This window comes from Impatiens glandulifera, chromosome 9 (genome assembly GCF_907164915.1).
Source record: "Impatiens glandulifera chromosome 9, dImpGla2.1, whole genome shotgun sequence".
Classification (NCBI taxonomy): domain Eukaryota; kingdom Viridiplantae; phylum Streptophyta; class Magnoliopsida; order Ericales; family Balsaminaceae; genus Impatiens; species Impatiens glandulifera.
Genome location: NC_061870.1, coordinates 10,873,859 through 10,945,947, shown reverse-complemented (window position 1 = coordinate 10,945,947; position 72,089 = coordinate 10,873,859). Strand labels below are relative to the sequence as shown.

Genomic DNA, 72,089 nt, shown 5'->3' with positions numbered 1-72,089 from the left:
CTAATACCGTATTCATTAGACTGCACGTCTATCTCCACTGAGTTAGACTGCACGTCTAATTCCGTATACATTAGACTACATGTCTAACTCCAATAAGTTAGACTGCACGTCTAATTCCGTATACATTAGACTGCACGTCTAACTCCACTGAGTTAGACTGCTCGTCTAATTCCGAGATCTATTAAACTGCACGTCTAACTCCACGAGTTAGACTGCACGTCTAATTACGGGATCTATTAGACAACACGTCTAATTACGGGATCTATTAGACAACACGTCTAATTACGGGATCTATTAGACAACACGTCTAACTCCACGAGTTAGACTGTACGTCTAATTACGGAATCTATTAGACTGCACGTCTAACTCCACGAGTTAAACTGCACGTCTAATTATGTGCATCTAATGCCAAATCGGTCTAATGAGCCTCATTAGAGCCAAGTCTCATGAAATGTGACTTCGATACACCTGCATCAAAGCGCATAAATCATTTCATCATCAAAATCCAATAGTCAAACTATTTCAACACTTAGTCAAAATAATTTGACCCAATAATTTCCTCCTTTTTGATGATGAAATTTAAAACATGCATACATATACTAAAACACACATTCATCATATAAATAAGCAGAACCCTGTTCACTTACATCACACTTCACAAACTTCCAAAACCAATATTCAAAAACATCATCAAAGAAACGTTGTTTGGGAAACTTAAACAGAGTAGGAGAAAAGAAATTACAGTTCTTCCCTTTTTACTCGAGGATCGGTTGGGCTCATGTCTTGACCGGTTAACATATTTAGAAAAGGAGGAAGACTGCGACCACCACGACCGCTTCCACTTGATCTACCACCACGATCACCGCCACTGGCACGACCTCTTTGATCAAAGCCAGATTTCCTACCGCGACCACCACCACTACTTCGGCCTCCACGATCACCACTGCTTCGTCCTCCGCCTCTTTTAGTTGTCCTAGGATTTTCATCGTTGCTTGGCACTCGTCTAGATCTAGTGTCGGTTGACACACTGTCACTTCTTCTACTTGACTCACCTTGGGTGATTCGAGGTTGATCTCTTTCAGCATCGGCTTTCGCATTCTCCTTTGCTTGAAACTTTCTTGCAATGGAGTCAGCAAATTCCAATCGTTCACCATCTATTCTTCTTAAACATCCTTGGATTTCCACCATCTGGTTCTTCATCAAGCTGAGTTCATCCATAGTCTCCCTATGACGATCATCATTGAGGTGCCTTTCAAGGTCCATCATTTCAGATTGACGACTATATAGCTTGTTTTAAAATTTGGAGAAGTTTGAATTTGAGACGTGAGTCTCATACGTGTTCTTCTTCAGAGAGTTGTCCAATTCAGTAAGAACTTTAATAACCTTAGTAAATTCCTTTCTCTCTTCTTTCTGGGTGTTCAAAGCCTTTATCATGTTTGACCCCATTGAAACCACGTTCTTCTGAAGAGATTAGAGCACAGAAGTCATAAACTTTAGAAGCTTAATACCTTCAGCAGAGGATTCTTCGTTAGATGAGTTCTCTTGAGACTCTGCTGCTATACTCTGAATGGGTTCGAAATGAGTATGAATCTGCATAGATTTCTCCGGTTGATCCTTCTCAGCTTCATTCTCAACTTCATTCTGCTCTTCTTCTAACCGTTCCTTTTCAGCCCTCTGAAATCTTTCATACAGATCTCTAGAGTAGTGAAGAGGATTGTTGACATTTTCATGAACACTTCTCACAATGATATTGGGGAATGGAAGAGGCCTGGCATAACTTGCATATTGGTTTTGTTCCTCCTCAGATGATGAACTTTCTTTTTCAACATCTTTGTCTTTGGAGGGTTCCCCCTCAGATCTGATAATCTCCGGCTGAGTTACTTCAGCCACCTTCTCCTGGGCTTCCTCCGTTCTCACAACAGGGGATAAAACAACATTTTCATCAATAGGAGCTTGAGCAGACTCCTCAACCACATCTTCTTCAACAACTTCTTCTTCATTCTTTAGAAGAGCTTGTTCAGGCTCTTGAACAATCACTTCTTCTTCTAGATGAGGATTCTCTTGAATAGGTTGATCCAGAATACATCTTTCTTCAGCAGAAAGATTCCCAAATTCAATCAAGAGAGCAACATCTAACTCATCTGCATCATTATTAACATCAAAGATATCCATCGGTTCATCATCATCAAAAGGTTTTGCTCTAGAGCAATTAGCGCCATGAACGTATCGGGTAGCAACCGAGACGTAATTATCCATGATGTCATCTAGCCTTTTCAACACTTTCACTTCCACCTCAGAGCCTTTCTCAGTAGGGTTAAAATTAGCCTTTCTGGCTTCAAGAATTGGGAATATTACTCTTCCACTTAAGCATGCTTCAACAAGATCCTTTCTCTTCAGAGCTTCAGCCACATTTGAAGTTTTAGCCCACTTGAGAGATTTCTTCTCATTGGCTACACGTTTCTTCCATTCACGGACTATTTCAGAATTTGATAGGGCTTCATTGTACTTGGTAGACAATCTTCTAGGGACCATGATTAAAAAATTTTCATCTTTTCAGCCGCAATGGCTTTAACTTGATCTAACACGAGGTCAACAATGCTTGTTGCCTCCGATACCTCTTCATTAATTGGGGTTATAATATTCTTACCTTTTCCAACAACCTCGACGGGTCTTGGAGCAGGTCTGGGTTCACTAAAAACAATTCCACATGGCAGCCTTGCGGAACGCATCAACTCGTACGCCGATTGGGGTTTCTTGCACAGCTCAGTAGGGAGCTCTACACGAGTGACCTTCCCGGCTACTAAAGAATCCTTAGAAACGAGATTTGGCGAGGGAGATTCTCTGATAGGAACAGAGGACTCTTTTTCAGAAGATTTACCAGCAACAAGGGTAAGGACTACACCTTGTTCTGGTTGAGCAATTTCTATAGCACCTGTGGCTACTTGATTGGGTTGAATAACAGGAGACTAATTCCTGTTAGCATTTTCATCATTTGGACCAGCTGACTCAATAGCGGGCCCTTCAACAGACTCTTTTACCGGAGTAAAAACAGATTCATCTTGTTCCATTACAGGAACATTAAACTTAGGCACATCGGCCAATGGTTTAGAAGATTTTACCTTCAATGATTTAGACGCGCGGGGAGCCTTTGTCTTCTTTTCCTTCGAGACACTAGATCTCGAGGGCTTTCTCAGGATGGTCGCGGAGAAGACATGGAGGGCATGGGAGTAGCGGCAAGTACACCTGGACCTTGCCTGATTCTTGAATCGACTAATTCAAAATCCTTTTGTGTGGAGCTTTTCAGACTGGAGGAACTAGCCTCCGATTCATTCACAGTTTTTGATCTCTTTTCCCTCGTTGACATAATGGAAGCAGACGGCTGTCTGGATCGAGTGGAGGGCTTACCACCTATCTGATAACTAGATGCACCAGAGGCAGATTCCATATTGTTCTTTATTCTCATCAGAGTGCTAGCAACTGTAAGGGCAGAGAATACCCTGGGAGTGTTGATCTGCTCAGTTCACCCATAGGAACCCCCAAATGCTCCATCAATCGACTCAGTTGAGCCGCAAACGTTATGCTTTCCTTGTTTGTCTAGAAGATAGAAAAGCAAAGGTTCTGGAAAAGGGTAGATGCCCAGTTTACCTGGATTCCTTTTGAGATTGCGCACATATAGTCAAAACGGTCTTGACTATAGAGATGAAAAGAACTAGACTTCCCTTGGAGTGCTTTTGCTATCACATCGTTCAGTAAAATAAAGTGAGGTTTGAGGACCTTCTTGTTTTCATTTACATGGATCATCGAGCCATCGGCAGAAAAAGTCTTCTTCATCTCTTGCATAATATCAGATGAAAGAATCATGTCGAACGTGTGTCCCTCCGTCGGAAGTTCAAAGAACTCCGCATATATAGTTTCATCGAAAGATATCTCCACGCCGTTGACGGTTGATACGATAGATTCACCCACCATTGTTGCAGATTTGAAGAACTCACGAACTTCTTTTTCATATAATATGAATGGACCTCCAAGATACATTCTCAACCCAGAATACTCTAGGGTTCTGAACATATCCACTACTTCCGGCTGATCGAAAGTGTAGACCGACGAAAAATCCACCTGCAATGTACAATGACCCAAAATGATTCTCTTGTTCACCATTTTTAGAAGAATATGAACAAACACAAGATTTCAGAGAGATTTAAAGAGAGAAATGCAAAGAAAACTAGGGTTCTTAAGGATTTCGAGAGATGAAAATCTTTCAAACTCATGCAAGGATGTCCTTATATAGACAGAGAAAAGATATACAGAATAACTGTCACTTTTCTTAAGGGTATGGCCCATCAATAAATGTTAGACGTCCTTTTCAAGGAGTCATCATTAAAAATGAGGGTATATCAGTCATTTTCTCTAAACTTGAAAGAAACATGTCTTCACGTTGTTAAGAGATGACTGTTTAATATTTGAGCGGGAAAAACGGATAGCTCCTCACGTGGGACAACTGTCCTTGATCAGTCTAATCGGCACGTAGTTAGACGTTTTTCTTACTGCACAAATCCATATAACTAAATGTCTATTAGACGGATGGGTCCATTAGACGCATACGTCTAATTCCGTGTTGTATAAAAATACGTCTAATGTCTATTAGACGTGTACGTCTAATTCCGCATGAACACCACGTGTTAGACGTGTGTTTGATTAGACGTGAGCATCCTCTTGCTCATGACGTAAAAACGTCTAACGTCTATTAGACGTGTACGTCTAATCGCGTAGGTTTTAAACCTCAACATATAGACTTAAATGTATAGATTTTGAGCAAAAATACGTCTAAGTACAGACCGTTTTTATTAGACACACTTGTCTAATAGACCGATTAAGAGTATTCGTCTAGAGGGTATCTTTTCTTCCAAAGTAATTTTCCCTCTCATTTTGTATAGGGACAGAAAATCATAAGAAACTGTTTTTGTGGTCCAAAGACCAAAAATATTTTTAATAAATAAAAACATTTAATCTACTAGAATGGCAAAATCCATTGTTGATCTTCCAGGCTATGTACTCAAAAGAGTATTCTTCTTACTTCCTTCCTGCAATCCTCCTGCATCACCTCAGTCTCCTGAGTCTTTTCTTCATCTTCTCTTGCCATGAAGCAGGCCACCTCTTCTTCATCACTTTCACTAGATGAGAAGTAGGAATCACGGTTGTTTCGTTTGTTCTTCCCGTCACCTGCCATAAGAGCCTTCAGCTCTTTTCCATCATCCTTGGTATCTTCACGTTTTGGCTTCCGGCATTCCGATGCATAATGACCTTTAATACCACAATTAAAACAAGTAACATTAGCTTTAGATTTTTTACTGTCATTAGAATTTGAAGAGTTTGAGTTAGAGTTGCTCTTCTTCATGAAGTCGCCAATCTTCTTCACAAAGAGAGACATGGCATCGCTGCTCAACTGCTGAGTTGCCATCTTCACATCCGGAGCGGTTGGTGGCTCTTCAGAAGTTACCAGCGCCTTAGTAATAATAACGGATGTTGGTTGATCTTCTTCCATCCTACAGTTCAGCTCGAACTCATAGGCATTGAGATCAGCAAAGAGATCAAAGAGAGAGATCTTATTAAGATCTTTGGATTCTCTCATCGTCATCGTCTTTATGTCCCATTCCCTTGGAAGAGCACGCATGACGTTGATAGCAAGCTCCCTGTTACTATAGGTCTTGCCTAGAATGGATAGGGAGGAGACAATCTTGCTGAATCTAGTGTCGAAGTCGTTCATTGTTTCACCAGGACGCATCTTGAAGCTATCAAACTGCTGAGTGGCAACCATAATCTTGTTTTCCTTGGTTTGCTTGTTGCCCTCACACAGTTGGGTGAGTCTGTCCCAGACCTCTTTGGCATTATCGCATTCGATAATGTAGTTGAACATGCTATCATCGAGAGATCTGTACAGAACATCAAGAGCCATGTTGTTAGCTTTCTCCTTATCGATCTTGATAGGGCCTTCTGTGACGACACTCCACATGTCATCATGAAGAGAACAAAGATGAGCACGAACTCTTTTCTTCCATACAATGTAGTTTTCTCGAGAGAAAGTTGGAATGGATGTAGCACTGGCATCTTTGGTTATGGTCGACATTTTTAAGAAAAGCTTGAGAATAGAAACAGGGCTCTGATACCAATTGATAGGATCGGCTTTATCGATAGAGACGAGGGTCTGGCTATTGATGAAGGCTTATGAAAAACGGTTTGAAAGAAATCCTGTTAGGGATTTAATTCTCTTTCTATTCTACGCAAAATTTTGTAAACACTTGAAACAGAATCAAGGTGGAATTGTTTACTTGGGTTTGAAGCTCAAGATGAAGAATGAAAAGATGACGGAAATGAAAGAACACAGCAGTTTGTTTATGGATGTTCGGAGAAACTCTCCTATGTCACCCCTTCTTCCAACCACCGGAAGGATTCACTATAAAATGATTCGAGTCAAATACAGTTTGCACACACTTAGCTCACTATTGAATAGAACACACTCTGTTCAATTTACAAGATGAAGAATATCACTCAACTAATGGTGTTTTTGATTCTAGCTCTCTCTTGATTCACACACAGTACAATCAGGAAAGCAGCTTCACAGTATGAATATTCAAAGGCTTGATTTCTCTTTGTAATTCCAGCAAGCAAGCAAGATGATCGAGAGATTGTGAATTAACAAGACAGATTGTCCGTTGTCCTTGATATTTGATAAATACTAGGCAGAGACTAACAGTCGAATCTTTAGAATGATACGTGGCACTCTTCCATTAGAAAGCCTCCATTGTACGCAGCAGGTTCTGAGCACAAGGATCGTGGCCGTACAATAACTGGTAGTGCGCCAAATATTCCATCAGGGATGTACCTGCAAAACAAGTAATATGAGGGAAATTCTCTTACGTGGCATTCGTTGGTTGGTTGCATATAGCTATCGTACTAATCTTCACTAGAAAGTGGAACATGAGTAGAGTACAGCTATAGCACGTGGGTAGACGGGTGCTAGCTTCAAGCATACTGCTTAAACATAACATTAGACGTATTTCAATTAGACGACCTTGTCTAATGAAATCAAACATCCTCGTCTAATAGCGAATCCATTAGACCGCCTGGTCTAATGGGATTATACTTACGTCTAATTACAATCATTTCAGACTAATCTGAAGGAGTTAGACTACACGTCTAACTTTCACTAATTAGACTTCACGTATAATTATTCACTAACCATTAGACTGTACGTCTAACTCCACTGAGTTAGACTGCACGTCTAATTCCGGTTCTACTTCAGACTTATCTAAAAGAGTTAAACTACACGTCTAACTTTCATAATCCATTAGACTGCACGTCTAACTCCACTGAGTTAGAGTGCACGTCTAATTCCACATTCATTAGGCTGCACGTCTAACTCCACTGAGTTAGACTGCACGTCTAATTCCGTATTCATTAGACTGCACGTCTAACTCCACTGAGTTAGACTGCACGTCTAACTCCACTGAGTTAGACTGCACGTCTAATTCCATATACATTAGATTGCACATCTAACTCCACTAAGTTAGACTGCACGTCTAATTCCGTATTCATTAGACTGCACGTCTAACTTCACTGAGTTAGACTGCATGTCTAATTCCGTATACATTAGACTACACGTCTAACTCGACTGAGTTAGACTCCACGTCTAATTCCGTATACATTAGACTGCACGTCTAACTCCACTGAGTTAGACTGCACGTCTAATTCCGAGATCTATTAGACTGCATGTCTAACGCCACGAGTTAGACTTCACGTCTAATTACGGGATCTATTAGACTGCACGTCTAACTCCATGAGTTAGACTAAACGTCTAATTACGGAATCTATTAGACTGCACGTCTAACTCCACGAGTTAGACTGCACGTCTAATTCTGTGAATCTAATGCCAAATCGGTCTAATGAGCCTCATTAGAGACAAGTCTCATGAAATGTGACTTCGATACACCTGCATCAAAGCGCATAAATCATTTCATCATCAAAATCCCAATAGTCAAACTATTTCAACACTTAGTCAAAATAATTTGACCCAACATAAACAGATAAATAAAACACAATTAACAAATATAAAAGTGTTGAAACTAAAAATTCAAGTTTTATTTGACATGTTATGGACCAATTGGTTCCTATTATGGTCATGTCCTTGACCAAAATGTTTTTAGCATGAAAATGTTCGGGACCAATTGGTCCCTAACATGAAAATTCAAGTTTTGTCATGTTTTTTTACAACGGTTATTAATATCTTTCTGAATTCATTTATAACAGTTTCTATAAACTTATAAACACCTCAATTACCTAAAGATTCATTTGAAATGGCAAAATAAACGAATCTATCTTCCTTAAAAATAAATACATAAAGTATTTACTTTACCATGTTCTAAAATCTCTTAACTCAGATATAGAAACCATAAATAGAAATAAAAATAATTTCCAAATATTAAATCAAGTTCCTGAACATGTTCGGGAAAACCCTAACTACATGATGATCGTGTTCAGGAACTTACCTTTAGTTAGTGTTGGAATTTGATATAGTGGAAGGAAACTGATTCTCCTGAAAAGTAAAAGTTAAACGATTTTAGGGTTTTAGTTGTTCGTTAACATTGTTATTCGTCATTGATTTTAGGGCTTACCATTTTCAAAACTCGAAAGAAAGAAGGAATCGCAGAAGTTTGAAGTCGCGAAAGAAGGAAGAAGAAATTATCGAAGTTCAAAGTCGCGTAAGGAAGGAGAAAGAAGAAGTCCGAAGTTTCGTAAGGAAGAATGAATAAGAAGAACATACGAAAATGGAGAAAGTGAGAAAGAGAGAGATTAAAAAAAATAAATACAAATTCTTATTATTTCTTTATTTTTTATTCCACCATAGTTTTTTTCCACGGTGGCTGTCGGGTGGGGCGTCGCTGCCCCAACGTCGCTCTCCCTATCATTTTCCATTATTATTATTATTATTATATATTCCCTTTATATTTTATTAGACTATTATTATTATCATTTATTTATTTATCTATATTATATTATTATTATTATTATTTATTATTTTTATTTTATTTATTAATTTAGAATTAGTCCAGAATATAATTAATTTAGAATTCGGTGTTACGAGACCGTTTTCATAACTAATTATTTATTTTAATATCGTGCAATGAGTCTGCTTATGAATTTCATATAATATATTTTATAAAATAGGCTCATAATTTTTTTTTAAATTATAAATTTAGAGGTTGTAAAAAATGAGTGTTTACAAATATTTAAATTATAAAAAAATATATTGTATGAGTTTGAAATTTAATTTTTATTTATTTAAAAAACAATTAAAGGACATCCTTTCATTGGCTGTGTATCAAATTTCAAATCCACCGCTTTAAATTATCAAATATATAAATTAAGCGATGCACACAACCTAACATATAAATTGACAACATTCTCTAGGTGAAAAAAAATAGTTTTGATAAAATTATTAAATTTAAAATAAAATTATCAATCAAATTATATAATATTCTACATGAGTCTAATATTATTTATTGTGATATACTTATTTGAACAATAATAATATTAACAAATATGTCGATAGATAGTGATCGAGAGGGTCCATGTGCTTCCTAGAAGACTAAACAAACAACACAAATAGATGCGTGAACCACCTAATAAATTCATTTATATTTTGTTTTTTTATAATCAAAATTAATAATAATGGACATTGTCAAAAATAAATAATAAATAAATTGAATATAATTAATTATTTTAAAATAAATAAATTAGTATAATAGATAGTTGGACAAATATTAAAATATATTTAAATATATATATATATATAATTAAATAAAAATGTGGTAATTAATTTTTTGTTTTATTATTTGAATATATATATATATACTCATTTGTATAATTTGATAGTCCATTTTTTATTAGTTCAAATCATATGATTTTATATGGTCGATAGTATTTGGTTAATGTTTGTTGAAATGATCATACAAATGGTCAAAGTTAAATATCATTAGACAAGACATAACGGGATATGAAAGTTTTGTTAGACTTATTAATGTAAATTACTAACGAGTGACATTTAAAGTGATCGTAAATAAATGATCATAGTACGATCAATAAATAAATTTACATTGATAGTTGACAAACTTGTTCAAGTGAATTACTAACAAGTAATGTTCAGAGTGATCGTATGTAAATGAATGTAGTACTATCAATAGATACATTTATGCGAAAGTTAACAAACTTGCTCACGTGAGTTATCGACAAGTAATGTTTAGAGTGATCGTATGTAAATGATCGTGAGTACCTATTGGCCAATAGGACTTATTGTGAAAGGTATTTAAATTTTTTATGAAAGTTACTGACAAATAACATGTATTGCGATCATATACAAATGATCGTGGTACGGTTAACAAATAAGTTTATCGTGAAAGTTGATAAACTTGTCACGGAAGTTACTAACAAGTAATATGTAGTGCGATCATATATAAATGATTGTGGTACTATCAATATACAGGTTTATCGTGAAAGTTGATAAACTTGTAACGAAAATTACTAACAAATAACATGAAGTGCGATCATATAAAAATGATCATGGTACTATCAATAAATAGATTTATCGTGAAAATTGATAAACTTGTCACGGAAGTCACTAACAAGCAACATGTAGTGTGATCATATACAAATAATCGTGGTACAATCAATATATAAGTTTATCGTGAAAGTTGATAAACTTGTCACGGAAGTTATTAACATGTAACATGTAGTGCGATCATATATATTTGATCGTGGTACTACCAACACATAGGTTTATCATGAAAGTTGATAAACTTGACACGGAAGTTACTAACAAGTAACATGTAGTGAGATTATATATATAAAAATAATCGTGGTATTATCAACATATAGGTTTATCGTGAAAGTTGATAAACTTGTCACGGAAGTTACTAAAAAGTAACATGTAGTGCGGTCATTTATAAATGGTCGTGATACTATCAACATATATGTTTATCGTGAAAGTTGATAAACTTACCACGGAAGTTACTAACTATTAACATGTAGTGCGATCATATATATAAATCATCGTAGTACTATCAACAAATAGGTTTATCGTGAAAATTGATAAACTTGTCACGGAAGTTACTAACAAGTAACATATAGTGCGATCATATATAAATGATCATGGTACTATAAACAAATAGGTTTATCGCGAAAATTTATAAACTTGTTATGAAATGACCCGCGAGAACCTCTATTCTACTCGTTTACTGTGGTGATTGCGTGAATGAAACCTCCAAATTATCAACTTAAGCATTATCATAAGACCCATGAGAATTTTTTTTACGTCCGAAGACCCGCGAGAACGTTAATTATATTTTATTATTATTATTATTATTTTATAAATAAATAGTTAGAGGTTAATTATATATTATATTATTATATAAATAAACATAATTTAGAGGATAAATAAATATTGAACCGACTAGTGAAAGGAAGGGTTCCATCATCCTCTACCACTGATGAGTAGAAATTCTTCTTTCAATGAATGAATGCAGCTACATTTATACTTTCTTCTCCTTCAAGCTCCGACTCACAACCTTAGCCACTCCATTCTCCTTTAAGTCTCATGACTGCTCATCCTGCAGCAAGGTAAGATGGTAATGTCACATATTTTTCATGCAACTTCAATCAAACACTTCTATGTTGATTTTAAATACTTGTATGAATGATTCTTAGTTGCATTATTATTGACTATTGCTGCAATATGTAATTTAATGTTAAAACTCTCAAATCTTGAGCATTCATGTTTATTACAAGATGAAATTTCAATTAGTTATTGGTTGATTTAGTAATATGATTTGTGACTCTTCATGCAGTTTGATATATATATATATAGTTAGTCATTTGCTTAAGTAAATTTATTGAGGTAAGTTATATATTTATTTATTTAATTATTAGTTTATACTAATAATCTTTATTTTCTTATAATTATAGATTTAATATTTTCAGTTTCAAACAAGACTTTATAAAGTTTATTCTCTTTCTTTAAGTTGTAATATTAGTTTAAGGGCTCATTTATAGCTTTTACCATATGAGGATCGGATATGTCTCGATCCCCAATTCTTAGATTCATAATGTAACAAACACTTTGGGTTTTTATCCATCAATACATACCACTGTTCTTCATCTTTCTTTCTTGAATTCTTGTTTAATTTCTTGATTAAAGGTAAACATGGTATCAGAGTAGGAGACGATCATGCACCCTCAAGAACCTTCAGGAAGTGATGATCTATTTGATTTTGACAACAAAGATCTTCTTGATGAGCTAGTGTGTTCTCTGAACCCTAATTTCAAAGCTCGTCAAGAACGCACAATTGATCCATTTCAAGTTCCATTTCAAGTTCCATTTCAAGTTCCTGTTCAAGTTTTTCACCAATGGAACCATTGATGCGAGATTGTACAGATCTTCTTTATGTTCATCCTGGAAACATTCCATGAGCAATATTGACTCACACAGTTTTGACCCGCCAAAACTACTTCGAATGGTGTACCAGCATGCAATTGGCACTTATTGCGAAAATAAAGATGTGTTATATTGATAGATCATTCATAGTTCCGACTGTACCTCAAGATGCTATTCGCTGAAAAATGATTGATGCAATGGTCTGATCATGGATAATGAACACAATCGATAAGAAGAAGAGAATTCACTTTTAGAGCACAACTACCTCTTTAGAGCTATGGAATGAAGTGAAAGCGGGGTATGAAGGTAACAATGGTCCAACCCTGTATCGAGTTACAAAGGATATATGTACAACAAAGCAGGACAATCTTGATTTAGAAGAATATTATTCTAAGGTACATCTAAACTGGGATGAATTGTTACATCTTGAACCGCATCATGTATGTTCTTGTGATAAATCTCAAATCTCAAATTGTGTGGGATGCAAGTTGGAAAAACAAGTTTTGACTAGGTATGAAAAACATAATTTGTTGTTGTTCTTGATGGGTCTGGATGATTTTTATGAGAATCTAAAGGATAGTATTCTAGTTATGGATCCTTTACCGAGTGTATACAAGGTTTTCACGATGTTCTTGAATGTTGAATCAAAGAATCTAATAAATCGACAATATCAACAATCCAACTTACAATCTGCCATGACAGTAAGAGATTTCAAAGAAGGTAGTTCAAAAAGATTCAAAAGAAATGATGATAGGGCCTACAGCAATGACAAAAGAATAAATCTCTCATGTCACTACAATATGAAGGGTCATTCTAAAGAAGGATGATATAGACTAATTGGTTTTCCAGATTGGTGGGATAACAACAAAATGAAGAATGTTGTGAATTTAGTATCATTTGACAATAATGACAAAACAGTCTCTTTACAAGATCAAATGAAGATGATATAGGACATGATGAAAAGCTTAATTGAAGGGAATACTAGACCTGAAGCTAACCTGTATACTAAAAATAAAGAAAAAAACTTCGAAGAAGGTAAGTTTTCTAGACTCAATCTTTATTTTATAACTGATATAGAATTTACAATGAGCATGAATAGTTTAAACAGTTCAAAGCAGTTATGGTTAATAGATTCACGGGCTAGTACACATGTTTGCAATATTAGAAAATTGCTTTTTAATATTAAGAAAACAGAACATGAAATTGATTTATTTTTAGCTGATGGATCTAAGAAGACAATAAATGAATCTGGTAGTCTCAAATTAAATGATAGATTGATTCTTAAGGATGTGTTATTTGCTCCAGATTTCAAGTATAATCTAATATCAGTTACAAGATTAATTGCAGATAAAAAAGTTAAATGCATATTTTCTGAAAATGAATGTTTAATGTAGGACCCTAAATTAGATGATATCTTTGAGCTTGACAAATGTGTAGGAAACTTGTATTTCTATTCCATAGTTACTGATTTCCTTTAAAATTCTAATAGTGATGCTGAAACTATATTTTCTACCTTAAATTCTAAAACTGTGCATTATAGATGTGGACACCCTTCTAATGAAGTTCTTAGAATATTGTTTCCTTCTCTTATCAATAATATGGATCATTATAAAACTTGTCAAATTTATAAATCACATCGTTTACCTTTTCATAATAGCACTTCATCTTTTAAAGACAAATTCGATCTTATTCATATTGATATTTGGGGACCTTATAAAGAAGAATCATACACTAAAACATCGTTTATTCTTATAATTGTAGATGACTATTCTAGATGCACTTGGACTTTTCTAATTTCTGATAAACTATTGTTTTTGAAAAAATTCAAACTTTTTATTTATTGATCAAAACTCAATATTCAAAGAACATTAAAATCATTAGAAGTGATAATGGAACTGAATTTGTGAATTCAAAATGCAATATGTTCTTTGAAGAAATGGGCACAATACATCAAAAGACTTGTGTATATTCTCCACAACAAAATGGAATTGTAGAAAGAAAGCACAAACATCTAATTGAAGTAGCAAGATCTCTTTTAAAACCTTCTAACCTACCGATCAAATTTTTGGCCTTTTTCTATCCTTACTGCAACCTATCTAATAAATAGAATGCCAACAAAAGTTTTGAATTGGAAGTCACCATTCTTCATGCTTAATAAGTGTGAAGCTAAATATGATGATTTGAAAGTTTTTGGTTTCTTATGTTACATGACAAATATTTTTCCACAAAAATCAAAATTTGAAGATAAAGGCATAAAATGTGTCTTTATTGGATATCCTTCAAATCAGAAAGGGTATACTCTTTATCAGATTGAATCAGGTGATATTGTAGTTTCAAGAGATGTTGTTTTCTTTGAGAATATTCTACCTTTCAAAGAAGATATCAATGATCAATCAAAACTCAATAATATTACAGAAATTACAATAACAGATATTAACCTTGACAAAATGATCAAAATAATGATTCATCTGAAATAATTCAAAAGAAAAGTACAAGAACTAAATATTCTCCAAATTGGATGCAAGACTTTATTGCAAATCATGTTAAATCAAAAGAAAATTTTGATCTAGATTACACTCAAACTTATCATTTTCATTCTTTGTACAAAGATCAAGAGTATATAAACTCTTTATCTAACTTTGATCTAACCACAACTCCACTGGATTTTAAACAGGCATCTCAAGATCCAAAGTGGAGAAAAACAATGAATGATGAACTAAATGCGCTTGAATTGAATCAAACATGAGAAATAACTAAATTACCCAAAGACATGAAAGCCATTAGTTGTAAATTGGGTCTATAAAAGCAAACTTAATTCTGATGGTACTTTAAACAAATGCAAAGCGTGTTTAGTTGAAAAAGGTTTTAATCAAAAGTGTGGTATTGATTTCCATCATTGTTTTGCACCAGTGGCTAAGAGTATATCTATAAGATTGTTAATTGCTTTAGCAGCCTCAAATAGATGAATCTTGAATCACATTGACATATATACTGTATTTCTTCATGGAAACTTAGAAGAATATATTTTTATGAAAATTCCGCAAGGTCTAAACAATGTTGATAACACAAACATGGTCTGTAAATTAAGAAAAAGTCTTTGTGGTTTGAAACAAGCATCAAGGCCTATAATGAAATATCTAACTTTTTGATTGATATCAATTTCATAAAATCACAACATGATAATTGTTTATATTTTAAACAAAATGGTGTGAATATGATTGGTCTAGTAATATATGTTGATGACTAGTTAATAACAGGGAATTACTATGAAGATATAAAAAAGATCAAACATATGATTGATACTAAATTTCCTATCAAAGATCTTGGAAATGCAAATTTTTTTTTGGGTCTTGAAATTGTACAAAATGATCTTGGTATTTATGTAAACCAAAGAAAATATATTCTAGATTTATTACATGATACGGGTCTAATGGGTTGTAAACCCACAAACACGTCAATGATTAAAGACATAAAATTTGAAGATGAAACTCAAGATATATTATTTGATCCTTCTAAGTATAGAAGGATAATTGGGAGACTTATATATTTAAACTACACTAGACCAGATATTGCATATGCTGTTCAACAATTATCTCAATTCATGCAAAAACCTCTCTTATGTCATTGGAATACAACTTTGTACTTAGTTAAATATTTAAAAGGTACAATATCATTGGGTATTGTTTATCCATATGAAAATGATTCTTCCATAATTGCATATTCTGATTCTAATTGGGGCTCTTGTGTTGAAACAAGAAAATCTATAACAGGTTATTGTATATGTTTTGGTAAATCAATCATATCTTGGAAAGCCAAGAAACAAGAAACTATTTGTAGATCTTCTGTATAATCTGAATATCTTAGCCTTGCTGCTACAGTTTGTGAACTTCAATGAATTTCCTATATTCTTAATGACCTGAATTTTAAATTAAAATTACCAAATATCTTTATATTGTGATAATAAAGCTGCCATACACATATATGAGAATCCGGTTTTTCACGAAAGAATGAAGCATATTGACATAGATTGTCATGTAGTTAGAAATAAATATGTGAATGGTTTTATTCAACTTTTTCATGTGCAAACAAAGAAACAAGTTGCAGAGATTTTCACGAATGTATTGGATTTTACTCAATTTCAAGACCTCGATCACGCTTATTTCTTTAAGATATTCATATTGAGGGAGGAGTATTGAGATAAGTTATATATTTATTTATTTAGTTATTAGTTTATACTAATAATCTTTATTTTCTTATAATTACAGATTTAATATTTCCAGTTTCAAACAAGACTTTATAAAGTTTATTCTCTTTCTTTAAGTTGTAATATTAGTTCAAGGACTCATTTATAGTTTTTACCATATGAGGATCGGATATATTCCGATCCCCAATTCTTAGATTCATAATGTAACAAAGACTTTGGGTTTTCATCAATCAATACATACCAATGTTCTTCATCTTTCTTTCTTGAATTTTTGTGTAATTTCTTAATTAAAGTTCAACACGATTGCTCAAAATGTCCTAAACTAATTTCAAAAAGATTCTTCAGATATACTATTTGATGCAATTGATAATCTAATTGTTATTGTTGTTTGAGCAGTTTTCAGTTTCAGTTTTCACGTGTGATGATCTTTTAATGTTTATTTGTTTAAGTTGTTGGGTATTGGAAAATAGATGGCTAATGCTACTATGTTTATAAGTAGAAATGAAAATCAACCTAATGTTTATAATTGTTTCTTAATAGCCTTGTTTGATCATTTATCCAAATAACTAGGCTTTTTAAGTCACAATGAAAATAAATAAAATGGATGGCATTCGGGTGATGATTTGAATGATTCAAGAAGTGATTGTTATTTTGACAGCGTGTTATTTGGAAATAATCTCAAATAACCCACTTCAAACTAGGCCTAAACCCATTCTAATAGTTTAGAGCATCCGAAAATTTATAATACAAAATGGTTTGGTGTGTTTATTTGGGAACTATTTTCTCTGCTCTAAAATATGAATCAATTACACTTGACAGCCATTTGGAAATATCTATAGAAGATTCCTACTAGTTTAGAGATTACTTCAAAGGGCAATAGATTTGACATGTATTGAGTAGGCAACTCTTTAAATAACAAATTAAAATAGATTTATGATTTATCAGTTTCCAGTTAATTACTTCAAGTGTAGTTCGGTTATTTACCTGCTTAATTAATACATAACACCTTAAAATTCTGATGGTGATTGGTTTTAACTAGTTTGAAGGGATAATTTTTGGGGAGATAATTAGATGGATTTGTAGCTCAACGAGGTAAAAAAAAACTACTACCAGGACAAATTTAATGAAATTTGTGATGCAATTAGCTCAAATCTTTGTGCAATTAGTTATCCTTATAGTTACTCTATGCTACTAATTCTTTAAATTTGGAGTTATGTCATGGTAACAGGCGAAGGGGAAATTTGATCAAATGACCCTCAAAATCAAAAGAGGGTCAATCTAAAAATTGACCTTAGTAATTTCAATTTTTATATTTAACATTTTTTTAAAAATTTGGACAGTTTTACCTTTACCATTTTATTTTTTTTATTTCCCTCCCTTTCTTTCCGTTTGCCCATTTTAACTTTTGTCTCCATCCTTTCTCTCCGGGGCCCCCGATCCAACCACCAACCACCACCAACCAACCCCCGCTCTCCCTCCCATCTCCCCAACTCCCCAAGCAACCACGATACCCACCTACAACGGTCCCCCTATGACACCGGAGGACGACGAGACCCAGCAGCATCCGTGTACACCCGACCGACCCCAGCATCGCCTTCAAAATGGGTATGTTTCCCATTTCTTTCATTCTCATTTAGCTGAACACTCAATATGTTTGGTACGTTTGAAATGCTGTGTCAAAATGGAAATGCTATGTCAAAATGCGTCCCACACACCACGACAACGACACACGCACTATTGCATCCCACTCACTATTGCGTCCCACGCACTATGGGACGCACTATTGTGTCCCACGTACTATTGCGTCCCACACACCACGACCCACGCACCACACACAACCCACGCACTATTGCGTCCCACACACTATTGCGTCCCACGCACTATTGCGTCCCACGCACTATTGCGTTCCACGCACTATTGTGTCCCACGCAATTTGTGTGGCGTCCCAGGCACTATGGGATGCACTATTGAGTCCCACGCACTATTGCGTCCCACGCACCACGACTCACGCACCACATACAACACACGCACTATTGCGTCCCACGCACTATTGCGTCCCACGCACTATTGCGTCCCACGCACTATTGCGTCCCACGCAATTTGAGTGGCGTCCCACGCACCACACACGACCAAGACCCACGCACCCATGCACTATGCACTATTGCGTCCCACGACCCACGCAATTTCCCTTTGCGTCCCTATATAATACCACGCACCACACCACGATAATATGGTTTTGTTTACTACACTAACATTTCAATTTGTATCAATTGCAGATCCCACTTTATTTGTTAATTGTTTTGTCATATATGATGGAGAGTGGAGGAAAGATGATGATGGTGTTAGTTTTTTTACTCAAGTTCATTAGTAGGTGTGCCTCTATTCCTAAATATTACATATGAAGAATTAATTGACATTGTCTATGATGTTATTGGTGTGGACAAATTGAGATATTATTTAGTGTTCAAAGTGAAGAATAATTTGGTTTTGAAAACTGCTCCTCCTGCTGATATCCGATATGATAGAGATGTGATGTTCTATGTAAAAGAAATTTCGACTTCACCACACGAGCTTCGCACTCCTCTGTGTGTCTCTTTAGTAGAGAAGTCACTACCTTCACACCCAACTGATGAAATCCAAAGAGAGGAGGTTTCTAAATTCCCTATATTTGAGCAGGATGTCTTATAAAGTCAAAATTACATACACCATGTAGATGAAGAACAACAAGTCTCATGTTTGTGTCCGAGTGAAATGGTTGTTAGTACCCCTCCTTTTGCACCCTGGCCACCCATCACTTCCCCTATGAGGAAAACATCCAACCATATTGAGTTGCTTGATTCATTTGAATCAGTCTAGGTTGAAACACATGCTCAATTAACCCTTGAAAGCGGATTAGAAGTGTGTACGTTTTTTGAGGACAAAAAAGAACTTCAATTGAGGGTGCATAAATATGCGATAACTAATCATTTTGAATTCAAAGTCGAAAAGTCAACAAAAGATCTTTGGTTTGTGAAATGTGTGGATAAGAACTGCAAGTGGAGATTGTGTGTTGTGAAAGGAAAATTCCAGGAGATGTTTGAGATTCAAAAATTAGTAAATGAACATGCATGCTCAATTTTGACGAGGCAAGAGAATGTGAGGCAAGCACCATCATGTGTAATTGCTGAGTGCATCAAACGTAAGTACATGGACCATCACCATGACCACATGCCTAAGAAAATAATGGAAAACATGCAGACAAATTATGGATTTAAGCTGACCTATAATAAGGTTTGGAAGTCTAGGGAAAAGGCCTTAATGGCGGTGCGAGGAACTGTGGAGGAATCCTATGGAAAATTGTCATCATACCTGTTCATGTTGGCGAAGAATAACCCAGGTAACATTCAAACAGATGATCATGGCCACTTCATGTATATGTTCATGTCCCTAGGTTGTTCAATTAGAGGTTTCAGGTATTGTCGTCCAGTATTGTGCGTTGATGCCAGTTTTCTTAAGCACAAGATTGGAGGTCAACTATTGGTTGCGATTGCATTGAATGCGAATGAACAACTATATCCCATTGCTTTTGGCGTCGTTGATTCGGAGAATAATAACTCTTGGACATATTTCATGCAAAAATTAAGAGTGGCAATTGGAGTAGTCCTGGATCTCGTCTTCGTAGCTAATAGACACCCAAGTATTGCCAATGCATTGTCCGCTATTTTTCCAAAAGCACATCACGCTGCATGCACATACCACATTAAAATAAATATTATGGCTAAATTTAAAATCGATAACTACCACATTGAGTTTGATATGGTTTCACGCACATACATAGTGTCACAGTTCCATCACCATTTTGACAAGATCAAGACTAATGACCCTCGGATTGCTGCCTATCTGGAACAAATAGGAGTGGAGAGATAGAGTCATGCATTTTCCCCCGATTTGCGATACAATCAAATGACAAGCAATTACGCTAAGAGCTTTAATAGTCAGTGCAGGAATGCTAGGAAATATCCCATATCAACATTAGTTGAGTATTTATGATTAACACTACAAGATTGGTTTCATAATAGAAGAGAAAAAGCTTTCAACCACACAGAACATTTATCTCCATTTTATGAAAAGTTCTTACGTGAACAAGCCAAGAAGGCCAGATTCCACAACGTTAATCTACTTAACAGATTCGAGTTTCATGTGAATGACGGTGAACACGATTTTCAAGTTGACTTCCGAACTCGAACTTGTACTTGTAGGGTATTTGATATATCTGGTCTTCCTTGTAAATATGCCCTTGTTGTTGCCCGTTCCCGAAAAACTATTCCATATGAGTACTACTCAAGGTTAAAGAATGATTACATTGTTTAATTCTAAGATTGAATTTATATCACTTAAATATCTTTTTTCAGGTTTTTCACAGCTGAAGCGTGGTGCATGGAATATGTAGATACATGTTATCCAGTTTGCAATGAAGGTTATTGAGATATTCCAAAAAATATCAAGGAACGAGTTTGCCTAAAACCCCCCGTCAAGGTTAAGAAGGGTCGAACAACAACAAAGCGTAGGCCATCACAAAGTGAGCCTCGTAAGGAATAGAGACGGTGCAACTCATATGGAGGTCGAGGCCATAACAGGGAAACATGCAAAGCAGTGATGCCCGCACCATCTACTACAAGACAACAAGTGTCACAACCTTCACCATCTTCATCTTTGCCACATTCTCTAGACAACATTTCTTTTGGTTAATTTGTATCTTTTGGTTAAATTGTATGTTTTTGTTAAATTGTATGTTTTGGCACAACCTTTGGCATCTTTTCATGAACAATGATATTTTGTAATACATTTTCAGGTGTTGGTTTAATATCTGTCAAGTATTGTCTTCATGTATGTGCAGGGGTTGGCGTGGGCATGGGCTTGGGCGTGGTGCGTGGGGTTGGGCGTGGGCGTGGGCTTGGACGTGGGGCGTGGAGTTGAGCTTGGGCTTGGGGTTGGGCCTGCGACAGATGCACCGTCGCCTGCGACAGATGTCTTATTTCCTTTAAACAAGTGGTATCTACTTTCATTATTCTGACTTATTGTTTTTTTGCAAATGGCACCAACCAAATGCAAAAACAAAACGGTAATTGAGAACTTTCCTGGACGTGTTTCATGGAAATCTACTTGCACCTGCTTGTTAAAGACCAATGACAAGTTTAATCACTTTGGTCTTATGGAAAGGGCTATGAAGAGTCAATTTCAGTATCTATTGAAAGCCCCGACTGTCATTTTCTCAGGAACAATAATCCACCAGATGTTGATCAGGAAAAGCAGCTCCAATTCGAAGGGAATAACTTTCTTAGTCAATGGTCAGCAGCTATACTAGGGCATGAAGGAATATGCCTTGGTAACAGGCCTAAATTTTGGAAGATTTCCTGTGATTGAAAACTGGCACGTTGAAGAATGTCCACCCCTAGTCCATAAATATTTTGGTGGCAAAACAGTTGTTAGAGTGACAGAGGTTCAAACTGTTTTCCTCAAATGCTCTGAGAAGGAGGATGCATGGAAGCTTGGGCTCATCAACCTTATTTACCAATGTCTTTTTGGATCTGATAATAGGAAGAGGGTATGTTTGAAGATCTTCAGCATGGTGGAGGACATGGAAATGTTCCTTCAATTTCCATGGGGAAAGGTGTCATTCAATTCAACCTTGAAGGGTATTGACAAGGACATGAAACATCTTCGGCAGCTATATGTGGAGAAGAAAGAAACCTGCAAGGGCAACTGTGATGTTTCTTATACTATTAGTGGGTTCGCCATAGCCTTCCAAGTTTGGACATATTTGGTTATGAAGACATTTGTCCCCAAATTTGCGGATATGATCGAGGAAAAACATATATGCCCAAGGATATTACTTTTTACAGCCTCCAGAAGCAACACCAACACTAGCCAAGAGGTATCCAATGCCCTTTTCAAATGCAATGTGTTTAACAAGATTCATGAGTCTGAGGAGGAGAAGAGGAACTACTGTGGGGAAGACTTTGAAGAAATGGGAGATTACATTTATGATGATTTATTTGAAGTGGATGGTAGGAAGAGAAAGAATGAAGATTGCAGTACTCCCAAACCGACGCCCGAGAGGAGAAAACCAATTAAAATCACACTAGCCAAGAGGACCGAGAAGTCATTTAGTGATGAATCTAGCCAAGACAGCTCTCGGTCTACTACTCGTGAATTTAGCCATGTCCCTTCAGCAACGAGTCCTCAAAAGAAAGAAGACAGTTCTCCAACTAGCCAAGACAATCGGGTGACTAAAGCCCAGAATGATGACAAGTTTGATGAGCTGACAAGGGATGTGAAGGAGTTGACAAGGGATGTGAAGGAGCTGAAAACTGAAATGAAGGTAATGAAAGAGGATCAACGGGTTATGTTCAATCACATAATCCAATTATTGGGTGAAATAAAACAACAAAAGAAAGATGTTGCTGCTGATGATGATTTAGTAGAGAATGATTTGGAGATAAACAAAGATGTTGCTGATGAGAATGATGATGTTGATCGGTTGAATGAGAAAGAAGATGTTGCTGATATGAATGATGTTGTTGATCGGTTGAATGAGAAAGAAGATGCTGCTGATGGGTTGGATCTCAACAAAGAATCTGATGAGAATGATGTTGCCGATGGGTTGGAAATGATAAAGAATGATGAGAATGATGAACACAAAGATGATGTTGTTGTTGATGAACACAATGATGCTCATGATGTTGGGTTGGAGGATGATGTTGTTGATAGTTTGGAGATCAACACAGAAGCTGTTATTCATGAAAACAACGATTCTGTTGTTGTTGATGGTTTGGAGATCAACAAAGAAGCTGTTGTTGATGGTTTGGAGATCAAGAAAGAAGCTGTTGTTGATGATGATCAAAACAAAGATGATGCTTATGTTGATGGTTTGGAGATCAACAAAGAAGCTGTTGTTGATAATGATGAAAACAAAGATTATGCTGTTGTTGATGGTTTGGAGATCAACAAAGAAGCTGAGGAGAATGAAAACAAAGATGATGCTGATGTTGATGTTGATCTTGTTGATAAGAATGCTGAGTTGGGAAAGAATGAATTGACCACGAAGAAGAAGAGGAAGGTGGTTTTGACCAAAAATAGGTTGCAGCAGTTGGACAAGAAAAGGAAGATGGATGAAGAGGCTGAGTTGGGAAAGAAGAAGGATGATGAGGCTGAGTTGGGAAAGAAGAAGGATGATGAGGCTGAGTTGGGAGAGAAGAAGGATGAAGAGGCTGAGTTGGGAAAGAAGGATGATGATGTATTGGTATTGACTCCAACAAGATTTCAGGGACAGAGTTTTCGGAGAAAGAAGAGGTCCACACAATTGGGGAACTACACAGATCCTAATGGAAAATCCTTTAAACTCATTGATCCAGTAACTGTCAATCCTCTTTTAGATTATGATAGTGAACTGTTGGATGAGTTGAAACACTGACTAATGCACCGTCGCCTGCGACAGATGCACCGTCGCCTGCGACAGATGCAATTCTGTGCTTAATTCATTTGATGTTCTGTGCTTAATTCATTTGATGCTCTATGCTTATTTTATTTTCTCGATTCTGTCGCAGGAGATAGATGCAGCATGTTACATTCTTAAAAAAAAGGTTGTTATTTCTCTTTGTCCTGCGACATATGCATTCCTGCATTCCTGCTATTTCTCTTTGACAACAGATGACAACACTTAACAACAGATGATCAAAATACAAAAACAGTTTAATTAAAACCCTAAAACAGTTTGATGTATATACAAAAATAGTTTGATCAAAACCCTAAAACAGTTTGATGTACATACAAAAACAGTTTGATCAAAATACTAAAACAGTTTCATGCCAAAGATTGGGCACTTGATTGTGAAGGTTGTGTAGATTGGGCACTTGATTGTGAAGGTCTTGTAGTAGATGGTGCAGGCATCACTGCTGAGCATGTTGCTCTGTTATGACCTAGACCGCCACATGAGCTGCACCGTCTCCGTTCTTTACGAACCTCACCTTGTGATGATCTACGTTTTGTTGTTGGTCGTCCTTTCTTAATCTTCACGGGGGTTTTAGGCAGACTCGTTTGTTGATATGTTCGGGAATGTCCCAAGCTTCATTATGATGAAAAAATGGATAACATGTCTCCGCATAAGCCATGCATCACAATTAAGTTGAGTAAAACCTGAAAAATTATACAGTGATAACATAAATTGAACATAACATAAATTCAACATAACATAAATTGTACATAACTTATGGAACATAAATTCTTTAACCTTGCGCACAACTCATATGGAACCGATTTCCGGAAACGGGCAGCAGCCAGGGCATGCGTTCAAGGAAGACTGGATACATCAAATACCCTACAAGTACAAGTTCGACCCTTGAAGTCAACTTGAAAATCAAATTCACCGTCATGCACATGGAACTGAAATCGATTAAGTGGATAAACGCTGTAGAATCTAGTATTTTCGCCTTCCTCACGTAATAACTTTTCATAATATGGAGATAAATGTTCGTTGTGGTTGGTTGATTTTTCTCTTCTATGATAAAACCAATCTTGTATTGTGAATCTTAAATAGTCAGATAATGTTGTTATGGGATATTTCCTAGCTTCTCTGCACTGACTATTAAAACTCTCAGCGTAATTACTTGTCATTTGATTGTATCGCGAACCGGGGAAAAAAGTACGACTCCATCTCTCCACTCCAATTTGTTCCAAATATTGAGCAATCCTAGGGTCTTTAGTTCTGATCTTGTCAAAATGCTTCTGAAACATGGACTCGGTGTATGCGCGAGAAGCCAAATCAAACTCAACATGGCAGTTATCAGTTTTAAATTTGGCCACTATATTCATTTTGATGTGGTATGTGCATGCATCGTGATGTGCTTCTGGAAAAACCGCGGACAAGGCGTTGGCAATACTTGGGTCTCTATCGGATATGAAGACGAGATTCGGGACTGATCCAATTGCCAACCTTAGTTGTTGCATGCAATATGTCCAAGAGTTATTATTCTCTGAATCAACGACACCAAAAGCAACGGGATATAGTTGCTCGTTCGCATCCAATGCTATCGCAACCAGTAGTTGACCTCCAACTTTGTGCTTAAGGAAGCTGGCATCGATGCACAATACAGGACGACAACATCCTATGAAACCCCTAATTGAAACCCCTAGAGACATGAACATATACTTGAAGTGTCCTTCCTCATCCGTCTGGATGTCAGTTATGGTACTTGGGTTCTTCTTCTACAACATGAACAGGTAGGATGGCAATTCACCATAGGAATCCTCCACAGTTCCTCGCACCGCCATTAAGGTCTTTTTCCTTGACCTCCAAGCCTTATTATATGTCAAAGTTAACCCATAACTTGTATGCATGTCTTCCATTATTTTTTTAGGCATGTGGTCATGGTGATGGTCCATGTATTTACGTTTGATACACTCCGCAATTACCCATGATGGTGCTTGCCTCACATTGTCTTGTCTCGTCAAAATTGAGCATGTGTGTTCTTTTACAAATTTTCTGATCTCAAACATCTCCGAGAATTTTCCTTTCTTAGCACGCAATTTCCACTTGCAGTTCTCAGCCATACATTTTACAAACCAAAGATTTTTTGTTGACTTCACCACTTTAAGGACAAAATGATTAGACATCGCATGTCTATGCAACCTCAATTGTATTTCTTTTATATTATCAAAAAACGTACCCACTTCCAATGAATTTTCAATTAATGGAGCAGGTGTTTCGATCTCGAGTGGTTCATATGAGAAGTAGTGCTTGGTTCCCTCAGTATGGCTGAATGTTTTCCTAACATTGGAAGTGCTTGGTTGACTTGGGAAGACATTTTCCTGCTCAAAAACATCTTGCTCCTCACATACATCTCTCTGCTCAAAAACATCTTGCTGCTCAAATATATCTCGCTGCTCAAACACATCTTGCTGCTCAGATACATCTTGTTGCCTTGGGAATACATCTTGCTGCTCACATACATCTCGCTGCCTTGGTAAGATATCTTGCTGCTCAAATATGTCATTTTCTGGTCTTTCACTTTGTTGAGTTGAAGGTATTGACTTCTTTACTAAGGAGACACATAGCGGGGCACGATGATTGGGCAGTGAAGACGAGAGTTCTTGTAAATAGAACGCCACATCGCTATCTCCAATGATTGTTGCAGGAGAAGAATTCATCATTAACATATTATACTTTACCTTGAACACTAAGTCATATCTTAGTTTGTCCACACCAATAGAATTATAGACAATTGAAGCTAACTCTTCATATGTAGCATTTCGGGATACATTCACACCACGACACGAACTTGAGACAAAATAACTAACCCCACAATCATCAGTTTTCCAGTCTCCATCAAAGAGGAGAAAAACACCAACATTCATGTGATCTGCAATTGATAAAAATTCACAGAAGTCAGTGACAGTGACCAGTCAATGTTAATTGCAAGGAGGAAAATGCAAGGAGAAAATGCATTTGTCGCCTTCGTCACCTTCGTCGGATGTATATTTCACTGTAAAACAAATCAGCCAAGCTCTAAAACCATTATTCCATGACCTAACCTACATCCTAGACTCTAAACGACGAAACCCTAAACATTCATCCATTTCCGCGATAAAACGACGAAGGTAGCGTCTAACCTGAATGTTGAAGACTTCTGGTTTTGTTGATGAAGGACATTGATGATGAAGGAAGGACCTCGTTGATGATGAAGGAAGTGTTGATGATGAAGAACGTTGATGAGAATGGGGAAAGTTGACGAAGGAAGGACGGTTGGTGGAGAGGAGGGAAATGGGGGACAAGAACCTGAAAGGCACTAACATTTCAATTTTTTTTTAATTAAAGGGAAAAAGTGACCTTTTGCCTTGGAAAAAGGTTAAAAATGAAAAAATTATAAATGGTATGCTATAAGTGGTAATAACCCTCTTAGGAGGGTTATTCCATCAAATTTCCCTATTTGAGTCCCACAGTGCTAGCTAGAGCTTATAGCCTTTTGGCTCGGAATGATCTGAGAGATAATAAAGGAACGATAAAGCAGAAGACACTCAAGGGTCGGGGAAGGGAAAGACTGCTGGAAGAGGTCACAAGGGTTGTCCGAAAGCGAGAGGGACAATGAAATTTGGGTTTGAAGGTGGCCAAACTCCTCTCAGGCGGCGGTCTGCTAAAGCGCGGTTTTCAGGTCCCTTTGTTTCTTCTTATAAACTTATGTGCTGATGTTGTAATGTAGAAATGATTTATAGCTTGAGTAGTTTGGGTATACATAAGATATATAAAAACGTAATATCCTAGTACATCGTAGGCAGTGATGTGTTCTGTAGTGAAACATTTACCTGAATGCAAGTATTGGAAAATGGAAAAAGAGGAATCAAATGAAACATTTCTTCATCATTTGCAAGTTCTAGCTTAAAAAGTAATACAACTTAAAAAGTAATACGTTGGTTATCTCTGAAGCTAAAGGTTAAGAATAATCATGTCTTTGGAAAAGGAATTGTTAAAAGCAGAATTTGAGTCAATTTTCTTCCATTAACAGAATTAGCTCTATTGTAAGAGTGTGTACTTATTAATCGTAAATTAGACACTTTCAATGTTTTTTGAGACATGCGGTGATTGATTGTTTGAAAAGTGAATTAAAGAGGTGATTGTGTGGGTAATCTAGGATTTACCTTTCTCATTCTTGCTAAATATTTGGAAAAGAGTCTTAAGATGCGTTTCTCCATCATTTGTGTTTCATCTTAAAAGGTCATATGTTGGTCATCTCTGAAGCTAAAGATTTAGGAATAATCATGTGTTTGGAAGATGTTGTATTGTTAAAAGAAGAATTTGAGAAGATTTTCCTAACCCTTATCAGAACTAGCTCTATTGTAAAGAGTGGGTACTGGTTATAAATTAGACAGTTTCAATGTCTTCTGAAATATTTGGTGATTGCCTTTACGTTTGAAAAGTGAATTAGATGGCAATTGTGTGGGTTATCTAGGATTTACCTTTGTCATTCTTGCTAACTATTTGGAAAAGAGAATCTTAAGATGCCATTGATATAACTGAAAATTTAGTGTTGAATGTTGAAAACTAAATACCAAATGAGTCGTGCATCTGAAAAATAAATGTTGAGTTAACCAAATAAGAATATAAAATTTCATGTATTTGTTATGCAAGTTGTCTTTTGAATACTCTTACTTGATTAACGAGTTAAGTTATTTTTATACCTTACTGATTTAAGTAAAAATATCTAAGCTTAATTTTAAACTTCATTTGAGCTAAATCTAATTAAGTAACTTTTAATAATAGTTATCAAATTAACTTAATTCAAGTATGCACTTAATTATTTAAATTAAGTGATAAGTTGTGTTATCAAACATTATATTAATTAAATTTATGATAACATAGTTTTCTTTGTTTACTCTTGTGACCTCATAGTTTGTTCTTTAAGTGTTCAGCCTGTGGGATTGGGAAAGGTTGTAGCACTTATAAATGCAGTGAAGATAGATTCTTCTGAGTTGATTACCATGAAAATCTTGAAGGTAACATAATTTTCTTTTGGTTATGGCATGTTTGTTTTTATGTTCTTTTTCTGGGAGAGACGAGAGTTTCATAATTATCACAATAATAGGATGCTTTCGCCGTAGGAAAATAGATAAGAGATGGTGTCAAACTGATGGGACGTGGTGCTGAACTTATTCAATGGCCTATTCACTTGGAGGTGGTGTTCTGAAAACTTCTTGTGTGTTTTTTTTCTTTTGTAACAAAAATATGAGTTTAATGCAAAACACATGAAAACACCATTCAATCCAGCTTTCTCATCTGGGTGAGTTTTGGTTTCAAAACAGGATGATCTGAACTTGGATGGGTCTGGGTTTAGAAGTAACTTGAGTTATTATGATGATCCAAATGTGGTGGTTAAAAAGAGAAGAAAAAAAAGTAATATTGTGTGTATAGGTTTCAAGAGTGACTGAATGGGCAAAAGGTGTTGTTGAGGAAGCTGGTGGAACAATGATGAAAGTATACTACAACGAATTAGGGTTTCGAGCACTTACGAAGTAGGAGTGGTTTGAAAAGAAGGGAAGATTGTTACCTAAAGCGGTCTGACCACCTCCTAAGAAGAAAGATAAAGTGGATAGCATAGGAAGACTCCCAGCCCCAACAAAGCCAATTCCTTTTCCACCCAAGGAGAAAGAAGCTGATCCAATGGCTAACTAACAATAACAACTTCTTGCTATCAATCAAAGCCTTGTTTCCATTGAGAAACTAGGATGATGGAGTAATGGGATTTTGATTTCTCATCTGAATTACATTTTCATCATTTGTCTTTAAAACTAATCAAAAATAAAAATAAAAAATGGGACAACGGATTAAGTATATATAGTCCGAAAACAAACTTGTCCATTTAACCAGGCGCAAAATTTGCTACCTGACGGATGCGAATTCAGAACCTTAGGGTGAGTAGGGAAATTTGACGAAATAACACTGATAACAAGGTTATTTCCAAAAATAACAGGGGAATTAAATTTTGCAAAATTAACCTTTTGCCCCTGGAAAAAGACAATATACTCCCTCGCAAAAATTTCCTTCTTCTCTTCTTTCTCTTTCCTTTCTCCCTTCGGCCACTCTACTCCTCTTTCTCTCTTCTTCTCCCTCAGCACGCAACGAGGCTGTTGGGTTTTGCAACACCAAAACTACAGATCTTCTTAGAAATCAAAATCTGTAACAAATCATATTTCAAATCGTCTATGACGACAAATAGATTACCAAGAACTGAAAATAGCACAAAGCAATAAACGACAACACAATATACGTGGTTCGGTCAAAATCGGCATACGTCCACGGGAGGGATAAGTTTCACTAAATCAAAAAAAATGTCAATAGTAAAAACTTATATGCCTTACTCTCAAATGAAAGAAGTAATTACACAAGGAATGATTGGAATCCTCCACAATCAAAAGCTCCCGCAACCTCTCAATCTAGATCAACCAAAGAACAAGAAGAAATAGAAAAATCCTAGATCTGTTCACTGTCTCTCAACCTTACTATGTTATGAGAAAAATATCCAAAAAAAGTATTTATACTCTAACCTGTTTTCATAACAGAAAACCCTGACCCATTTACCCAGAATTTAAAACTCGCCCGCAATGGCAAAGAACACCTCAACAATTCTCCCCCTTTCGAGCAATGGGAGAATGTTGTTATAAACATTCATCATCGTGACGCTCCTGCCAGAACCATTCCGGCTATGACACAACATATCTCATGCTTGCCTCTTGGCAAATCCTTTGTCATCATATCTGACCCGTTCTCATCTGTATGCACTCTTTCCAAGTGTAACTCCTTCTTCTCGAGCACTTCACGGATCCAATGGTACCTTCTTTGGATGTGTTTTCAACATGAATGGAAACTTAGATTCTTGTTCACATGTATAGCACTTTGTGAGTCACTAAATACCACAAACATGTCTTGTGCAATGCCTATTTCTTTCAACAATTCTTTCATTCATCTCATTTCCCTACAACATTCAGTAATGACAATATATTCAGCTTATATAGTAGAAAAAGCAACACATTTCTATAGACGAGACTACCATGATACAACTCCTCCTCCAAAAGTAAACAAATACCCTGAAGTTGATCTTATTGTGTCAATATCATCACTCATATCTTTATCAGAAAACTCTTCAACATGTGGCTTTCCAATATTATAACACAAAGCGTATTTGGAGGTCCCTCGAAGATATCTCATTAGCCACTCAACCGCTTCCCAGTGTGTCTTACCGAGATTTGAAAGGAAACGACTAAGTACTCCAACCGCATGAGCTATATCCGGTCTTGTACAGACCATTGCATACATCAGACTATCTATTGCTGAAGCATATGGAACACTACACATTTCTTGTCTTTTCTCTTCATCATTGGGAGACATTGTCTTGTTTATTTTCAAGTGTGTAGCCAATAGACAAGCAACTGGATTTTCCTTGTCCATACAAAATCGATTTAGAATCTTCTCAATATATCTCTCTTGAGACAACCATAGCCTTTTCTTCACCCGATCACGAATGACCTGCATTCCAAGAATTTGTCTTGCTTGACCCAAGTTTTTCATCTCAAAAGACTTAGCCAAATCTTTTTCAACTTGGAAATCTTGAGTTTGTCTCTCCCAACAATCAGCATGTCATCAATATATAGGAGAAGTATAATAAAATCATTAGAAGCAAACTTTTGCACAAAGACACAGTGATCTGTAGACGTCTTCATGTACCCATGGATGGTCATGAACGACTCAAACTTAAGATACAACTGCTTTGGTGCTTGATTCAAACCTTACAGACTTTTGACAAGTTTGCACACCTTGTTTTTCTCACCTTTCTTATTATAACCTTCAGGTTGCTTCATATAAACATCTTCATCCAAATCATCATGGAGAAATGTAGTCTTGACATCAAGTTGTTCAACCTTAAGATCCATACAAGCAACTAGACTTAACACCACCCATATATAAGTCATCTTCACTACCGGTGAGAAAATTTCATCATAATCGATTCCATGTCTCTGGCCAAAATCTTTGACAACCAGTCTAGCCTTGTATCTTGTCTTGCTATCATTATCTTCTTGCTTGATCTTGTACACCCATTTATTTTGTAATATTTTTTTGTTCTTTGGTCTTTCAACTAGATCATATGTGCCATTTTTCAGCAATGACTTCATCTCTTCATCCATGGCAGCTAGCCATTCTTTCTTATAAGCATCCTCAAGAGCCTCCTTATAGCATATATGCTCCCCACCATCAGTTAGAAGGACATACTCTGTAGCAGGGTACTTAGAACTTGATATTTTATACCTAATAGACCTCCTAAGTACCTCTGTTCGTTGATTCTATTGATTTCCATCTTTTGCTGAACTTCAAAATCAGCCTTAATATTATCACCAAGATCAGTTGTTGTATCATTTCTATGGTCTATAGCTTGACCATGGGGAACATCTTCATCACTATCTGAGTCTGAAGCTACATGTGGCATTGTCTCATCAACATCATGAGACAGCTCAAGACCAAAAATATCACGTATGTATGCATCAAATTTTTCACCATCTTCAAAATTCTCAATAGTCTGATCTTCAAGGAATATGACATCTCGGTTTCTCAAAACCTTCTTGTCAATTGGGTCATAACACTTGTATCCCCACTTTTCATCACCATACCCCAAAAATATGCATTACCTGGTTTTTGCATCTAGCTTAGACCTCTCATCTTTTAGAACATGCACAAAAGCTCAACAACTAAAAACACGTAAATAGTCGTAATTAACATCTTTACCTGACCAGACACTTTCTGCACACTTATTATTCAATGGCTTGGAGGGAGAACAATTGATCACATACACTGCAGTGCTCATAGCTTCAGCCCAGAAATACTTAGCAAACTTGGCATGGGAGAGCATACTCCTCATTCGTTCCAACATTGTTCTATTCATCCTCTCTGCCACACCATTTTGTTGTGAAGTCTTGAGCACAGTCTGTTCATGTCGAATACCATGTTCTTTGCAATAATCATTAAATGAGCCTTTGTACTCTCCCCCGTTATCTGACCGCACCCTCATCAATTTTCTTCCCGTCTCTCTTTCAACCAGCTTGTGAAAGACCTCAAACTTTGCTGCAACCTCATCCTTGGACTTTATAGCTTAGGCCAAAACCTTCATAGATGCATCATCTATGAAGCTTACAAAATAAGAAGCACCACTTATGGATTTAATCTTCATAGGACCACAAACATCTGTATGGACCAGTTCAAGGACATTATTTTTCAGTTCCACTTTCGACTTACTGAAGGAGACTCTGTTCTACTTACCCTTGAAACAATACTCACAATTTTCAAGATGAGCATCCTTGAGATTCAGCAACTCATTACTCTTGATCAAAACATTCAGCCCCTTTTCACTAATGTGACCTAGTCTCTTGTGCCATAACTTAGAGGATGACTCCATTAATGCAGAATATATTGCATTATAGACAATTTTCAAATTTGTCTTGTATAAGGAACAACATTTCTTACCTCATGCAACAACCAATGAACCCTTGCTTAGCTTTCATGCTCCACCACTGAAAACATTATGGTAGCCTCCATCATCGAGTTTACCTATTGAAATCAAATTCATTCTCAAATTAGGAACATGTCTTACATCTCTCAATTTTAGGAAGCAGCCCATGTTTGTCTCGATTCTAACATCACCAAGACCAACTATCTTGGACACACCACTATTACCCATGCGAATCTCACCATAATCACCAATTTTGTAGGACTGGAAGTAACCTTTGTGTGGAGTAATATGGAATGAGGCACCTGTGTCAACAATCCATGCTGTTTCATTTGAAGATGTGCTAAGACATGAGTCTTGATAGTTAGAAGCATATGTCAGTTCACCATCTGAAGTATAAACAGATGTATATGCACTCCGTTTTTTCTTTTCTTTGGGCTTCATAGTACCCTTCGCTTTATCATCTTTAAATTTCCAGCACTCGGTTTTCCAATGACCCATTTTGCCACAATAATGGCAAGCATTATCCTTCTTTGGAGCTCTAGACTTGCTTCAAGATTTGCCCTTGTTCGAACCACTTCTATTATCCTTTGATATTCCTCTATCAGTCACCAACATATCAGACTTAGAGGGTTTATCCCCCATTCGATTCTCCTAATCAAGTAAGGAACTGGTGACAAATGCCATGTTGACTTTACCATTTGGTGTTGAGTTGCTGAGAGTGATAATAAGTGTCTCCCAACTTGCAGGCAAAGATCCAAGGACTAAAAGTGCTTGCACCTCATCATCAAAGTTTATCTTCATACTACTCAGCTAATTCAAAATATTTTGAAATTCATTCAAGTGTTAATCAATTGATTTATTATCAATGTAATTCAGATTCACCAATCTTCGTACTAGTGCTGCTTTATTCCCTGTTGACCTCCCAACGTAGAGAGCTTCAAGTTTTCTCCACACACCATACACCGTAGTCTCATTCTCAACATGATGCACAATATTTACACCAACCCATGAACGAATAAAGATGTAGGCCTTTCTATCTGTCTTTTTCTAATCAGCCTCTTTTGTAGTCTCAGGTCTAACACCCTCATTTTCAATTGCTTCATTCAAATCATCTGAAACTAACAGATCACTAATCATCAGTTTCCATTGCATGTAGTTTGTACCATTTAGACTCATCATATCAGGTCTAGATTTCCCCATTATTACTGCATTAACAATTGACAAAAACCCCAGCAAAGAAACCAGTTGATCTCCTCTTTGAATTTCGTCAAGTAACCAGTTGAGCACTCTACTCCAATGTTAAAACAAATAATCAATCAATATTGCTCTAATACCACTGTTGGGTTTTGCAACAGCAAAACTACAGATCTTCTTAGAAATCAAAATCTGTAATAAATCAGATTTCAAATCGTCTATGACGACAAACAGATTACCAAGAACTGAAATAGCACAAAGCAATAAACGACAACACAATATATGTGGTTCGGTCAAAATCGACATACGTCCACGGGAGGGATAAGTTTCACTAAATCAAACAAATATCAATAGTAGAAACTTACATGTCCTGCTCTCAAATAAAAGAAGTGATTACACTAGGAATGATTAGAATCCTCCACAATCAAAAGCTCTCCCAACCTCTCATTCTAGATCAGCCAAAGAACAAGAAAAAGTAGAAAATCCTAGATCTGTTCACTCTCTCTCAACTTTACTGTGTTATGAGAAAAATACTCAAAACAAGTATTTATACTCTAACCCATTTTCATAACAAAAAACCCTAACCCGTTTACTCGGAATTTAAAACCCACCCGCAATGGAAAGGAACACCTCAACAGAGGCAACGAGAGGACCGTAACGAGTCGTCCAAGCAAATGTCTGCTTCTTCTACTTCCCCTCCCGACGTCTTCTATCCCCATCCATCGAACTGTAGCCCACGACGACTCCATCAAACTGCATCTTCAACAAACGCAAATGAGAATTGAGTGTTATCAGTTTGATATCGAGGGTATTAAGTTATCAGTTTGAGTATATTGAGTGTTATCAATTGGGATCGCATTACGCAAAATACAAAGTATGATAGAAATAAAATTATAGATTAAAATATATTAGTAAAGTAGTTATAGTGTAGTGATATTTATTCTCGCTTGTTATACAAGTGATCAGGGTTCGATTTGATCGCTTGTATGATAGACACGAATAATTACAACTACTTTCCTACATATTTTAATATATCATTTTATTTCTATCATATTTTGCGTGGACGCTAAATATATAGTTTGCGCAGGCGCAAGATGCATTTGCGTAAGATGTTATCGTTCAGCTAAATTTATCGTGATGGAGTCGTCGGGTGCTACAGTTTGGCGGATGGGGGATAGAAGACGTCGGGAGGGGAAGTAGAAGAAGTAGACGTTTGCTTGGACGACTCGTTGCGGTCCCCTCGTTGCGTCGTTGTGCGCTGAGGGAGAAGAAGAGAGAAAGGGGAGTATAATGAGATTTTTGCCAGGGTATATATTGGTCTTTTGCCTGTCTTTTGCTAGAGGCAAAAGATCAATTTTGTAAAGTTACTCTCCTATTATTTTTGGAAATAACCTTTTCATCAGAATTATTTTATCAAATTTCCCTTTGAGTATTCACTCCTTATTAATTTCTCTTTGTCAAATTGCCTTCAAATACTGTAAACAAATATTTCACTTCATAAATCGGAATGAATGTGGTTTTAATGAGATTCCAACCTCTTTGTATTTCAAATTTGTGATTTTGAGTTATTTAAATAACCCAAAACTTAAATAACTCAAAACTTTAAAATAATGATGGTCGGTTTCATATAATAAATAAATATAAATGGATTAGACATGTGACATGCCATTGTCATCTTTTTATTAGGCCTTGTTCGGATTGGGGTTATTGTAATAACCTAGAAGGGGAAATGAGTAATGATTGATGATGATTTTGAGGAGATGAGAATATTTTTAATAAAATTACTTAAAGGATATTGATATATAATAATAAAATAATAAATAGTAATTTAAAATAAAAAGGTATTTTAGTATTTTGAGTAATGAATTAAGTGATGTGATTGACAAGAAGGGCAATGAAAAGATGTTTGAGTGGGTTGAGTTATTTAAATAACCCCAACCGAAAAAGGCCTTATGTTATTTTTATAATAAAATCGAACATGATATCTTATATGAACTATTTGATATATATATGATTTTTTTAAGAGAGAAATTTTTTTATTATATAATTTCTTTTACTACGATAATTTCATTTTTAACATATATTCATCCCATACTCTCCTATATTAAGACATTTATAGGTAGAATGACCAATTTTGATTTTTAAATAAAATTTTATTATCTTGAGTTATCATTGGAATATTCACATTTTATTATCTATAGGACCATTAAAACAAATATATTTAACTATATCTATTAAAAATAAAAAAATTAAGAATAATATATATTAATTTTATATTAAATAAGTTAGAAATTAAATAATAAATTTATATATCATACTAGTGGTCCAAAATTAAAAAATAAATAATCTGTTAAAATAATAATAAATTATGATCTAAAATATAAATTTTTTTTTAAATTTTTTTTCAAAGAAATAATATTTCAATTTTCAAATAATTCTATATTTATATATATAAATTCCAAGAGTGCCTTGGCGCACCTAGGGCTGCACCAGCTAGCTGTGTGCTTGTACTACTACTACTCTGATTCATAAAATCTATTTGCCGGCGGCTGTGCCGGAAGTCCCTTGTACTAGTACTACATTCATCAGTGGCCACTGTAACTGCAAACCCCCCATAGAGAAGTAATGGCCGCGGCATCAATGGATCTCTCTCTCACAAGCTTTGTCCTACCTAAACGTGCTTCCATTTTCACCTCAAGGAACGCCCGGGTATTTACAATCAGATGCTCTTCTTCTCCTTCTCTCCCCATGGACGCCGCTTCAGCTCTTGGTAACACTCCATTTTCTCAGACCCATTTCTAAAAATGCCTTCTTTTCCCAATTGCATGACTAATATTGCCTAAGTAAGTTAAATGATGAGAGTTTATGAATTGGTCTCCGTAGGGTTGGCTGAAAAGCCATGGAAGACGGCTGATGCGAGGCTTGTTCTTGAAGATGGTTCAGTCTGGAAGGCCAAGTCTTTTGGTGCTAAAGGAACCCAAGTTGGTGAAGTAGTATTCAATACTTCCTTAACTGGGTATAAACTCTGCCTTCACTGTCTTTGTTTTCTAGCACTTACTTAACTCATTGATTTTTAATGGTTAACTTTGTTTCATTTAACTTAGTTATTTTTCTTGGAGTTGAGGAATTCTGTTAACTGAGTAATATATTTTTCTGGATAGTGGAATTTTCCGGTATTAAGGTTTTGGAAGAATCAACATACAGTAGCTACAATTGAGACTTCTCTTGAACAAATCATTTCATCTTCTTTGCTTATGATCTTCTATTGGTTGATCCATGCTTTTTTTTGCAAATTATCTTTGAAACTCAGGGCTGGTTTGATGAAGCCTTATCCCATCATCAATCACTTTATCATACAAATAATCGATTAAACTACTAGAATACTCTTCTATTTTTTTTTTTAATTTTCAAATCATCCACTTATGTGTTTTCACCTACAATTCAAAGGGGCATATTGGACAATACACAAAATACCCGATTATACTGTTTTTTCTTAACTAATCCAACTTTGATGTATTCTCCTTTTGACAAAATAAGTTTTGTCGTTACGACAGTTCATCACCTTCCCGTTTTGATTGATTTGTTGCAGATATCAAGAAATACTTACAGACCCAAGCTATAATGGACAGTTTGTGTTGATGACAAATCCACATATCGGAAACACTGGCATTAATTTTGGTGAGCAATATTGATTTCTTAAATCATTTAGATATAAACTGTTAATCTAATTGTAAACCATGACGTCGCAGATGATGAAGAGTCGAGCAAGTGCTTCCTTGGAGGTTTAGTAATAAGAAGTTTAAGTATCAGGTATTTATATGTATATATATATATATATATATATTATTACATCCTTTCATAATTAATGTTCATCCTAATGTCCATTCCAATATAAAATTGTCACATATTATAATCTTGTTATAGTTAAAATCAATTAACATAAAAAAAAATGATTTTTCAGTACTTCAAACTGGAGATGTACGAAACCTCTAGGTGATTACTTGGCTGAGAGGAACATTATGGGAATTTGTAAGTAGTCAATTTTTAAGCCTTCTATATGCTTTGACAGTTTGTCGAGTCAAATAGTTTTAAAATTTTTATGGCTGCTGAATATCTCTATTTATGGGGTGGCTGCTGATGTTCAAAAGATGACGTTGATACACGTGCCATAACACGTAGACTGAGACAAGATGGAAGTCTTATAGGCGTGTTAAGCACTGAAAATGATAAATCGGATGAACAACTTTTGGAGATGTCTCAGAATTGGAATATAGTAGGTAAGGATTTTATTTCTTAATCAAAATGTTAGTAAAGATGTCTCCATTATGTTTCATGATCATAGAAGATTAAGAGCTTGTTTCCTGTAGTCTCTTTATAAACAAACCAATTTTGTTTTTTGAAAAGAACCTTGTTTGATGCAAAAGTGAATTATTTTGATAAATGAATAAAATTTTGTATTAATATTTTTCTAAATGTTATAAAGAATAAAGTAAGGGTAATTTGATATTTTGGTTGATGGTTTGAGAAATGATGGGATAAGGGGTTGTTTGGATTAAATCCAAATAGGCCTTCATCAAACAAGGCTGAAGTTTTTATGGTGATGATATTCTTGGCTGTTTTCTTCAGGTGTTGATTTAATAAGTGATGTTTCCTGTCGGACTCCTTATGAATGGAAAGACAAAACTGATAATGAGTGGGACTTCAACTCTATCGGGAGAGATGGAAAAACCTTCCATGTTAGTTTTTCTGTTTTAGCTTCTTTCTTTTTTTCTGTTAAAGTTAATAATCTCTGTGTGCCATTTCAAAAGAACAAGCTAATATAGATTAAGAAATAAAAATATTGAACACATCACATAGATTTGAAGCAGACAGGCTTGATCTAATATAATGCAAAAAACTTAAAAAGATTTCACCACTATGTATTGATTGATCTCCTTTGTGCCCTTCACCAACCACAAGCACATCTTTTTTCCATGCCATTAAAGTCATTCTTTACAGACAGATGTGTCATAAAGTATATAAAAAATCTGCCCCTTGAAATCTTCTTTCCCTTTGTATTTGAGAACGAAAAACATGTTTTGAAGAAAGTCTTTGAATGGTTGGTGCTTCTATCTTCCTAACACCCCTTAAAAACCGACACAAAAGACATATGCAAATCATCGTCTTCTTGTTTCTGGCATAGATGACATATTTTTCATTTAACATTCCTTCATTTGGAACATTTTCTCCTCATTGATAGCTTTATGATAAACAAGACCAGAAAGAAAGGAGTTATCCTAACCGGAATAATTGGGTTCCAAAGTGTCCTATTGAAACTCATCTCACTGCGCCTTTGTTAACAAATCACAGAAGCTCTTCACGCTCAAAACATTCCTTTACTCCCTCCATTGTGAACAATGTTTCGAACTAAAAAGAGTCTTTCTGTACCCGAACACTCAAGAAGTGCTGAATAAAACTGAAAATTAAGTAGTTAATGTTGAAAACAGAATTGTAAGTACTTGATCTCTAACTTGGTTTCATAAAATGTGGAACTAATGCCGGAAAGTACTTAAACATTATTTTATCTTTATAGTAACATAATTTGATTAATTTTTAAAGGTTAAAGTTGTCTTTTGTTAGATTTTATAATATTACTGAGTTAAATCATTCATAGGTTACAGATATCAACCAGATTTGTAGCTTAATTTGAGTTAAACCTAAACAATAAAGTTATTTAAATAACAATTATCAAATGAACTTAATTCAAATAAGGTGATTATTTAGATTAACGGATAAGTTGTGTTAACTATTGCCTAATATTCCATCCAATTCCCTCTTCCTAACAAAAATATTTAACAATTCTGGAATTTTTTTTCTGTATTAGTGATTGAACTGTAACAGCTTTTTTTCCTGCAAATGAAGTTCTAAATTGAACCATTCCATGACAATTGCGGTTCTCTTTTTGAGTATAGGTTATTGCTTATGATTTTGGAATCAAGCACAACATACTTAGGAGGTTAGCTTCATATGGCTGCAACATTACTGTAGTTCCTTCAACATGGTCAGCTGTCGAGACCCTGAAGATGAAACCTGATGGAGTTCTATTTAGCAATGGCCCAGGAGACCCATCTGCAGTTCCCTATGCTGTACAAACAGTCAAAGAAATCGTTGGAAAAGTTCCTGTTTTCGGAATATGCATGGGCCATCAGTTGCTTGGTCAGGCTTTGGGTGGTAAGACCTACAAGATGAAGTTCGGTCACCACGGTGGAAATCATCCTGTACGTAATCTTCAAAGTGGATGTGTCGAGATCAGTGCCCAGGTAACTTTAAGTTTAGAAAATTACCATTCGGATTTTGTTTGTTTATGTCATTTAAATGACACATAATAGCAATAGTTCTAACAGTTGCATCTTATATGAAAACCCAAAATATTGGAGGAAATAATAACATAAAGACAATTTTTACTTACCTAGAAGAATTTAAACTTCAGATATTGCAACACCTTCATTAAAGTGGATGATCATTGCAGTGTGATTCTGTGCTAGACTCCTATAGGTAAAGCTCTGGTTTCCAAAAAAAAAACTTGACACCTAAGAATGAATCCCGACTAGCATCATTCCCACAAGATGCTCATTACAAACAATTACACCTAACAACATCCATCTCCACTTAGTCAATAACTGTCGCAACAACTATCACAAATTACGGTTATGAAACTGATCATTCAAGTAAAGGGAGATAAATTCCTGTAAATTCCTCTTTTAGAGCTTTTTTGATGTAGGTGGGGTTATTAGAAGGTTATGAAATCAAAATCTTGTTTGATGAAAAAGTAGGTGTTTGTGATTTGGATTTAATTACTAAAATATATTTTTGTATTAAAAAAACAAGATCATTTTTTAATTTCGTTATTTTTCTTATCATATGATTGATTGAGCTATTAATCTTTTCTAGATTCTGAAATGTGGTGCCATTGGAATAGAATATTCTTGCATTATTGCCTTTTTTTTAATTGGTTGAATTGTTATAAAATCTCAACATGACCTGAACAATATCCTCTCAAAGGCAATATCTTTCTAATCCAAGTCAGAAAAAAATCAAAATTTTATTTATGTTTTCGTATTTGGATTCAACAACATTATTGCCTTTTCTTATTGATTGAATTGCTATAAAATTTCAACATGACCTGAACAATATCCTCTCATAGGCAATATCTTTCTAATCTAAGTTAGAAACAAGTTCAAAATTTTATTTATGTTTTTGTATTTGGATTCAACAACATTATTATTGTATGTTGTGGTTAATGTGCTTAGTAAAACAACAACTAAAGATGGACATGCATGGCTTTTAAACTTGTTAGTGTTACATTTCCCATTTGGAAACACTTATTGTTTCGGTATCTAGATCCATTTGAGTTTTCACAATTATAAATTAACGAGTGTTTTTGTGGACAGAACCATAACTATGCAGTGGACCCCTCATCACTTCCGGAAGGTGTGGAGGTGACACATGTGAATCTCAACGATGGAAGTTGTGCTGGTCTTGCCTCTCCTAAGCTAAAGCTTATGTCACTTCAGTACCATCCTGAAGCATCTCCAGGACCCCATGATTCTGATTATGGTAAAATATTCTTTTACTGTCGCTAAATTTGTGACATGATATTGAATATTTGTTATTATTTTGTTGTTTTTTTTGGCAGTTTTTGCTGAATTCATACAGCTGATGGAAAGAGAGAAGAGCGATGTATGATCTGGGTTAAAAGTGCTGGAAAAACATGGATGAAAACTTTAGAAAAGAGTTATGTTGTTGAATTCAATTTTTGTTTTTGTTTTTGTTTTTGGTTTTGTTATTCGGTATGGGATTGGATAAAAACTGTAGAAGCAGCCTCTCTGTTGTGGGCCAAATTATGGTAAGGTTTTGGGCAATAAATATAAAATTTATTTATTTTCAGTATTTGCCCCAATCCAATTCAAAAAAGGAAACACATCTAAATTTCCAATGACAATATTGGTGTTCAGCTCACATATTACCACTACTATAATTTTTGTTTTACTATTATAATAATATATTGAACTTGTGTTTCCCAACTCACCCGTTTTTCTAGCCTCTTGTGTGGTAATTAAAGTTTTATGTACTCTTAGATGATAATATCTGTGATCATGTTTGATGGTGACAGTTGTCTGAGTTGGTAATGAATATATCTTAGGAGAAATAATGTTATAATTTGAACTATATTGTTTTTTTTTTTTTACGAGTTTTTATTATTTGGTGTGATATTTCACGATTAATTTGATTAGTTGAATCATCTAAAAAAATTAATTAGATTGAATTTCATCTGATATTATGTGCAATTAAAGATTATGTCTTGACAATTGAAATCCCATAAACTTTGGGAAAAAAAATAATGAAAGAGAACAAGAGTAGTAACAAGAAGATGAAGAATTATGAACATGACGGTTTTGCTTCCTCTTAATTAATTAAATTAGAATAGAAATATCTTGAAGTAATTGTTCCACCTTACCTTTAATGAACAATCTTTTGTTCTTTCATTCTCTTTTTCATTCCGTAGTACAAAAACTACGTACCAAGCTGGCTGGTACATGCTCTAAGAGTTTTTTTCTTCTAAAACATAGACATTATATAAAAAAGGAGATGTTACACTGACGCCAACTAACAAAGGAAATAAGAAAGAAAGAAAGAAAAAATAAAAAAAAGACATTACAAGCAATAAAACATCATAGACAACGTGAGAAACAAACTTTGTTGAACCTAGCTACTCAATGAGCCGTCCACTTATGCCATTGGCGTAGATGGTAAGATATGGAATACGACTTTTGTGTAAGATCAAGATAATAAAACTTAAAAGTTCCTAGTAATGAAATGATTGGTCTAGAGTGATCGATTCTGAAAAAAAGTACCAGTGAGTTAGAATTTAAAATATATATATATATATATATAGTTACAAATGTGGAGTTAATTTCAGAGTTGGGTATATATATTATTTATTATTGGTATATTAATTGTTATTATATTAAAGATTAAGTTTCTTTCTCTTGATTAACCTAAATATCTTCCTCTTAGCAACCACTTCAACTTGATTTGATTGAGAATTTTTAACTATGTCTTCAACATGATTAAGTTGATGTTCCACCTTCTTCGTACTACTTTCGTCTTGTACAAAAAAATTTGTATCTTCTGTTTCCTGATCTTTAACCTCTGTTTCATTTTCCTACATCTTTACTTTCTGCCTTTATTAATTTTTTAATCTTCTTCTTTAGCCAAATCACAATTTGGGCTTGCATGTTTCATTGTCATACTATTCGGTAGTGTGCTTCTAGGATGCACATCAATGCTAATTTTAGCAAATGATATGTGCTCTCCTCCTTTAGTAATTGGGTTCATTTATAATGGTGTACTCAATAAACCTACAAAATGACTAAGAGCTTCTATATTATACATGTGTGCAGAGATATTCCAAAGTTTGAACCATATATTTCCTTAGGCTTGCTTAATAAGTTCAAATCTTTAGATCATCTTTCCAACTTTATGCAGTTGGATCCAATATATGTATTCCCATTTTTAAGAATTTCATATAGATTTGATCCCTTCTTAAATTTCAGAAAGTAGAGATCATGTACATTTGCTGAAATTTTCTTCAATCATTTTTCCTCTCATTGCTTCATAAGTGCCTATTTGGTGACTATAAAGGAAACTCTATTCTTTCATATGTAGTTTCCCACCACTATATTTTCCCATTCCCTAACACAATTTTCTTCTACTACAATAGGAAATTTAAATTCAAAAGGAGAATTCAGTACCTCCACTTTTGTCTGTACATTGCCCAAGTAGATTTTCCTTTGTATGCATGATCTTTAGCCTTTTTCTCAATGTTGTTTTTCCAAACTTCATTGATTTTCTATGTATAATTATTTATGATAGTATAGGTATTCAATATAGGAGCATTCATTAACTCCCTCATTTTTGCAATAGACCATTTTACTATCACTTCATATTCATCATTTTTGAATAATTCCAATCTTGGAGATAGTGAATGCTAAGCTGGACTGTTGTGCTTTGAATTTTCTCCTTGCTAAGTATAATCTCTCCTTTTTTAGCATGCATCAGGAGTTTGGTGATTTGGTTTTTTAGTCCAAATAAATTGGCCATTTAATTATACCCTATCATCCAAACTCCTTCTTTCTTCTCCTTGATCCATGCATTATTTTCCAAAAGCTTTTGGGCAGCAATTGGGTCTTTGCTGATTTCCTGCACTTTTTTGTTAATAACTTCTTCAGCTATTTTGTTCATTTCCTTCTCTATAGTTTCCTTGACTCCTTTAGAAACAAAGACCTACACTTCTTTGGCTTTGATTCCTTTAAGAATAAATTCATGCACTTCTTTAGCCTTATTGTTATTCCTTTTACCCATATTCTAATAAGACTTCATAACAGGGGATCAAAGTGAGAACAACAATCTTAAAACGACCTTATTCAAACCTTAGACGATTTTTCCCGATGTGTCGAACGTGTCAAACGTACCTATCATACAGAACGTGTAAGACGTGCCAATGATCTTTACTCTGACCACATTTCCCGTAACCGACTATCAAATCAACTAAATCATGCGACCGAGCAACTTTGCCGAACATGCCGAACGTTCCGATTGTGCCGACGGTCTTGATTCCGATACGATTCTTGATTGAATATGAGAATGTGTTCGTATTTGGGGAAGATTTTCATTCTGCAACCTTATTATTCAATGCCTTGGAGGGAGAACGATTGATCACATACACTGTAGTGCTCATAGCTTTAGTCCAGAAATGCTTAGCTAACCTAGGATGGGAGATCATACTCCTCATTTGTTCTAACATTATTTTGTTCATCCTCTATGTCCCTCCATTTTGTTGTGGAGTCTTGGGCACAGTCTGTTTCTGTCAAATACCATGCTCTTTGTAATAATTATCAAATGAGCTTATGTACTCTCCCCCCATTATCTGACCGCACCCTCATCAGTTTCCTGTCTGTCTCTTTTTCAACTAGCTTGTGAAAAACCTCGAACCTTCCTGCAACTCCATCCTTGGACTTTATAGCATAGGCCCAAACCTTCCTAGATGCATCGTCTATCAAGGTTACAAAATAAGAAGCATCACCTATAGATTTAATCTTCATAGGACCATAGACATCTATATGGACCAACTCAAGAAAATTGTTTTTCAATTCCATCTTCGACTTACTGAAAGAGACTTTGTTCTACATACCCTCCAAATAATGCTCACAACTTTCAAGATGAGTATCCTTGAGATTCGGTAACTCATTTCTCTTGATTAAAACATTCAACCTTTTTCACTAATATGACCTAGTCTCTTGTGCCACAACTCACGGGATGACTCTATCATGACAGAATACGCTACATCATAGATAATTTTCAAATTTGTCTTGTATAAGGAACAACATTTCTTACCTCGTGCAACAATCAAGGAACCCTTTCTTAGCTTTCATGCTCCACCACTAAAAACATTACGGTAGCCTCCATCATCAAGTTTACCTACAAAAATCAAATTTATTCTCAAACCATGAACATGTCTTATATCTCTCAATGTCAAAAACAACATATATTTGTCTAAATTCTAACATCACCAAGACCAACTATCTTGGACACACCACTGTTACCAATGCAAACATCACCATGATCACCAGCTTTGTAGATTGAAAATAACCTTTGTATGGAGTAATATAAATGAGGCACATGTGTTAACAATCCATGTTGTTTCATTGAGAGACATGCTAAAACAAACATATGTTGGTATTTTCTCCTTGCTATGTATAATCTCTCCTTTTTTAACATGCATCAAGAGTTTGGTGATTTGGTTTTTTAGTCCAAATAAATTGGCCATTTGATTATACCCTATCATCCAAACTCCTTCTTTCTTCTCCTTGATCCATGCATTATTTTCCAAAAGCTTTTGGGCAGCAATTGGGTCTTTGCTGATTTCCTGCACTTTTTCGTTAATAACTTCTTCAGCTATTTTGTTCATTTCCTTCTCTATAGTTTCTTTGACTCCTTTAGAAACAAAGACCTACACTTCTTTGGCTTTGATTCCTTTAAGAATAAATTCATGCACTTCTTTAGCCTTATTGTTTTTCCTTTTACCCATATTCTAATAAGACTTCATAACAGGGGATCAAAGTCAGAACAACAATATTAAAACGACCTTATTCAAACCTTAGACGATTTTTCCCGATGTGTCGAACGTGTCAAACGTACATATCATACAGAACGTGTCAGACGTGCCAATGATCTTTACTCTGACCACATTTCCCTTAACCGACTATCAAATCAACTAAATCATGCGACCGAGCAACTTTGCCGAACATGCCGAACGTTCCGATTGTGCCGACGGTCTTGATTCCGACACGATTCTTGATTGAATATGAGAATGTGTTCGTATTTGGGAAGATTTTCATTCTGCAAACTTATTATTCAATGACTTGGAAGGAGAACGATTGATCACATACACTGTAGTGCTCATAGCTTCAGTCCAGAAATGCTTAGTTAACCTAGGATGGGAGATCATACTCCTCATCTGTTCTAACATTATTTTGTTCATCCTCTATGTCCCTCCATTTTGTTGTGGAGTCTTGGGCACAGTCTGTTTCTGTCAAATACCATGCTCTTTGTAATAATTATCAAATGAGCCTATGTACTCTCCCCCATTATATGGCCGCACCCTCATCAGTTTCCTGTCTGTCTCTTTTTCAACTAGCTTGTGAAAGACCTCGAACCTTCCTGCAACTTCATCCTTGGACTTTATAGCATAGGCCCAAACCTTCCTAGATGCATCGTCTATGAAGGTTACAAAATAAGAAGCATCACCTATGGATTTAATCTTCATAGGACCAAAGACATCTATATGGACCAACTCAAGAAAATTGTTTTTCAATTCCATCTTCGACTTACTGAAAGAGACTCTGTTCTGCTTACCCTTCAAATAATGCTCACAACTTTCAAGATGAGTATCCTTGAGATTCGGTAACTCATTTCTCTTGATTAAAACATTCAACCTTTTTCACTAATATGACCTAGTCTCTTGTGCCACAACTCACAGGATGACTCTATCATGGCAGAATACGCTACATCTTAGACAATTTTCAAATTTGTCTTGTATAAGGAACAATATTTCTTACCTCGTGCAACAATCAAGGAACCTTTTCTTAGCTTTCATGCTCCACCACTAAAAACATTACGGTAGCCTCCATCAACAAGTTTACCTACAAAAATCAAATTCATTCTCAAACCATGAACATGTCTTATATCTCTCAATGTCAAAAACAACATATGTTTGTCTCAATTCTAACATCACCAAGACCAACTATCTTGGACACACCACTGTTACCCATGCAAACATCACCATGATCACCAGCTTTGTAGATTGAAAATAACCTTTGTATGGAGTAATATAGAATGAGGAACATGTGTTAACAATCCATGTTGTTTCATTGAGGGACATGCTAAGACAAACATATGTTGGTATTTTCTCCTTGCTAAGTATAATCTCTCCTTTTTTAGCATGCATCAAGAGTTTGGTGATTTGGTTTTTTAGTCCAAATAAATTGGCCATTTGATTATACCCTATCATCCAAACTCCTTCTTTCTTCTCCTTGATCCATGCATTATTTTCCAAAAGCTTTTGGGCAGCAATTGGGTCTTTGCTGATTTCCTGAACTTTTTCGTTAATAACTTCTTTAGCTATTTTGTTCATTTCCTTCTCTATAGTTTCTTTGACTCCTTTAGAAACAAAGACCTACACTTCTTTGGCTTTGATTCCTTTAAGAATAAATTCATGCACTTCTTTAGCCTTATTGTTTTTCCTTTTACCCATATTCTAATAAGACTTCATAACAGGGGATCAAAGTCAGAACAACAATCTTAAAACGACCTTATTCAAACCTTAGACGATTTTTCCCGATGTGTTGAACGTGTCAAACGTACCTATCATACAGAACGTGTCAGACGTGCCAATGATCTTTACTCTGACCACATTTCCCGTAACCGACTATCAAATCAACTAAATCATGCGACCGAGCAACTTTGCCGAACATGCCGAACGTTCCGATTGTGCCGACGGTCTTGATTCCGACACGATTCTTGATTGAATATGAGAATGTGTTCGTATTTGGGGAAGATTTTCATTCTGCAAACTTATTATTCAATGCCTTGGAAGGAGAACGATTGATCACATACACTGTAGTGCTCATAGCTTCAGTCCAGAAATGCTTAGCTAACCTAGGATGGGAGATTATACTCCTCATGTGTTCTAACATTATTTTGTTCATCCTCTATGTCCCTCCATTTTGTTGTGGAGTCTTGGGCACAGTCTGTTTTTGTCAAATACCATGCTCTTTGTAATAATTATCAAATGAGCCTATGTACTCTCCCCCCATTATATGGTCGCACCCTCATCAGTTTCCTGTCTGTCTCTTTTTCAACTAGCTTGTGAAAGACCTCGAACCTTCCTGCAACTTCATCCTTGGACTTTATAGCATAGGCCCAAACCTTCCTAGATGAATCGTCTATGAAGGTTACAAAATAAGAAGCATCACCTATGGATTTAATCTTCATAGGACCATAGACATCTATATCTACCAACTCAAGAAAATTGTTTTTCAATTCCATCTTCGACTTACTGAAAGAGACTCTGTTCTGTTTACCCTTCAAATAATGCTCACAACTTTCAAGATGAGTATCCTTGAGATTCGGTAACTCATTTCTATTGATTAAAACATTCAACCTTTTTCATTAATATGACCTAGTCTCTTGTGCCACAACTCACAGGATGACTCTATCATGGCAGAATACGCTACATCATAGACAATTTTCAAATTTGTCTTGTATAAGGAACAACATTTCTTACCTCGTGCAACAATCAAGGAACCCTTTCTTAGCTTTCATGCTCCACCACTAAAAACATTACGGTAGCCTCCATCATCAAGTTTACCTACAAAAATCAAATTCATTCTCAAACCATGAACATGTCTTATATCTCTCAATGTCAAAAACAACATATGTTTGTCTCAATTCTAACATCACCAAGACCAACTATCTTGGACACACCACTGTTACCCATGCAAACATCACCATGATCACCAGCTTTGTAGATTGAAAATAACCTTTGTATGGAGTAATATAGAATGAGGCACATGTGTTAACAATCCATGTTGTTTCATTGAAAGACATGCTAAGACAAACATATGTTGGTATTTTCTCCTTGCTAAGTATAATCTCTCCTTTATTAGCATGCATCAGGAGTTTGGAGATTTGTTTTTTTAGTCCAAATAAATTGGCCATTTGATTATACCATATCATCCAAACTCCTTCTTTCTTCTCCTTGATCCATGCATTATTTTCCAAAAGCTTTTGGGCAGCAATTGGATCTTTGCTGATTTCCTGCACTTTTTCGTTAATAACTTCTTCAGCTATTTTGTTCATTTCCTTCTCTGTAGTTTCTTTGACTCCTTTAGAAACAAAGACCTACACTTCTTTGGCTTTGTCTCCTTTAAGAATAAAGTCATGCACTTCTTTAGCCTTATTGTTTTTCCTTTTACCCATATTCAAATAAGACTTCATAACAGGGGATCAAAGTCAGAACAACAATCTTAAAACGACCTTATTCAAACCCTAGACGATTTTTCCCGATGTGTCAAACGTGTCAAACGTACCTATCATGCCGAACGTGTCAGACGTGCCAATGGTCTTTACTCTGACCACATTTCCCGTAACCGACTATCAAATCAACTAAATCATGCGACCGAGCAACTTTGCCGAACATGCCGAACGTTCCGATTGTGCCGACGGTCTTGATTCCGACACGATTCTTGATTGAATATGAGAATGTGTTCGTATTTGGGGAAGATTTTCATTCTGCAAACTTATTATTCAATGCCTTGGAGGGAGAACGATTGATCACATACACTATAGTGCTCATAGCTTCAGTCCAGAAATGCTTAGCTAACATAGGATGGGAGATCATACTCCTCATGTGTTCTAACATTATTTTGTTCATCCTCTATGTCCCTCCATTTTGTTGTGGAGTCTTGGGCACAGTCTGTTTCTGTCAAATACCATGCTCTTTGTAATAATTATCAAATGAGCCTATGTACTCTCCCCCCATTATATGGCCGCACCCTCATCAGTTTCCTGTCTGTCTCTTTTTCAACTAGCTTGTGAAAGACCTCGAACCTTCCTGCAACTTCATCCTTGGACTTTATAGCATAGGCCCAAACCTTCCTAGATGCATCGTCTATGAAGGTTACAAAATAAGAAGCATCACCTATGGATTTAATCTTCATAGGACCATAGACATCTATATGGACCAACTCAAGAAAATTGTTTTTCAATTCCAACTTCGACTTACTGAAAGAGACTCTGTTCTGCTTACCCTTCAAATAATGCTCACAACTTTCAAGATGAGTATCCTTGAGATTCGGTAACTCATTTCTCTTGATTAAAACATTCAACCTTTTTCACTAATATGACCTAGTCTCTTGTGCCACAACTCACAAGATGACTCTATCATGGCAGAATACACTACATCATAGACAATTTTCAAATTTGTCTTGTATAAGGAACAACATTTCTTACCTCGTGCAACAATCAAGGAACCCTTTCTTAGCTTTCTTGCTCCACCACTAAAAACATTACGGTAGCCTCCATCATCAAGTTTACCTACAAAAATCAAATTCATTCTCAAACCATGAACATGTCTTATATCTCTCAATGTCAAAAACAACATATATTTGTCTAAATTCTAACATCACCAAGACCAACTATCTTGGACACACCACTGTTACCCATGCAAACATCACCATGATCACCAGCTTTGTAGATTGAAAATAACCTTTGTATGGAGTAATATATAATGAGGCACATGTGTTAACAATCCATGTTGTTTCATTGAGAGACATGCTAAAACAAACATATGTTGGTATTTTCTCCTTGCTATGTATAATCTCTCCTTTTTTAACATGCATCAAGAGTTTGGTGATTTGTTTTTTTAGTCCAAATAAATTGGCCATTTGATTATACCCTATCATCCAAACTCCTTCTTTCTTCTCCTTGATCCATGCATTATTTTCCAAAAGCTTTTGGGCAGCAATTGGATCTTTGATGATTTCCTGCACTTTTTCGTTAATAACTTCTTCAACTATTTTGTTCATTTCCTTCTCTGTAGTTTCTTTGACTCCTTTAGAAACAAAGACCTACACTTCTTTGGCTTTGTCTCCTTTAAGAATAAAGTCATGCACTTCGTTAGCCTTATTGTTTTTCCTTTTACCCATATTCAAATAAGACTTCATAACAGGGGATCAAAGTTAGAACAACAATCTTAAAACGACCTTATTCAAACCCTAGACGATTTTTCCCGATGTGTCGAACGTGTCAAACGTACCTATCATGCCGAACGTGTCAGACGTGCCAATGATCTTTACTCTGACCACATTTCCCTTAACCGACTATCAAATCAACTAAATCATGCGACCGAGCAACTTTGCCGAACATGCCGAACGTTCCGATTGTGCCGACGGTCTTGATTCCGACACGATTCTTGATTGAATATGAGAATGTGTTCGTATTTGGGGAAGATTTTCATTCTGCAAACTTATTATTCAATGACTTGGAAGGAGAACGATTGATCACATACACTGTAGTGCTCATAGCTTCAGTCCAGAAATGCTTAGTTAACCTAGGATGGGAGATCATACTCCTCATCTGTTCTAACATTATTTTGTTCATCCTCTATGTCCCTCCATTTTGTTGTGGAGTCTTGGGCATAGTCTGTTTCTGTCAAATACCATGCTCTTTGTAATAATTATCAAATGAGCCTATGTACTCTCCCCCATTATATGGCCGCACCCTCATCAGTTTCCTGTCTGTCTCTTTTTCAACTAGCTTGTGAAAGACCTCGAACCTTCCTGCAACTTCATCCTTGGACTTTATAGCATAGGCCCAAACCTTCCTAGATGCATCGTCTATGAAGGTTACAAAATAAGAAGCATCACCTATGGATTTAATCTTCATAGGACCAAAGACATCTATATGGACCAACTCAAGAAAATTGTTTTTCAATTCCATCTTCGACTTACTGAAAGAGACTCTGTTCTGCTTACCCTTCAAATAATGCTCACAACTTTCAAGATGAGTATCCTTGAGATTCGGTAACTCATTTCTCTTGATTAAAACATTCAACCTTTTTCACTAATATGACCTAGTCTCTTGTGCCACAACTCACAGGATGACTCTATCATGGCAGAATACGCTACATCATAGACAATTTTCAAATTTGTCTTGTATAAGGAACAATATTTCTTACCTCGTGCAACAATCAAGGAACCTTTTCTTAGCTTTCATGCTCCACCACTAAAAACATTACGGTAGCCTCCATCATCAAGTTTACCTACAAAAATCAAATTCATTCTCAAACCATGAACATGTCTTATATCTCTCAATGTCAAAAACAACATATGTTTGTCTCAATTCTAACATCACCAAGACCAACTATCTTGGACACACCACTGTTACCCATGCAAACATCACCATGATCACCAGCTTTGTAGATTGAAAATAACCTTTGTATGGAGTAATATAGAATAAGGCACATGTGTTAACAATCCATATTGTTTCATTGAGGGACATGCTAAGACAAACATATGTTGGTATTTTCTCCTTGCTAAGTATAATCTCTCCTTTTTTAGCATGCATCAAGAGTTTGGTGATTTGGTTTTTTAGTCCAAATAAATTGGCCATTTATTTATACCCTATCATCCAAACTCCTTCTTTCTTCTCCTTGATCCATGCATTATTTTCCAAAAGCTTTTGGGCAGCAATTGGGTCTTTGCTGATTTCCTGCACTTTTTCGTTAATAACTTATTTAGCTATTTTGTTCATTTCCTTCTCTATAGTTTCTTTGACTCCTTTAGAAACAAAGACCTACACTTCTTTGGCTTTGATTCCTTTAAGAATAAATTCATGCACTTCTTTAGCCTTATTGTTTTTCCTTTTACCCATATTCTAATAAGACTTCATAACAGGGGATCAAAGTCAGAACAACAATCTTAAAACGACCTTATTCAAACCTTAGACGATTTTTCCCGATGTGTTGAACGTGTCAAACGTACCTATCATACAAAACGTGTCAGACGTGCCAATGATCTTTACTCTGACCACATTTCCCGTAACCGACTATCAAATCAACTAAATCATGCGACCGAGCAACTTTGCCGAACATGCCGAACGTTCCGATTGTGCCGACGGTCTTGATTCCGACACGATTCTTGATTGAATATGAGAATGTGTTCGTATTTCGGGAAGATTTTCATTCTGCAAACTTATTATTCAATGCCTTGGAAGGAGAACGATTGATCACATACACTGTAGTGCTCATAGCTTCAGTCCAGAAATGCTTAGCTAACCTAGGATGAGAGATCATACTCCTCATGTGTTCTAACATTATTTTGTTCATCCTCTATGTCCCTCCATTTTGTTGTGGAGTCTTGGGCACAGTCTGTTTTTGTCAAATACCATGCTCTTTGTAATAATTATCAAATGAGCCTATGTACTCTCCCCCCATTATATGGTCGCACCCTCATCAGTTTCCTGTCTGTCTCTTTTTCAACTAGCTTGTGAAAGACCTCGAACCTTCCTGCAACTTCATCCTTGGACTATATAGCATAGGCCCAAACCTTCCTAGATGAATCGTCTATGAAGGTTACAAAATAAGAAGCATCACCTATGGATTTAATCTTCATAGGACCATAGACATCTATATCGACCAACTAAAGAAAATTGTTTTTCAATTCCATCTTCGACTTACTGAAAGAGACTCTGTTCTGCTTACCCTTCAAATAATGCTCAAAACTTTCAAGATGAGTATCCTTGAGATTCGGTAACTCATTTCATTTGATTAAAACATTCAACCTTTTTCACTAATATGACATAGTCTCTTGTGCCACAACTCACAGGATGACTCTATCATGGCAGAATACGCTACAGCATAGACAATTTTCAAATTTGTCTTGTATAAGGAACAACATTTCTTACCTCGTGCAACAATCAAGGAACCCTTTCTTAGCTTTCATGCTCCACCACTAAAAACATTACGGTAGCCTCCATCATCAAGTTTACCTACAAAAATCAAATTCATTCTCAAACCATGAACATGTCTTATATCTCTCAATGTCAAAGACAACATAAGTTTGTCTCAATTCTAACATCACCAAGACCAACTATCTTGGACACACCACTGTTACCCATGCAAACATCACTATGATCACCAACTTTGTAGATTGAAACTAACCTTTGTATGGAGTAATATAGAATGAGGCATATGTGTCAACAATCCATGTTGTTTCATTGAAAGACATGCTAAGACAAGAGTCTTAACATTTTGAAGCATATATCAGTTCACCATCCGAAACAAAAGCAAATGTATCTGCACTCTGTTCTTTTTTTCTCTAAGTTTCACCATACCCTTTACTTTATCATTTTTAAATTTTCAGCACTCGTTTTTTCAATAACCCATTTTTCTACAGTAATGACAATCACCATCCTTCTTCGGAGCTATAGACGTCCCCCTACTCGAACCACTTCTTTATCATTTGATCTTTTTTATCATTAACCAACATATCAGACTTAGAGGATTTATCCCCTTTTCGATTCTCCTCATCAAGTAAGGAACTGGTGACAAATGTCATGTTGACTTTACAATTTGGTGTTGAGTTGCTGAGAGTGATAATAAGTGTCTCCCAACTTTGTAGGCAAAAAGCCAAGAACTTAAAGTGTTTGTACCTCATCATCAAAGTTTATCTTCATACTACTCAACTGATTCAAAATATTTTGAAATTCATTCAAGTGCTCAACAATTGATTTATTATCAATGTACTTCAAGTTCACTAGCCTTCGTACCAGTGCTACTTTATTCTTTGTTGACCTTCCGACGTAGAGTGCTTCAAGTTTGCTCCACACATCATACGTCGTAGTCAAGTTCTCAACATGGTGCACAACATTTACACCAACCCACGAATGAATAAACCTGCACGATTTTTTATACATCTTTTTCCAATCAACCTCTTTTGTACTCTCAAGTGTAAAACCCTCAGTTTTAATTGCTTCATTCAAATAATCTGAAACTATTATATCACTATTCATCAGTTTCGATTGCCTATAGTTTGTACTATTCAGACTCACCATATTAGTGTTGGGTTTTGTTTGGGCTCCCAACTATGAAAAAGGCCCAATAAGGTTCAAGTTCACTTTTAATTCATTAAGGGTATTATAGTATTTAAAGGGTTATGTTATAACATAATTTCTCTAGTATTTAAAAGAGCGGTAGCCGTCATTCTTAGCAGAAGTCAAAAATTAAAAGAGAGGAAGAAAGAGAAAATCTTGTAGCAGATTTTCGCCTACTGCCGCGCAGGTTCATCAAACTCACGATCGGAGATTCAAACGGAATTTTTCTGGGGCTTAAAGGTTCTTCCTAATTTAATTTTTTATTTGACTTGTTTAGGACCAAAAGGTTGTATTTTTTTGGGTATGCCCTTTTATCTTTCTATGGTATTAAAAGGTTTTTATACCTTGTTTGTATTCCCGACTTTGATTTTAGTGAAGCTTAAACTGGACGTAAAATCTCGTGGTTTTTACTCCTTGATTTGAGGAGGTTTTCTACGTAAAAATTCCATGTGTGCATTGTGTTATTTATTTCCGTTTTTACTTGTGCTTTATTTGCTCCTAAGTTTTTAAATCAAGTAGGGAATAGAATATATATTTTTTCCAACAAGTGGTATCAGAGCTTGGTTAGCTGTTTAGGACTTTATTGAATTATGGAGATAAACACAAGTAGGATGATTTTGCTCAATGGTTCAAATTATCAGATTTGGAAAGGAAAGATGAAGGATTTGTTATTTGTTAAGGCTTTACACTTACCCATTTTTGGTAGTGAGAAACCTGCATCCAAATCTGACGAGGAATGGAATTTTGAGCATCAACAGGTATGTGGTTTTATTCGTCAGTTTGTTGAAGAGAATGTTTACAACCACATCCAACATGAGATAAATGCACAATCTTTATGGAATAAACTTAAAAATTTATATGCTTCAAAGACTGGAAGTAATAAATTATTCTTGGTTCAGAAATTAATTCATTTAAGATATAATGATGGTGATTCTATGGCTAATCATTTAAATGAGTTTCAGGGTGTTCTTGATCAGATGTCAGACATGGGAATTAAGTTTGAAGATGATGTTCAAGGACTTTGGTTATTGACTATTCTACCCGATTCGTGGGAAACGTTTAAGGTTTCTCTTTGTAATTCTGTTGCTAATGGTGCGGTAATTCTACAGATGGCCAAAGGTGGCGTCATGAATGAGGAATTAAGAAGAAAATCTCAAGGGTCTTCAATAAATTCAAATGTGTTGGTTACTGAAAATAGGGGGAGACAGATGAACGGGGGTGGAAAAGACAATGCGAGACATAAGAGTCGAAGTAAGTCTAAATCCAAGTACAAGTCAGTTGAATGTTATCATTGCAGTAAAAGGGGGCACATTAAGAAAGACTACTTTAAGTTGAAATGCGAAATGAGCGGATCTAATCAAAATAAAGATGCTGGTGAAGATCGCGTGTCAATAGCGACTTCAAATGATCTTGTAACTGTCCACGATGAGAATACAATTAACCTTGAATGTAATGAGTCAAGTTGGGTGTTTGACACCGAAGCTTCCTTGCATGTTACGCCAAGGAAAGATTATTTTACGTCTTATACTTCAGGTGATTTTGGAGTATTGAAGATGAGTAATGACGACTTAAGTAAGGTTATTGGTATTGGTGACGTTTGCTTGGATTCTGGTAATAGGTCAAAATTATTACTTAAGGATGTTCGACATGCTCCAGATATTAGGCTGAATTTGATATCAACCGGAAAAATTGATGATGATGGTTTCACGAGTAGTTTTGGTTCTGGAAAATGGAAACTTTATAAAGGTAACTTGATTATGGCTCGAGGAGAGAAATATTCTAATTTATATTTGATGCAAACTTCGATATGCAAGGATAGTGTGAATGTTGTACGGAGTAAAGATGCTTCTAAATTATGGCATAGAAGACTTGGTCACACTAGTGAAAAGGGATTGAATCTGTTGGTTAAGAAAAATGTTATTTCTGGTTTGAGTGAGACCGATTTGGAGAAATGTTCTCATTGTGTTGCTGGAAAACAAACTAGAGTATCGTTCAAGCATAATCTTCCTTCAAGAAAGTCAAAAGTCTTAGAGCTGGTGCATTCAGACATTTGTGGTCCTTTAAAGGTACGAACTATTAGTGGTACTCTTTATTTTGTAACGTTTATTGATGATCATTCCAGGAAGCTTTGGGTATATGTTTTGAAGTCTAAAGACGAGGTTTTAGACAAGTTCAAAGAGTTCCATGCTCTTATTGAAAGAGAGATCGGGAAGAAGATCAAGTGCATTCGTAGTGATAATGGTGGTGAATATTGTGGTCCATTTGATGCATACTGCAGACAACAAGGGATCAGACATCAGAAAACACTTCCAAAGACTCCTCAGTTGAATGGTCTTGCAGAAAGGATGAATAGAACAATTGTTGATATGATCAAATGTTTGCTTTCAGAAGCAAAATTATCTCAAACGTTTTGGGGTGAAACATTACTCACTGTAGTACATGTTATTAATTTGAGTCATATAGTTGCTTTGGACGGTGAAGTTCCAAAAAAGGTATGGACTCGTAAAAATATTTCGTATGATCATTTACGAGTATTTGGATGCAGGTGCTCTATTCATATTCCAAAAGATGAAAGATCAAAGTTGGGTGTGAAGAGTCGAGAATACATTTTCTTGGGTTATGGTCAAAACGAATTTGGTTACAGATTATACAATCCAGTTGCAAAGAAGCTTGTCAGAAGTTGTGATGTCATCTTTTATGAAGATGAGATTATTGAAAATATTGATAAAGCTAAAAATAGTGAGTTGAAGGGAAAAAGTGGTTGGATAGATTCAGATTAAGTTCAATTATCTGAATCACCTAATTCAACAAAAAATCAGTTGCAACAGGATGATTCTCAAGATGAACATGACGTTCAAGTGAAGAATATTAGTAACGAGCAAGAGGAATTATCTACAATTCCATCTAGAAGATCAACAAGAGATAGAAAACCTTCTATGAAATATTCTATTAATGAATATATTTTAGTGACCGATGGGGAGAGCCAGAGTCATATGAAGAAGCTATGGATAGTGAATCCAAGCATAAATGGATTGATTATATGAAAGATGAGATGCAATCTCTACATGATAATCATACTTTTGAGTTGGTAGAATTACCAAAAGGAAAGAAAGATTTGAAGAACAGGTGGGTATACAGACTGAAGCAAGATGATCATACTTCAGCTCCACGATACAAAGCTCGTTTGGTTGTCAAAGGGTTTAGTCAAAGAAAGGGAATTGACTTTGCAGACATTTTCTCTCCTGTTGTTAAGATGACTTCAATCAGATTTATATTAAGTTTGGCAGCTAGTCTTGATTTGGAAGTTGAACAGATGGACGTGAAGACGGCCTTTCTTCACGGTGATTTAGAGGAAGAGATTTATATGGATCAACCTGATGGTGTTGAGGTCAAAGGTAAAAAGAATTGTGTTTGCAAGTTGAATAAGAATTTGTATGGATTGAAGCAAGCTCCACGACAATGGTACAAGAAGTTCGAGTTATTTATGAAGCAACAGAGATATAAAAAGACTACTTCGGACCATTGTGTATTTGTGCAAAAAAATTCTCCTAATGATTTTGTTATTCTGTTACTTTATGTTGATGATATGCTTATTGTTGGTCAAAGTGCTATGAGAATTGATAGGTTGAAACAAGACCTAGGGAAATCCTTTGCACTGAAGGATCTTGGACAAGCAAAGCAGATTCTTGGAATTAGAATCAGTCGTGACAGAAAGATGAAAAAGTTATGGTTGTCTCAAGAAAAATATATTGAGAAAGTGTTACAAAGATTCAATATGGAGAATGCTAAAAGTGTCGGCACACCTTTAGCGACTCATTTTAAATTGAGCTCTGAATATAGTCCTTCAAATGATGATGAGAAGGAATATATGAAGAATGTTCCCTATAGTTCAGCTGTTGGTAGTCTTATGTATGCTATGGTTAGCACGAGACAAGATTTAGCTTATGTTGTTGGTACTGTCAGCAGGTTTCTTTCAAATTCGAGAAAAGAACATTGGGAAGCGGTGAAGTGGATATTGAGATATCTTAGAGGCACATCAAGTATGAAACTTTGCCTTGGAAATGAAAATCCGAATTTAGCTGGTTATAACGACTCCGATATGGCAAGTGATGCTGATTCAAGAAAATCCACTTCAAGCTATTTCTTGGCAATCGAGACTACAAAAGTATGTTCCGTTGTCAACTGCGGAGGCTGAGCTTATTGCAGCAACGGAAGCTTGTAAGGAGCTGATTTGGGTTAAGAAGTTATTATTTGAACTTGATATTGTGCAAGAAAGGTATGTGCTTCTCTATGATAGTCAAAGCGCTATTTATCTAGCGAAAAGTTTAACATTTCATTCTAGATCTAAACATATTGATGTGAGGTATCATTGGATACGAGATGCGTTAGATGAAAAGTTGTTGATTTTAGAAAAGGTGCATACAAACGATAATGACACCGATATGATGACTAAGGCACTACCACTAAGCAAGTTCAAGTTTTGTTGTTCAACCGTCGGGTTGACAACATCTTTCCCATAGTTGTGAGGGGGGAGATTGTTGGATTTTGTTTGGGCTCCCAACTATGAAAAAGGCCCAATATGGTTCAAGTTCACTTTTAATTCATTAAGGGTATTATAGTATTTAAAAGGTTATGTTATAACCTAATTTCTCTAGTATTTAAAAGAGCGGCGTCATTAAGAAGCAGAAGTCAAAAATTAAAAGAGATGAAGAAAGAGAAAATCTTGTAGCAGATTTTCGCCTACAGCCGCACAGGTTCATCAAACTCACGATCGGAGATTCAAACGGAGTTTTTCTGGGGATTAAAGGTTCTTCCTAATTTAAGTTTTTATTTGACTTGTTTAGGACCAAAAAGTTGTATCTTTTTGGGTATGCCCTTTTATCTTTCTGCGGTATTAAAAGGTTGTTATACCTTGTTTGTATTCCCGACTTTGATTTTAGTGAAGCTTGAACTGGACGTAAAGTTCCGTGGTTTTTACTCCTTGATTTGAGGAGGTTTTCCACGTAAAAATTCCGTGTGTGCATTGTGTTATTTATTTCCGCTTTTACTTATACTTTATTTGCTCCTAAATTTTTAAATTAAGTAGGGAATAGAACATACATTTTTCCCAACAATTAGGTCGAGATTTCCCCATTATTATAGTTTTAACAACTGACAAAACCCCCCAATAAAGAATCCAATTGATATCCTCTTTGAATTTCGTCAGGTAACTAGAAGAACACTTTACTCCAATATTAAAATAGGTAACCAATCAATACTCCTCTGCTCTAATACAACTGTTGGGTTTTGCAACAGAAAAATCACAGATCTTCTTAGAAATCAAACCATGCTCTCAAATGAAAAAAAATGATTACACTAGGAATGATTGGAATACTCCACAATAAAAAGCTCTCTAACATCTCTCTCTAGATCTAACCAAAGAACAAGAGAACCAGAAAACCCTAAATCTGTTCACTCTCTCTCAACCTTATTATGTTAAGAGAAAATATCCGAAAATGTAATTATACCTTAACACATTTTCATAACGAAAAAATTCTAACCCGTTTTTATAACAAAAAATCTTAACCCGTTTTCATAATAGAAACCCTGACCCGTTTACTTATCCGGAAGATAAAACCCGACTGCAATGAAAAAGAACACTTCAACACGAACCACCTAGAAAAATCGAGGTAAATGGGACATATGTCGGAGGGTTGATGGTAATACAAAGTTGAGATTGAATGCCTTCAAGGAGCTAGCTTATGCTCTTGGTTGAGTAAAATCGAAAGAGTGAAGGAAGTTGAGGATGACAAAACTATGTTGAGAGATTATGTATTGTGAGATATAACTCTTCCCACAAAGATTTGTTTGAGATTTTTGAAGCGGTGTCAATTGAAAGACAATTAGTGAGTTTCATTGTATTGATGAAAAGATAATGTAAAATTATCAAAGCAAACAAGCTAAATAATGTGAAAGAAAGGACTACATGGAGGTGTTACATTTATTTATTGTTAATATTAAATAGTGTTAAATTTAACATAAAAAATAGAAAAGACCAAATGTGACAACACCATCATTGATGAGTAAAGTTATAGTCAAGTGGAATTAAGTACTCTTCTTATCCTTATCTCGTGCATTGACAATTTGGTATGATCTTGTTGAGTAAAGCTAATGAAGTGAGTTGGAATCATCAAATCTTATAGGTTCCTTTGAAGGAAAGATAATTTGACATTATTATTTTTTAATTATTTATTATTTCATGACAATTTTTGTGTTGATTTGTACTTAAATGGATAATTATCTAATAATGTCAGTGGAATATGTGAAAGTTCGAGTCTCATATGGTCAAAATGTTAAAGTTCGATCCTTAAATGAGATTTAAGCGTCATTTTTCTAGTTATCTTATTAATTCACGACAATTTTTGTCGTAATTTATAATTATTTTTTCAAACTTATGCGACAATTATGTTTATAGTTATTGATTTTGATAGGGTGTAATTTTTTTATTAATTCATATTTTTGTGAATAACATATGATTTTTGTGAAAAAAAAGTCAAATTAATATTAAGACCAGAAAGAAAAAAAAATCCACTTAATACCGTTATTATGAAATGAGCCTAAATAAACGTCAAACTTCATTCTCTTTGTTTAATAAACATTAGAACTTTATAAATTTATTAAAGTTTATTGAAAAGTAGCATAAGAAAATCATTAATTAACTAAATTTTCATTCTTAATTGTGCATTAGTTGATCTATTTGCATATTTATATTTGTCCACTACCATTTAATTTTATTATCTCAAAACTTTACATGCAATTAGTTGACTAAACAATCTATTGAATAAAAGAAAGGCAAAATAATCATTAACAAACATTCTCTAAGATACTACAAACTTTGTGCCTTTGTTCATCTGTGAGCTCCTTGGGAAAATCCACCACGAAATGGATCACAAGGTTTCCCCTTCTTCCGAGCTCCTTCGATTTCGGCATCCCTTGCCCGACAATGACCTTCTCCAAACCGGTCTCTATCATCTCGTCGTCGAACATCAATTTCATCTCCTCTCCTCCTAATAATGCAATCGTGATCATGCATCCAGTGAGGGCATCCACTAGTGGTATTTTGAATTCCATCAACAAATCATCACCTCCTCGTCTAACATACATTGGGTGCTTCTTCTCCATTATGACTAGAATTATGTCGGCTTGACATGTCCCTAATTTTTCGTTTCCGATCCCTGGAAACGTTAATTTCGTTCCTTTTTTCCATCCTGGTTGCACTTTTATGGTAAGTTGTTCCTCCTCATGTGTCAAGAACCTGAAATAAAATAGTAGTGTTAAATCGTATTTTAAAAATAACTGTAAAATTATTTGATAATTTTTAATCAGGAAATACTTTTAACTGTATAATACCTAACCTAAACTAAAATTTAAAACACAAAAAATCTCAAATAACCCAATGAAAATATATTATTTACCATAATTAGATTTTATCCTTATTAGTCTTTTGTATCCCTATTAAAGATTGATGGATGTATTTCAATGAATCATTCCACCCATCCCTTTTCTGTTAGGTTTTATTCTCATGGTTAGAAAGTCCGGTGTGGATTTTATTTAAATCCATATTATATAATGTGAAGAAATATTATTTTCTTCTAGGGTTTGAGTGAGTTTTACATATCAACAAGAGAATGCAGAGAAGAAACAAATTTATGGTTAGAAGTAACCGTTAGAATTTTTTTTTTGTTGATAGCTTGTTGGTTATTTCTAAGACTACGTTCTGAATAGTGAAAATCTATATTCTAAAGCTTTTAAGTCAGTCCGACAAAACCAGAATTACAGAATTAGTTGTCTTTGTTGTTATTTTTCAAAATTATTGTGTGATCTTGATGTAATTGATTAGACTCTAGTTTGGTTATATATAAAGTAAATACTTCCTTATAATTGTTTTTTATGATAGTGAATTGTTAAATAGTTTATATAGATCCCGTGGTTTTACTCTTTTTTTTAAGGTTTTCCAAGCTAAAATGTGTCCTTTTAATTTCTTAAGTTTGTTTATCTCTTGTACTAAATTAATTAGGAAATTGTTATGTTTTAAAAAATGTAAAAAATATTTTCATTCTTAAGCAATAGTGCATGACATACATTGGTTCTTGGTGGGGGAGTTTCTACTTTTCTTTTTCTCAAACATCACATCAAATATACTTTTAACTAATTTTTCATCATTATTTTAGTATTTTATGATTTTAATTTTTACTATATAAATTAAACATATCTTACGAAATTTATAATAATTTGGCTAGGCTTGTTATATCACTTTACAAATACACTTTTAGTTCAGTTGTCATTATTCCTACTTTAGTAGCTATAAATTTTATACTTTTACCCAAATGAGAAGCTACATATCTAACTAAAACAATTCCAAAAAAATCAATCTAATCGGAAATGAGATGAAAATAGCTTAGTTCTCATCATCCATCTTCTCATATAATCTCTATACTCTTATCTTCTATTCTTCTTATTGAAATTATAATATTACAAGGTCCTTTCAAGTCATTTGGAAATTCTTTTCCAATCAAATAGAGATAATTTTATGTTTGTATTCATATCATCACTAAAGTTTCTCTAATGTGATTTTCTCTCAAAGAAAAAATATTGACAGCTTGGTCTTTCTTAGAGTTCACACATATACTAATATATTGTAGTTGTGAAATTTATGGACCCGTTGTTAATCCGTATACACAATTATATGAACCGTTAGTACTATATATTTAAACCTTTTTACACCTCTTGTGATTGCTTAGCACATGAATTTCAACATTAAACTAACAACTTTCAATTCAATCTCTTTCTCAACTATGTCAAGTAAGTTATGTTCCCTCTTCAATATTCTAGCTACTTTCACTTCTTGTTCATTAGTTTAGAGGCTTTTTCGTTTAGAGATGTAGAGTAAATATATGCAGCATTATTCTAAACCTTAAACAATGACATGCTTAATAAGTAAAAGGGAGAGAAAGAACAAACCCGATATCGTTAATGGCATCTCTGGATACCGAGATCTTCTTGACGCATCCAAAGCACAATTCCTCGAGAGAGCACTCTAGGGTTTTCTCCATAGCCAATGGTTTTAGCAAACCATTAGAGCTCGAAAACATAATGGGCACGGTACCTTGCCTACTCGTCATACTTCTCGACATAATCTTCTCCTTTACCGGAGGACCTCCTTCATCAATGGAATGCAAATCCGTTAAAGACCCTTTTTGGCTATAATATTTTCTAGACATAGATTTTCCCATGAACCGATGGCTAGATGTTTGACTCAAACTCCGGGGAAGGGAATTTCCCATGGGAAATTTGTCGGACGATGAAACTTCCTTATTTGGTAAATCGAATTCGCTGGCGTTTGTGGTTTCTTCCATGTTTTTGTGGCTCACGGCGGCGGTTAAAGGGTTCCGATGATTCCCACTCTTGTTTCTAGAGAGAGAAGATCCATCATCAAGGCTTGAACTTCTCTTAAGAGGAGATAACTTTGATTGTGGGATATTTTCCATTCTTTTGAAAAAGCTTGGCGAAAGAGAAGATTCATCTTTGTTGATGATCTCGGGGAGATTATATTCTTCGTTATGGTTAGATCCCTAAGAGAAATGAATAATTCAAGAAAGTCAATAACGAAAAAACAAAACAAACCCTAATATACTAATAAGAAGATCTAGCTAGAAGATCCAGATGTTTAATTTACCTTGCGTGATTGATGATCATGAGCAGAACGATGTGATTTTCCATGTGAATCATTTTTGTCACGAGAGTGCTTTTTTGAAACAATGGTTTTATAAGCTTTGCAGAAACCTCCAATGGCGAACATTTTGCGGAGGCGCTGGAGCGGTGATTTACGGCGGCGATCTGCCAGCTTGGAATATCGGGGAGAGAGAGAGAGAGAAAGAAGAAAAGTTTTTTTTTTTTTGATGATTGCCAAATATAGGGAAGTTACGAATTCTAAGGCTTTTATTAGGCAAAATCAAGTTTTTAAAGAAGACGATTAGTTTCTTACCGTTCGTCGTTTATGGGTTTTTAAATTAAGGTCAATTAATTTTAAGGAAAGAATATCAATTAACCTCCTTATTTTCTAAGTGATGATCATTTAAGTCCTCTACTTTGAACACAATCATATCTATATGGTAAATGAATGAATGAGGGACAATTACCTTTAGATACCCTCCGTTGTTTCTACCTGAATTATCTTAATTTGACGGCTGGGAAGGGAATGATACATGAACCCATACTCCGTTGAGAAGAAGTACTATTATTAAACATAATTCAATTTATAATATATGTAATTTATTTATTTATTATTTATTTATTATTTAAAATTTTAATTTATATATATATATATATATATATATATATATATATATATATATATATATATATATATATATATATATATATATATATATAACCTTGTATATTATATGACTAATGATAAAACGGAGAGAATTATGTAAAATTATACATGTCAACATATAAATTGAATTTGAACCCATTTAATAATTTTTATTTCTTCAATTTTTTATTATTAAGAACATATTCAATAAATTTTCATTTTAATTTTTATTATTATAAAAAAAATTAAATTATTATGCATGACACTATAATAAGCATTTAAATTATTTCTCTATCTCAATAATTTATTTTCTCATATTTATTAAAAATTAAAAACTAATTTCTAATAATAAAAATGAATCAAATTAAAATAAATAATAGTTAATTGTAATATATTCAACTAAAAACATTTACTCGGGTTAATTTAGTATATTAGGCTAATAAATTACCATATCTAATTGAGTAGATTAAAGAGTACATACACATACAAAAACATACATTCAAATATTATTCAAAACTATGTTACTCTTACAAAAACTTATTCTTAATCATCAAACAATAGTACAAGTCTTTTATAATCATCACATTGACACCCCCAAAACTTCATATCTACTAAAAAATTAGAAATAATATATAATTTAGAATAAAAATAATATAATTTAATACTAAAAATAATTGTCTAAAATATAATAAATTAATTTTTTCTTCTAGGCTTTGTAATCGATCTTTTCACAATTTGTTCAATAACTAATTATTTTCTATTCGTTGATGGATGACATCGCGCTCGTACTTTTAGTGGAGGGTGTATTATTTTTTATTCAATATTGTCACTGCTTTAAGCATAGTAATTGGTATCAAATCATAATTATTTTCAGCACTTGAATGCTCAAAATCAATTACAATTAATCTTTCGTTCGCATCTTTCACAATATCCATCAAAACAGAACAAAGTCAATTTTTTTCTAAGATGTTGAATCTCATATATCAATGGAGTGTGAATTGTGCGTCAATAACTAATTTCATTACAACTATGATCATCATATAAATTAGTGATACTTTGGTACCCATGCTTTATATTTTTGCCTTATTTCTCCATAATATAATTCATAAGGACCTCAAGCACCTCATTTATTATTAACACAGAGATCACATGTCTACATAAAATTTCTTGAAACTCAAATAATCGAAATAAACACTTAACTTGAAAATCTAATCCAGTGTAATGTACCATAAAACAAACTTTTCGTAGGGGTTCTCATTTCGTCCCCAATATAGTCTCTACTACTTCAAATATCAAAGTTGTTTCTTATTCTTTAACTATTGAGACATTGCAAAACATTAATCCTCTTAATTCATATTTGAACAATTTTAATATCGTGTTAGTGTACACACTTTGAAAATATCACTCAATAGGATAACTAGATATTACATTTATGACTGAATTAAAAGAAATGAAAGTAATTTTTTTTTTCATTTTAAATCTTATTCTTCAAAGCATAATCATATGTTCAACAAATTATTTGAATGATGTTTTAGAATGTATATAGTCATCAAAAAATGCATTCATACTTACTTCTCTAATATATGGACATAACTGTCCAAAATTTATCTTTGACACATCTATTTATTACGTTTTTCATGCAAAGATGTCAACCAAATATTATTGTTCAAGTTTATAAACTCCTTAATTATTTTCTGCCAATTCTCATTACATTCATCAACTATAAGGGATCGAGTTATACACAAATGTTTTTTTCTTCATTTTATACCATAAATAACTACCTAATTTAGTTGGAATTCTTTTCATTATATGTCAAAGACATAAACGATGTTGAGAATTTGAAAATACCTCTATAGTGCGTGAATATAGTCTTTGAGCATGTCCAAGCATACACATCAACCATCATTTGAATAACCATATTAAAAAAGAAACAATCAGATGAGTAAACTAATTAATAAATATTATATTTATTTTTTTATATTATTAATATATTTATAATTTAATATATATATATATATATATTTTTAAATACACATTTATATACTTTATTCATATATTTTATTAAGTCTTCCAATTATTACTCATCTGAAAAATAGATAAATAAATAAATTAACTATTAACTTAATATATATATATATATATATATAATTAATAGAGAAGTGAAATAATTAATTGAAAATAATAATAATAGTTTTATGTTTAATTTTTTATTTTCTTATATATTTTATCAAATATAATATATATTTTATTGTTTGTATTCATTCTTAATGTTATTATTCTGAAAAATATAATATATATTTTTAAATATATATATTTTATTTAATTTATTTATTCTCCTTATTATTACTTCAAAAATTTATAAATAAATAAATAAATTAACGAACAAAAATATATAAATATTATTTACAAATTAATGATAAAGATAGAAAAATTATTAATTTAGAGAAGAGTGAAAAATTCTATTCAACTATAAAAAAGAAAAAGAAATTATTAATAAATATTTTAAATTATACTTACCCTTTCACTCATTCTTTGATATTCTTTGGTTATAAATATTTCGGTTCTCTATATTACTCGTACATATAAACTTTTAAAAATATATATATATATATATATATATATATATATATTAGAAGGAACGGTATAAACCGAGATTTTTTCAAACTGTAAAAAGCAAAAATAATATTAAATTTTTTTTAACCATTGCTACTATGGTAATAAACTTAATTTCTAATTATGAAAATAATAATAATAATTAATTTAGAAGAGTAGCGCACACCATTCGAAATTTAATAATAATTAATTTACTCGAAGAGATGAAAATAAAAAATATACCTGAATGATTGAAAACTAAATTAATGTGATTTGAATAATAATGTAGTATTAATTATGGCACAGTATATTTTAATTAAAAACAATGTTTTGCCTAATATATTTTATTTTTCTTGATTTTGATCACTTTGACAAAATTGAATCTAGATGTGTGAAAAACTGATGACAATTATGCTAATACACAATTTAACATTTACAAAAGAATAATCTACCAACTAGGTTATTATTTGGCAACATAAGTGAAAGTAGAAGGACTTCTTTTTTGTTTATATAAATTGTGGTTAGATAATGCGTTTATGCTGATATGGGCCCCTTACTATATATTAATCTATTCACTTATTATATTTTGCCATCACATGTTGTTGATGTTTGACCTAAATTTTCAATGAGATACATGTTATGACAGATAATATAGATTTAAGTCTACATAAATTAAAGGATGTGAGTGGGTGGATATTTTTGTGTAAACCTATATAGTTGAAAAGTCCATAATTTTTTATGTATTAATTTAATATTTGTTATAAAATTGTGATTGATTGATTGATTTTATATTTTATATTTTCTTAATTTTTTTTATATATTTAGTTTTACATTTATTCAATTAATATATCTATAAATTCATTTATCACTCACAATTTATCAACTTTTTTTTTTATAATTTTCAACCAACTAATTATTAAAAAATATTCATACAAGGACTCATCTCATTAAATTAATTATATTATCTTATATTTTTCTAAAATTCTTTTTTATCTCCACTTATCAATCATTTCCACCTAAAATTCAAATATCTCTTTCCTTAGTCATGTTAGTCACTAAAAACCAATTTAAAAATTAAAGTTATCTTGAGTTTGAATTTTCTTTTGAGTTGATTTTATAGAAAATAATATATACTATATCTTTTGGTATTGTCATAGATAAAATCTCATTTGATTAGTAATAGATAAAACATATGGATAAAATAAATTAAAACAAAAAAATAAAAAATTAGGAGGTATATTACTCTCCTACCATACTAATAAAAAAAAAATCTAAACACATGTTTTTCAAACACCCATCACCATGCCTAAAATTCAATTTTTTTTGGCTCTTTTATTATTTGATATATTTATTTGAGCATTGCGTAATTGCTATGCTGAATTATCAAACAACGAAAAATTATGTCAATCACTATCATAAAAACTCAAGCAATGTTCATTTACAACATTTCATTACCCACTATATTAAATAAATGATACTTAACAAATTTTTTACTACTTTGCAAGAATTTCGACATCGAATTATAGCAATGATCCATAAAACCATTATTTTGGCATCACAACTGTAAAAACTTAAGCGTCGTCAATTTGTGACATTTCATTACCTATTTTTTGGAATTTATGGGTCACTATTATAATAAATAATTGTGCAAATGTCATCTTTTAAATAAACCAAAATAATTTGATCTAATATGAAATCAAGTTTATAGGCTTATGAGTGTTTGTTATAAATATAAAGTGAGGATACTTAAGTAAATATCTAATTTTATGAAAGGGCTAAATTAAAAATGTTCAAACTAAAATAACTAACATTATAGTTATTTTGTAACGGTATGGTCCAGTTTAATGAGGTACATTTGATGTATAGTCAATTTCCTCTTTGCGTCCCCCCATCAACCTAGAAAGAAGTATTCATCAATTGGAATATCCTTGCGTCCCCATATAACTAATCATAGTTTTAATTTCTTAAACAGATCGGATGTAGATATATGCAGATTTATAATTATGTGAGAAATTATATCTTAAAAGCATTTTATTCCAAATACATATATATTTATATATTTTGATTTGTGATAATTTCAAATAAATTTAATGTAAAATATACAAATTTATGATAACAGTTATCATGAAAACTAATAAATTTTAGGATGGAAGAATTATATGAAATTGATATAATATATATTATAAATTTAAGAGAGAATTGAGGAGTATATGTTTATTTTAGGTAATTATAAATTAAGAAAAATATTTTATTGTATTTTTTATATTTTATTTTATATGAAGATTAAAAGAATAATCAAATTTATTAATTTTTTTTTTGAATTTGGTTGAATGAAGATTTATTATCTCTATATATATAATGATGCTTAATTTTTAAAGTATCCGGATTGCCGGGTCGAGAGCTGTGGTTAATTTGGATACTTGAGTCGGATGGTGGGTTGACCCGTTTTTTAATTTAAAACAGTTAAAAATAAAATTAAAAATGCTAGAGGTATGTTTCGAATTTGCAACCTAACAAAACAAGTACAACTCTTTAATCAACTAGACTACAAAGACTTTATATTTTAAATTCAACACCAAATTTGATAAACGCGGGACGTTTTAATATTAATATAAGTTCAACTTTTTAACTAACTAATCTATATATATATATAATGATGCTTAATTTTTAAAGTGTCTGGATTGCCGGGTCGAGAGCTGTGGTTAATTTGAATACTTGAGTCGGATTATGGGTTGACCCGTTTTTTTAATTTAAAACGGTTAAAAATAAAATTAAAAATGCTAGAGGTATGTTTCGAATTTGCAACCTAACAAAACAAGTACAACTCTTTAACCAACTAGGCTACAAAGACTTTATATTTTAAAATCAACACCAAATTTGATAAACACGGGACGTTTTCATATTAATATAAGTTCAACTTTTTAACTAACTAATCTATATATATATATAATGATGCTTAATTTTTAAAGTGTTCGGATT

General features: G+C 34.3%; 2 protein-coding genes and 1 pseudogene across 2 annotated transcripts; 2 read left to right on the top strand and 1 right to left on the bottom strand.

Annotated features, from left to right (window-relative positions):
• The first annotated feature begins 27,440 nt into the window (after window positions 1–27,440).
• On the top strand, window positions 27,441–29,908 carry LOC124915812 (annotated as a pseudogene).
• A 7,466-nt stretch (window positions 29,909–37,374) lies between these two features.
• LOC124915534 (carbamoyl-phosphate synthase small chain, chloroplastic-like) lies at window positions 37,375–42,823 on the top strand. The gene is made up of 11 exons (XM_047456267.1): window positions 37,375–37,485; window positions 37,520–37,676; window positions 37,790–37,922; window positions 38,496–38,584; window positions 38,656–38,716; window positions 38,868–38,935; window positions 39,055–39,183; window positions 39,533–39,642; window positions 40,858–41,205; window positions 42,337–42,502; window positions 42,582–42,823. Exons 2-11 carry the CDS (start codon window positions 37,532–37,534, stop codon window positions 42,629–42,631), a joined length of 1,299 nt encoding a protein of 432 aa, XP_047312223.1. The 5' UTR covers window positions 37,375–37,485; window positions 37,520–37,531; the 3' UTR covers window positions 42,632–42,823.
• Window positions 42,824–62,910: 20,087 nt separating this feature from the next.
• Window positions 62,911–65,751, bottom strand: LOC124916725 (dnaJ homolog subfamily B member 4-like). Its single transcript, XM_047457478.1, has 2 exons — window positions 65,162–65,751; window positions 62,911–63,455 (listed from the first exon to the last, which is right to left on the bottom strand). The coding sequence occupies exons 1-2, from the start codon at window positions 65,686–65,688 to the stop codon at window positions 63,005–63,007; spliced, it is 978 nt and encodes a 325-aa protein (XP_047313434.1). The 5' UTR covers window positions 65,689–65,751; the 3' UTR covers window positions 62,911–63,004.
• Between the last annotated feature and the right edge of the window lie 6,338 nt (window positions 65,752–72,089).

Coding starts and splice junctions, on each gene's coding strand:
- LOC124916725 (XM_047457478.1), bottom strand. CDS start 65,688: ATGGAAAATATCCCACAATCAAAGTTATCTCCTCTTAAGAGAAGTTCA. Junction 63,456..65,161: donor GATGCCATTAACGATATCGG/GTTTGTTCTTTC, acceptor ATTTTATTTCAG/GTTCTTGACACATGAGGAGG.
- LOC124915534 (XM_047456267.1), top strand. CDS start 37,532: ATGGCCGCGGCATCAATGGATCTCTCTCTCACAAGCTTTGTCCTACCT. Junction 38,936..39,054: donor GAGGAACATTATGGGAATTT/GTAAGTAGTCAA, acceptor GATGTTCAAAAG/ATGACGTTGATACACGTGCC. Junction 39,643..40,857: donor GAGATGGAAAAACCTTCCAT/GTTAGTTTTTCT, acceptor TTTTGAGTATAG/GTTATTGCTTATGATTTTGG.